This window comes from Mustelus asterias, chromosome 4 (assembly GCF_964213995.1).
Source record: "Mustelus asterias chromosome 4, sMusAst1.hap1.1, whole genome shotgun sequence".
NCBI classification, from domain to species: Eukaryota; Metazoa; Chordata; class Chondrichthyes; order Carcharhiniformes; family Triakidae; genus Mustelus; species Mustelus asterias.
In genome coordinates, this window is record NC_135804.1 from 145,160,842 (window position 1) to 145,232,930 (window position 72,089).

General features: G+C 45.4%; 1 protein-coding gene across 2 annotated transcripts; it reads left to right on the top strand.

Annotated features, from left to right (window-relative positions):
• The first annotated feature begins 4,278 nt into the window (after window positions 1–4,278).
• LOC144493052 (cytokine receptor common subunit gamma-like) lies at window positions 4,279–55,615 on the top strand. Of its 2 annotated transcripts, XM_078211892.1 has the most exons (9): window positions 4,279–4,520; window positions 23,600–23,687; window positions 26,690–26,871; window positions 32,747–32,889; window positions 36,289–36,448; window positions 39,353–39,440; window positions 44,580–44,664; window positions 50,837–51,087; window positions 52,761–55,615. In XM_078211892.1, the coding sequence occupies exons 1-9, from the start codon at window positions 4,379–4,381 to the stop codon at window positions 52,786–52,788; spliced, it is 1,167 nt and encodes a 388-aa protein (XP_078068018.1). In that variant the 5' UTR covers window positions 4,279–4,378; the 3' UTR covers window positions 52,789–55,615. The 2 variants fall into 2 exon arrangements, with proteins under 2 accessions (XP_078068018.1, XP_078068017.1); XM_078211891.1 differs by lacking the exon at window positions 52,761–55,615 and having other exon boundaries at window positions 4,319–4,520; window positions 50,837–52,692.
• Window positions 55,616–72,089: the final 16,474 nt, after the last annotated feature.

The window sequence follows — 72,089 nt, forward strand, 5'->3', positions numbered from 1 at the left end:
CAATGTGGCCTCGCCTCTTGTTGGCCGATCTACATACTGTGTCAGGAAACCCTCCTGCACACATTGGAGAAAAACTGACCCATCTAAAGTACTCGAACTATAGCGTTTCCAGTCAATATTTGTAAAATTAAAGCCCCCCATAACAACTACCCTGTTCCTTTCGCTCCTATCCAGAATCATCTTTGCAATCCTTTCCTCTACATCTCTGGAACTTTTCAGAGGCCTATAGAAAACTCCCAACAGGGTGACCTCTCCTTTCCTGTTTCTAACTTCAGCCCATACTACCTCAGTAGACGAGTTCTCATCAAACGTCCTTTCTGCCACCGTAATACTGTCCTTGATTAACAATGCCACACCTCCCCCTCTTTTACCACCTTCCCTGATCTTACTGAAACATCTAAACCCCGGAACCTGCAACAACCATTCCTGTCCCTGCTCTATCCATGCCTCCGAAATGGCCACGACATCGAAGTCCCGGGTACCAACCCATGCTGCAAGTTCACCCACCTTATTCTGGATGTTCCTGGCGTTGAAGTAGACACACTTCAAACCACCTTCCTGCCTGCCAGTACACTCCTGCGACCTTGAAACCTTATTCATGACCTCACTACTCTCAACCTCCTGTACACTGGAGCTACAATTCAGGTTCCCATCCTCCTGCTGAATTAGTTTAAACCCTCCCGAAGAGCATTAGCAAATTTCCCCCCCCAGGATATTGGTACCCCTCTGGTTCAGGTATAGACCATCCCGTTTGTACCACCTACCCAGAATGAGCCCCAATTATCCAGGTATCTGAATCCCTCCCTCCTGCACCATCCCTGTAGCCACGTGTTCAACTGCTCTCTCTCCCTATTCCTCTCCTCGCTAGCACGTGGCACGGGTAACAAACCAGAGATAACAACTCTGTTTGTTCTAGCTCTAAGCTTCCACCCTAACTCCCTGCATTTCTGCCTTACATCCCCATCTCTTTTCCTACCTATGTCTTGGGTGCCGATGTGAACCATGACTTGGGGCTGGTCCCCCTCCCCCTTAAGGATCCTGAAAACACGATCCGAGACATCATGGACCCCGGCACCTGGGAGGCAACACACCAGCCGCGAGTCTCTCTCGCTCCCACAGAATCTCCTATCTGTCCCCCTAACTGTGGAGTCCCCAATAACTAATGCTCTACTCCTCTCCCCCCTTCCCTTCTCAGCAACAGGGACAGACTCTGTGCCAGAGACCTGTACCCCATGGCTTACCCCTGGTAAGTCCGCCCCCCCTCAACAGTATCCAAAACGGTGTACTTGTTATACAGAGGAACGGCCACAGGGGATCGCTGCTCTGACTGCTTCTTACCCCTTCTAACAGTCACCCAAGTATCTTCATTTCTAGGAGTAACTACCTCCCTGTAGCTTTTATCTATAACTGTCTCTGCCTCCTGAATGATCCTGAGTTCATCCAGTTCCAGCTCCAGATCCCTAACACGGTCTTCAAGGAGCTGGAATTGGGTGCACTTCCTGCAGGTGTCCTCAGCTGGGACACTAATGATGTCCCTCACCTCAAACATCCCACAGGAGGAACATTGCGCTGCCTGCACTGACATCCCTGCTAACTTCCCTTACTAAGAAACAAAAGAGAAAAGAAGAAAAGAAAGAAAAAGAAAATTTTATATATTCATGATTTAGATGAGGGGACTAAATGTAATGTCTCCAAATATGCAGATAACACAAAGCTGGGTGGGAGGGTGAGCTGTGAGCAGGATGCAAACATACTTCAGTGTGATTTGTACAAGGTGAGTGAGTGGGCAAATGCATGGCAAATGCAGTGTAATGTGGATAAATGTGAGCTAATCCACTTGGGTAGCAAAAACAGGAAGGCAGATTTTATTTGATTAGCTACAAAATGAGAGAGGGGACTATGCAAAGAGACCTGGATATCCTCATACACCAGTCACAGAAGGCAAGCATGTCGGTGCAGTAGGCAGCAAAGAAGCCAAATGTATGTTGGCCTTCATAGCGAGAGGGTTTGAGTAGAGGAGCGGGATGACTTGCTGCAATTCTATAGGGCCTTGGTAAGAATCATAGAAACCCTACAGTGCAGAAGGAGGCCATTCGGCCCATCGAGTCTGCACCGACCACAATCCCACCCAGGCCCTACCCCCACATATTTACCCACTAATCCACGCATCTCAGGACTCTAAGGGGCAATTTTTAACCTGGCCAATCAACCTAACCCGCACATCTTTGGACTGTGGGAGGAAACCGGAGCACCCGGAGGAAACCCACGCAGACACGAGGAGAATGTGCAAACTCCACACAGACAGTGACCCGAGGCGGGAATCGAACCCGGGACCCTGGAGCTGTGAAGCAGCAGTGCTAACCACTGTGCTACCGTGCCACCACACCTGGAATACTGTGTGCCGTTTTGGTCTCCTTACCTGAGGAAGAATGTTCTTGCTATAGAAGGAATGCAGTGAAGGTTTACCAGACTGAGTGCTGGAATAGCAGGGCTGATATTTGAGGAAAGATTGAGTCAGATAAGATTATATTCGCTGAATTTCAGAAGAATGCTGGAGGGATATCATAGAAAGCTATAAAATTCTAACAGGACTGGACAGGGTTGATGGAGAACAATACAGCACAGGAACAGGCCCTTCGGCCCTCCAAGCCTGCGCCGCTCATGTGCCCACTAGACCATTCTTTTGTATCCCTCTATTCCCAGTCTGTTTATGTGGCTATCTAGATAAGTCTTAAAGGATCCCAGCGTATCCGCCTCAATCACTTGCTTGGCAGTGCATTCCAGGCCTCCACCACCATCTGTGTAAAATACATCCCCCTGACATCGGTGTTGAACCTTGCCCCCCTCACCTTGAACCCATGACCCCTTGTGTTCGTCACCTCCGACCTGGGAAAAAGCTTCCCACTGTTCACCCTATCTATGCCCTTCATAATTTTATACACCTCTATTAGGTCGCCCCTCATCTTCCGTCTTTCCAGGGAGAACAACCCGAGTTTACCCAATCTCTCCTCATAGCTAAGACTCCCCATACCAGGCAACATCCTGGTAAACCTTCTCTGTACTCTCTCCAAAGCCTCCACATCCTTCTGGTAGTGCGGCGACCAGAACTGGACGCAGTATTCCAAATGTGGCCTAACCATCGTTTTATACAGCTACAACATCATATGCCAACTTTTATATTCTATGCCCCGTCCAATAAAGGCAAGCATGCCATATGCCTTCTTGACCACCCTCTCCACCTGTGCTGCCACCTTTAAGGATCTGTGGACTTGTACACCCAGGTCCCTCTGTGAGTCTATACTCCTGATGGTTCTGCCATTTGTTGTATAGCTCCCCCTTACATTAGATCTACCAAAATGCATCACTTTGCATTTATCTGGATTAAATTCCATCTGCCATTTCTCCGCCCAATGTTCCAGCCTATCTATATCCTACTGTATTCTCTGACAATGTTCATCACTATCCGCAACTCCAGCAATCTTCGTGTCGTCTGCAAACTTACTGATCACACCAGTTACATCTTCCTCCAAATCATTTATATATATCACAAACAGCAGAGGTCCCAGTACAGAGCCCTGCGGAACACCACTAGTCACAGACCTTCAACCGGAAAAAGACCCCTCCCCTGGTTGATGGAGAAAGGATGTTCCCAATAGTGGGGGAGTCCAGGACCAGGGCTCACATTATAAGGATACAAGGTAAACCTTGTAGGATTGAGAACAGGAGAAATTTCTTCACCCAGAGAGTGCCAAGCTTGCAGAATTTTACTACCACAGAAAGCCATTGAGGCCAAAATATTGTGGCTGGAATTTCATCACCCCGCCCGCCATGGGAATCAGAGCGGGTGAGGGGCGAACAATGGAAAGATCCGTTGACCTCAGGCGGGATTTTACAGTTTTGGGACGAGCGAGACCATAAAATCCCGCTCTGTATGTTTTCAAGAAGGAATTAGAGAGAGCTTTTAGGGATCAAAGAATATGTTGGGATTGTGGGAACAGGCTGTTGAGTTGGATGATCAGCCAAGATCATAATGAATAGCGAAGCAGGCTCGAAGAGCCAAATGGCCTCCACCTGCTCCTATTTTGTACCATGGGGAAGAAGAATGGAGAAGGAAGTAATGACTGTGGCTTCGTGTCACATTCATGTTCATCTGTGCAGCATGTGGAAACACCAAATCTCAATGCTACCTGGAAAATATTTGAAAATGGAACAGGCTGCACTCTCATTGCTTACGACAAGACACAGGAAATAGTACATCTAAAGAGAGAAAAAGAGCGAGGGTGGAGGAAATTGATCAACTGCAGAGACGCCTATTATCAGACCACAGCGGGGAACGGTTGCAAACAGGTCTGCTGTGGAATGGAATTGAAAATGCCTCATGTTTAAGAATCATCCAAACTTTCACAGCAATCATAAGATGGCTAGTCAATACTTGTTGAAGAGACAAGTACTGCCAGAATCGATTCACTGGATTTGGCTGATAGGTTTATGCAATGTGGCACTCAGCGCGCAGTCAGATGGTAAGTGTTTTGCTACTTTTCTATTTCTTATTTTAAAAGCTAGCAGGAAGGAAGCATTTCGAAGCACGTACTTACCACTACCCGACTTAAACTTAGCTTTTCTCTTTTTGTTACCTGAAACATGCAGCTGAAAAATATTTCTGGCTTTTTCACAAATGTCTTTAATTCTATTTCTAATTAATTGTGCTAGAAATGAGGTATCTTCATCAACAATATGTTCTGTGTGTGGCAATAATTTAAATTGTTTTTAAATGAATCAGAACTATAGGAAATATATAACTATTCTCTCTCCCTTCTATTTATCATATCGTATCATAGAATCCAACAGTGCAGTAGGAAGCCATTCGGCCCATCAAGTTTGCACCGACCACAATTCCATCCAGGCCCTATCATTATAACCCCATACATTTACCCTAGCTAGTCTCCCTGACATTAAGGGGCAAGTTAGCATGGCTAATCCATCTAACCTGCACATCTTTGCACTGTTGTGTAATATAAAAATGTAACATTTCATAAACTGCAAATGGATAATCTGGGGAAGAAAAGCACATTTTAAAATCCAAATGACGCTCAGCTTCATGTAGTTACAGTTTTATTACAAACACCAAGCAAGGACAAATGATCTTATGCATGGAAACAACAAAATAGCCTGATTTAGCCCCTTATAAGAATACTTGATATGTCTAACGGAACGGGAAAGTCGAACTATGTACTATCGAGTGAATCGTTTGAGCTGGGTATTACTACATTTTATATTGTTTATACTGTTTACTTCATTTACCGCCCAAATTACAGCCTCGTACATGAATCGGCCTTTTTCTTTTATTTGTGCTTAGGTAGCGGACAACACAGGCATGGCAGGGTTTACTGCCCATCTCTCGTTAGCCTGTAAAGTCAACCACTTCAAAGTCACATGTGGGTCAAACTGAGTAGCGGTGGCAGCTTCCCTTCCCATTCGAGAACTAATTGAGCTTTCATGCTTTTAGTTTCTGGCTCGCCCGCAATGTGGAAATCACCAGAAACTTTAATAAGTTCGCTTTCACAATTTGCTATGGTAACAGTTGGATTAATTGGATTACCAGCCCAGTGCCGTTAACACTGGACTGCTGACTTCTACTGCATGAGTTGATCAGAGTTTACACCATGTGTGTGAAGATTTGAAATAGCATTGGGGAAAATGAGAAACTAAGAATCCTATCCATTTCAAAAGAGTAAATCCTGGTTACTGAGTAACGTGCTGAGTGAATTACACAATTGAAAATCGGAGCTGATATTTGATTGTCACCATGTAGTAGCTTTTTGATTTGATTTGATTTATTATTGTCACATGTATTGGTATACAGCGACAAGTCTTGTATCTTGCGCGCTATACAGACAAAACATTCCATTGATAGAGTACATGGGGAGAAGGAAAGGAAATGGTGCAGAATATAGTGTTACAGTCATAGCTAGGGTGTAGAGAAAGATCAGCATAATGCGAGGTAGGTCCATTCAAAAGTCTAATGGCAGCAGGGAAGAAGCTGTTCTTGAGTCAGTTGGCACCTGATCTCAGACTTTTGTATCTTTTTCCGAGGGAAGAAGGTGGAATAGAGAATGTCCAGGGTGCCTGGGGTCCTTAATTATGCTGGCTGCTTTTCTGAGGCAGCGGGAAGTATAGATGGAGTCAGTGGATGGGAGGCTTGTGTGTAATCCGTTAAATAAGAATGCAATAAAGTGTAAATTGTATTAAACTATATGTTACGCACAAAGCTATATTCAGATTAAAGATGCCCAGTGAGAACCACACAAACCTAAAGATTTCTTGTGCTGAGTTTGCTCCCCTTAACTGTGGAGTGAATAGAATGCTACAACTGGCCTAAGCATCCCCCAGGTAAGAAAAATGGTGGGGTAAAACAGCCAGGGAATTCCAGTTCCTGATCACTAACTAGTGACTCCTGCTCTGCTGTGCATTTGGGTTAAAGGCAAAGATTAATTGGAAATGATGTTTGAATCATCTATCAAGAATGATGAGATACTGATTAATTGTAGATGCTTGTGGAGCCATATACTAACTAGAAAAGAGAGGGGAATAAATATTTGAAGAAGGTTTTTTATTTCCAAATGCAAGAACTGGAAAACTTATAAGACAGAAAAGCGAGTTATTGCTGAGGCTGTAACTGTCCCTGATGACACGATCTTGCGGGATTAGATCTATATTCTTAGAATTAATACGTACAAAAGAATTGCACATCTGTAAATTAAAATTGTTTTGATATGTTGTGAAAGTACATTGTACAGAAATGTAACACAGAGCCAATCATGGTGGGACTTAGGAGCCGGTGATAACACACAAAGGAAACATGCTTCAGCTCAAGTGAACTAAGCGAAGACATTCTTTATCCATACAACTGAAAAAGTGGCATCTGACGGGAATATAAAAGTGTTACGGGTAAAAGGTCAGGAGCCAAGAAGTATGTTTCACCTTCTCAATCTGCGGCCAATCTTTCCAAAGATCAGTGATAATATAAAATGGTGACCAAGTCAGAATTTAAAAATAGCAAAATTAAAAATACTACAGCAGAATAGGGCACAGCTTGTTTATCTTCAATGGATCACTGGTGCATGTCTTAAGGGCAGATCAACTGAGTGTACCATTTGACCCAGACAATTTACAAACTGATTTAAAATGAACTGGAAGCACCAGCGGTATTTTAACATGAGTAATGTTCCTTGTGCACCAAATACTCTGGATGCAGTATAATGAGCACATTGAATGCGTGCAATCGCAGAAACTCACGGTGCCACGTGGGAACTACTTGTGATGAGGGGATCTTTGCAAAAGTGTGGAAGATCACAGAAACAGGACTCGACAGTGTTTATGGGCACAACTCACTCATGTTTAAACTTCTGCTACCTTTTTGGCTGTTTCATTTCATTCAATCAGTTTCTGGTATTGAACGTTCAAAGACTATTTCCTCGGGTGGATGGAGCTATTACGAGGGGGCATAACTATAGGGCTCGTGGTGGGAGATACAGGAAGGGTAGCAGAGGTAGGTTCTTTACGCAGAGAGTGGTTGGGGTGTGGAATGGACTGCCTGCAGTGATAGTGGAGTCAGACACTTTAGGAACATTTAAGCGGTTATTGGATAGGCACATGGAGCACACCAGGATGATAGGGAGTGGGATGGCTTGATCTTGGTTTCAGATAAAGCTCGGCACAACATCGTGGGCCGAAGGGCCTGTTCTGTGCTGTACTGTTCTATGTTCTATGGTATTAATTTTATGAATTTCAATAATTTCAATAAAAATTACAAGTACACTTTGCTGTAATTTGAAACTGGGATATGTGGTACTGTCTTGTTATACTAGGCAGTAGAATTTGTAAATGCTAGTACACCAAATACTTAAAAATGTGAGTTCCGGAGGGAGAGAGATCAGCATTGTGCACGTATGCATTTTTCACTCATATCTTTGATGATGAGTGCTGGGAACACACAATAGATCCATCAGAATCAGGGAAGAGAAAAGGACAATTTAACATTTCAGTCAGACCAGAAACTGGAAGATAAGCAAGCTTTTGATAGGATGGGAGAAAAGGAGGGAGAAAGCATAAGGAGGGACTGATACTAATCATGGCTGATGGGTTGAACAGTTTGGGTGACACAGTGGCTTGCAGCAACAGGGACCTAGGTTCAATTCCAGCCTTGGGTGACTGTCTGTGTGGAGTTTGCATGTTTGCCCTGTTTCTGCGTGGGTTTCATCTGAATGCTCTGGTTTCCTCCCACAGCCCAAAGATGTGCAGGTTAGGTGGCTTGGCCATGCTAAATTGCCCCTAGTTGTTCAAAGATGTGCAGGTTAGGTCGATTGGTCATGCTAAATTGCCCCTTAGTGTCCAAATTTGTGTGGGTTAGGTGGATTGACCATGGTAAATGCGCAAGGTTACGGGGATGGGTTGGGAAGGTGGTCCTGGATAAGCTGCTCTTTCTGTCCCGGAGAATTGGGACAGACTTGATGGCCAGATGGCCTCCTTCTACAATGTGAGGATTCTATGGTGCTGTGGAAAATGACTTGATAGAAAAGCTGGAATCTGCTGGTGATATAAAAGATCAACTCAGTGAGACAGTGCAAAGACATTAGAAACACCAGTGTGTTAAATGCTAAATTGGAAAAAGGCATGGGAAAGTCACGAGGTTTGAAATGAAAGCAGGAAATGTTAGAAACATTTAATGGGTCTCCCATTCCTGAAGGAAACACAGGGAAACACCCAGAAAACAGCAGCCCTGGCTGGAGCTGTTCCAGGATAAAAGATATGTATCCAGATTGTCAACTCACCCTGCCTCTTCTTGGGTGCATCACCAACACTACCCGAGGGAGAGAAATGCTTGAATCAATGTACACGAGATAAATGAGCAGCCAAGCAAAATATTGTTCAGAACAAATGTCCTCTTGTTTTCATTTACAACTTCATGCCTGGCCCCAAACTTTTCACCATGTTGGTTACTTAATTATTTTTTTGTAATTCTAATGCCTTTTCATTGCCCCATTGAAATTAACTCTTATATCATGAGGCAGATTCTTGCCTAGCTATCAAGCTGTCTTCAGGTCACTCAGACCAACTGTTTCATAGAATCATAGAATCCTGACTGTGCTGAAGGAGGCCATTCGGCCCATCAAGTCTGCACCGACCACAATCCCACCCAGGCCCTATTCCTGTAATCCCACATATTTACCCTGCTAGACCCCCTGACATTAGGGTCAATTTACCATGGCCAATCAACCTAATCCGCACATCTCTGGACTGTGGGAGGAAAGCGGAGCACCAGAGGGCAACCCACGCAGACACGGGGAGAACGTGCAAACTCCACACAGACAATGATCCAAGGCCGGAATTGGACCAGGGTCCCTGGTGCTGTGAGGAAGCAGTGCTAACCACTGCGCCACCGTGCCACTCCCTGTGATCTAAGTGACCTGTCTTCAGATCACTTAGACCATCTGTTTCTTCCTAGTGATTGGGATACATCTATGGTCTCTTTTCCTCCTTTGTTTTTCTCATCCATCTTTGAAAAGGAATTGTTTATCTTTCAGTTCTCAATTCTCAAGAAGGAGCAAGAGCTTGAATTATTAACCTGTCTTTTCCCTTCATGGGAGCTGTTGGACTTGCTGCATATTTCCATCATTTTGTGAATTTATTTTCAATTCCAATCAGTTGCAGTTTTAAAAAAATCTTTGACCGGATCTAGATTTTATTGCAGTGGGACTGTGTTACCTTCTTAACTGGGGGCCAATTACCCTTTTCTCTGTAATGTAATGATGTTGTTCCCAGCCTGAAAATATCACAAATACCCAAAGATTCATAATAGTCTAGGTTTATTATAAGAAATACTCTGGAATTATAGAGCTGTGTGCTAAAGTTTCAATGTTCTGTATGAAGTGTTGGTTGTGCATTGTATGGTGAGTTTCCTATCTCGGCTGTGATAGGGTTATAGACACGTGGTTGAATGCTGGATAGTTTATGCTCCATCAAATATGAAACTACTTGTTTTAGCTGGGGTATTTAGTTTGCTGTGTTCAGTCCAGATGTGAGACAGAAAAGCAAGGGAAATAAATATTTGAAGAAGGTTTTTTTTAAATTTCCAAATGCAAGAAGTGGAAAACTTGTAAGACTGAAAAGTTAGTTCTCGTTGAGGCTGTAATTTTGTCTCTGATGGAATGGTCTTGCGGGATTGGAGGGTTTTTGTGGAACAACTACTCCCTTACTCTGGATTAATAGTTTCTGAATTTAAAGTAACTGCTCTTTAAAGTGGCCTGATTTCTCTTACAGCAAATAACAGCAAGATAAGGGGGAAAACCCACATTGCTTTTGCCACGTAAACTAAACGATGAGAAGACAAAATTACTCTTAAAGGTCAATTGAAATAACAAGCTCATTTATGACACAGCTCTGGCAAACTCAGATCCGTTAGTTTTCAGTTGATGTTATTGAACAAAGAACAAAGAAAATTACAGCACAGGAACAGGCCCTTCGGCCCTCCAAGCCTGCACCGACCATGCCGCCCCGACTTAACTAAAATCCCCTACCCTTCCGGGGACCATATCCCTTTATTCCCATCTCATTCATGTACTTGTCAAGATGCCCCATAAAAGTCACTACCGTATCCGCTTCCACTGCCTCCCCCGGCAACGAGTTCCAGGCACCCACCACGCTCTGTGTAAAAAATCTGCCTTGTACATCTCTTTTAAAACTTGTCCCTCGCACCTTAAACCTATGCCCCCTAGTAATTGATGCTTCCACCCTGGGAAAAAGCTTCTGACTGTCCACTCTGTCCATGCCTCTCATAATCTTGTAGACTTCTATCAGGTCTCCCCTCAACCTCCGTCGCTCCAGTGAGAACAAGCCAAGTTTCTCCAATTTCTCCTCATAGCTAATGCCCTCCATACCAGGCAACATCCTGGTAAATCTTTTCTGTACCCTCTCCAAAGCCTCCACATCCTTCTGGTAGTGTGGCGACCAGAATTGAACACTATATTCCAAGAGCGGCCTAACTAAGGTTCTATAAAGCTGCAACATGACTTGCCAATTTTTAAACTCAATACCCCGACCAATGAAGGCAAGCATGCCGTATGCCTTCTTGGCTACCTTCTTCACCTGCATTGCCACTTTCAATGACCTGTGTACCTGTACACCCAGATCCCTTTGCCTATCAATACACCTAAGGGTTCTGCCATTTACTGTGTATTTCCTATCTGTATTAGACCTTCCAAAATGCATTACCTCACATTTGTCCGGATTAAACTCCATCTGCCATCTCTCCGCCCAAGTCTCCAACTGATCTATATCCTGCTGTATCCTCTGATGATCCTCATCGCTGTTCACAACCTTTTGATGAACAATTGACATGACACTTTGGTTTTAAAAAGTGTTATCTTCCTGCTTTCATTTATCTATCCATTTATTTATCTACTTGTTTATCCTTCCACCTATCAAGTTTGAAAATTTGTTCCTTTATAAAATATAATGGGCACACTCGCCCCAAAACTGGAAAATTCCACCCGAGGTCAATAGACCTTTGAATGCTCCGTTCCACAACTCCATCACCCTCCCCCCTCCCCCCACCCCCTGCCCACTACGATTCTCATGGTGAGTGGGATGGGAAAATTCCCCCCAGTATTACACAAAAAGAGACTGTTCAGCTCCTATGCTTTATATCTTCCTACTTCACACGAGCCTCCTCCTCCTATCTCATTTCATCACAGAATCTCTACAGTGCACAAGGAGGCCATTGAACCTGCACCAACAACAATCTCACCCAGGCCCCATCCCCATAACCCCAAGTATTTGCCCTGCTAATCCCCCGGACACTAAGGGGCAATTTATCATGGACCTAACCCGCACATCTTTGGAGTGTGGGAGGAATACCGGAGCACTGGGAGGAAACCCACGCAGACACGGGGAGAACGTGCAAACTCCATGCAGACAGTCAGGGGAGGCTGGAATTGAACAGGGTCCCTGCCGCTGTGAGGCAGCAGTGCTAACCACTGTGCCACCGTGCCGCCCAAATGATGGTAGATGGACTAGGAGACTTTGGGTAAGAGATGCAAGGGGAATGCAGGGAAGAATATTTTTTAAGCAGTGAGTGGTCTAACCCTAAATGCAAATTCCTTTGTCCGATTCACCTTGATGTACCTCTCTAACTTGTCCTTAAATGTATCTATGCTATCTGTCTCAGCTACCCCATAAGCAGCAAGTTCCACTCTCTAAGACAGGAGGCTTCTCCTGAATTCTTTGCTGGATTTGTTATGTTCTTTATATTTATATTTCTCTTCCCTCACATCAAATATATTCACCTGCAAAGGAGGCAGACAATCAACCTACTCTCAGGCCTGTCTCCATGGACACTAACCATAAACTTGGTTACTGTGTGATGCAGGAGGTTACACGGTGTCTTTTTCCAATGGAACCATAGTCCAGATCCAGCTCAGATCAAAGAGATCAAAATTTCCACTGTGCGTGAAGAATCTTCTGTGAAACTGCTTTGGGGAAGATACCTACCAGAGGCAGCTGGAGCCCTCATTAATATTTAAAAGCCGGGATCTAATGTCAAATCCAGTCCTTGGGTTACGATTCAGCTCATAGAATCATAGTATTGTTACAGTACAGAAGGAGGCCATTCAGCCCATCATGTCTGCACCAGCCTTCCAAACGAGCATTATGACTTAGTATCATGCCCCTGCCTTTTCTCCATACCCATTGGGGAGGATTTTCTGGCCATGTTCGCCCAAGGCCAGAAATTTCCGTCCAAGGTCAACGGACCATCGCATGGTCCGCCATATTTTCTGTCCCACCCGCTATGATTCCCATGATGGGTGGGACGGGAAAATTCCGCCCATTGTTTCTATTCAAGTAACCATCTAATGTTCTCTTCAATGCCTTGATTGAACCTGTCTCCACCACACTTCCAGACAGTACATTCCAGACTTGAACCACTCATTGTGTGAGAAAGATTTTCTCATACCACATTTGCTTTTTTTGCAAATCATCTTAAACCTATGCCCTCTCGTTCTTGATCCTTTTACAAGGGGGAACAGTTTCTCCCCATCTACTCTGTCCAACATTTCTATCAAATCTCCTCTTAGCCCTCTTCGCTCCAAGGAGAAAATACAAATTTTTGAAGTAGAAAGGGTCGAGAGTTTTTAGGTGTCCAGATCACCAACAACCTGTCCTGGTCCCCCCCATGCCGACACTATAGTTAAGAAAGCCCACTAACGCCTCTACTTTCTCAGAAGACTAAGGAAATTTGGCATGTCAGCTACGACTCTCACCAACTTTTACAGATGCACCATAGAAAGCATTCTTTCTTGTTGTATCACAGCTTGATATGGCTCCTGCTCTGCCCAAGACCGCAAGAAACTACAAAAGGTCGTGAATGTAGCCCAATCCATCACGCAAACCAGCCTCCCATCCATTGACTCTGTCTACACTTCCCGCTGCCTTGGCAAAGCAGCCAACATAATTAAGGATCCCACGCACCCCGGACATTCTCTCTTCCACCATCTTCCTTCGGGAAAAAGGTACAAAAGTCTGAGGTCACGTATCAACCAACTCAAGAACAGTTTCTTCCCTGCTGCTGTCAGACTTTTGAATGGACTTACCTTGCATTAAGTTGATCTTTCTGTACACTCTAGCTATGACTGTAACACTACATTCTGCACTCTCTCGTTTCCTTCTCTATGAACGGTATGTTTTGTCTGTATTGCGAGCAAGAAACAATACTTTACACTGTATGTTAATACATGCGACAATAATAAATCAAATCAAATCAAATCAAATCAAAAGTCCCAACTTCTCTGATCTATCTTCATAACCGAAGTTTCGCATCTCTGAAATGATTCTTGTAAATCTTTTCTGCACTCTCTCCAGTGCGTTCACATCATATATTGTGAAACTCAGAACTGTACAAAATATTCCAGCTGAGGTCTGACTAGTGTATTGAATATGTTCTGCATAACCTCCTTGCTTTTACATAGAAATATACATAGAAAATAGGAATAGGAGTAGGCCATTTGGCCCTTTGAACCAGCTCTGCCATTCATTATGATCATCGCTGATCATCCAACTCAACAGCCTGCTCCTGCCTTCCCTCATATTCTTTGATTCCCCTTCTCTCCAAGTGCTATATGTAACTCCTTATCAAAAACATACAATGTTTTGGCCTCAACTGCTTTCTTTGGTTGTGAATTCCACAGGCTCACCACTCTCTGGGAGAAGAAATTTCTCTTCATCTCAGTCCTAAAATGTTTTTCTCCCGTATCCTGAGACTCTGACCGCTGCTTCTATACACCTCCACCATCAGGAACATCCTTCCTGCATCTACCTTGTCTAGTCTTGTTAGAATTTTATAGGTTTCTATGAGACCCCCTCATTCTTTTGAACTCCAGTGTATATAATCCTAACTGACTCAATCTCGCTTCATATGTCAGCCCTGCCATCCCAGGAACCAGTCTGGTAAACCTTCTCTGCACTCCCTCCATAGCAAGAACGTCCTTCCGCAGATAAGGGGACCCAAAGCTGCACAGAATCATCCAGGTGTGGCCTCACCAAGGCCCTGAATAATTGCGACAACACATCCCTGCTCCTGTGCTTGAAACCTCTCATTATGAAGGCCAACATACCATTTGCCTTCTCCACTGCCTGCTGCACCTGCATGCTTACCTTCAGTGACTGGTGTATGAGGACATTAATATTTTGTTGCACATTCCCTTCTCCTAATTTATAGCCATTCAGATAATAACCTGTCTTCCTGTTTTTGTTGCCTAAGTGGATAACTTCACATTTATCCACATTGTACTGCATCTGCCATGCATCTGTCCACCTAGTCAGCTTGTCCAAATCACAATGAGGCATCTCCACATCCTCCTCACAGCCCACCTCCCACCCTGCTTTGTGTCATCTGCAAACTTGGAGATATTGGGGGTGATTCTCCCAGCCTGCTGTGCTGCTCTAGTAGCGCAACAGGCCGTGAGACATCCGTTGAGGCCGTTTCGTGCCCTCCCCGCTGGGCACCACAGTCTCCGTCCGTCTCCGGGGCCAAGATTCGTAGTGTCATTGGCTCCACACCAGAAAACAGCACGGAGCTGATTTAAATTTTTAAATCGCGATTTGAATGTCATTAGGGGGACTGGGACTGAAATCTCCCGACCCGCTAGCGTCTGCCCCCCTCACCAGGAGTGGTTCACACCAGTAGGGTTCACTACTGCTCCCCACCAATGGGGAAGAGGCGGCCCGATCCCGTTGGAGGGAACAAAGGCCATTGAGGCCCCCCCAGGAGGTTGGGGGTAAGGGGGGTGCACCCTGGCCAGTGCCAAGGGGATTGGGCCTATTGGGGTGGGGCCTATTGGGACGATTGGTGGGGGTGGGGTGTTCCCACTGCCCACTCTGCACAGGGATCATGGGCAGAGTGAGGGAGGTCGGCATTCAGGGCTTGCCATCGGGATGGGGGGGGGGGGGATTAGAGCTGCCGGAGGGGGGGTCGGGACTGCTGGGGGGACGGTGGGGTTTGGGACTGCTAGTGGAGAATCGGGAGATCGGAGCTGGCCAGGAAGGGGGGGTGGGAGGGCGACATCGGGGCTGGCCCGGAGAGGCCCGGAAGGCCAGCGATTGGGGGTTGCAGGGCTGGCCAGCTATCAGGAGGCCAGCAGAGGCGTTGACAGATCGGCATATATGCAGTGGCCTGCTCAGTGCTGTGCTGCCGGCCTCGGGCGGGAATCAGGGGCCTCTCGGTCGGGAATCAGGGGCCTCTCGGGCGGGAATCAGGGGCCTCTCGGGCGGGAATCAGGGGCCTCTCGGGCGGAAATCAGGGGCCTCTCGGGTGGGAATCAGGGGCCTCTCGGGCGGGAATCAGGGGCCTCTCGGGCGGGAATCAGGGGCCTCTCGGGCAGGAATCAGGGGCCTCTCGGGCGGGAATCAGGGGCCTCTCGGGCGGGAATCAGGGGCCTCTCGGGCGGGAATCAGGGGCCTCTCGGGCGGAAATCAGGGGCCTCTCGGGCGGGAATCAGGGGCCTCTCGGGCCCCTGATTTTTGGAGAGAATCCCACTAGGGCACTCAGAGTGTCCAAGATTCATTCTGAAAATCCTGCTAAAAAAATCAGTAGGAATTACTCCAGTTTTCACACAAATTGGGGACTCAGGATATTTTTGGGAGAATCCTGGCCATTACATTTAGCTCTATCATCTAAATCATTCATGTAAACTGTGAACTGCTGTGGTCCTGGCACCGATCCTTGCAGCACCCCACTACTTACTGTCTGCCTTCGGAAAATTACCCCTTTATTCCTACTCTGTTTCCTGTCCACCAATACGTTTATTATCATTTCAATACACCATTCCTTGTACTTTAAATTTACGCTCTAACTTCTTACGTGGGAATTTGTTGAAAACCCACTGAAAGTCCAAGGCCATGATTCTCCCATCCCACTGCGATAATTTTTTAGCTCAACAGGTCAGGAGGTGCCAGCCTGTGCCCCTGGCACTGCCCAAGGGGCAAAGTGTAATGCCCAAGGGGCACTTTAGGCACTGCCTATTGGGCATGGGGCAGTGCCAAGGGGGTGGGGGCTATTGAGGGGGCTAGGGGGCATGGCCTGATGGGGGCAGGGCCTCGGGGGTGATCGGTGCGGGTGGGGGTGTCCCGCTGCCATTCTGCTTAGGGATCGGTCAGGCAAGGAGGGAGGCCAGCGATCAGGGCATACTGGGGAGGGGGGTTCAGCTGGGATGAGGGGGGGGGTCAATCTGCTGGGGAGGGTCGGCACTGCGGAGAGTGGGTTAGGACTGCGGGGGGCATTAACTGTCAGGGAGGGAATCGGGCAGGTGGGCTGGAGAGATCAGGGTGGGCCGGAGGTGGGGGCAGTCAGGGTTGGGTCTGAGAATGGCCGGGGGCGGGGGGGCACCAATCAGGTCGTGGGGGGGGGGGGAAGAGTCAGCATTGCGGGATTGCGGGGCTGGCCAGAGATCGAGCTAGTCAGCAAAGGGAGTATGGGGCCACAGACCATGCACCGATCTCGGCAATCACAGATCAACACATGCGCAGTGGCCCACTCAGCGCACTGATTTCAGTCTCTCCAGCGGGGATAGGCCACACCCCTTGACATTTAATGATATCCACACTGGCAGCCTCTGTAGTGCACAGAGTGGGGGAGATTCTAGTCTGAGCTTCCACTGAAAAAACCAACATGAATTACTCCAGTTTTCACATGAATTTGGGGAGAATTCTGCTCCAAATAAATCACATCCACTGGCTCCTCTAGCCCCTTTAGAATTTTACCCTTATTTTATACTGCCTCTGTTAAAATGGCCAATCACCATTTTATTCATTCATGGCACCCTGCACTGGTGGGCAGGATTAGAAAAGAGCCTTTGATCCCTGAATTGAAAGTGTTCTTCTTCTCAATACTCTGATCCCCTCACACCTCACGGGGAAGAGACTGGATTCCAATTAATGTATCCTCGTCATAGTTCGAGTAATTCCTGTTTTCCTTCAGTGCTGGGAAATATCTGAACAACTTCCTATTGCAGGGTAGAACGTTCAAGAATCACGCTTTCTGTTATCAATAAAGTAAAAGAAATATCATCTTAATAAAGAAAATCCCTATGTTTTATGAAACATTAGAATAAGCAGAAATTAATGGAGTTAAAATAAATAAATGAGCTCCTGCCTTAAAATGGTGAAGAATGACAGACAAACTTGGAACATTTTTCACCATCATTGCAAACACTAATTTACAGGCTATTGTCACAAAAAATGATTTTATTGATTTTATACAATTCCCAATGTTTCATGTGTCTGGTACATTTAATTTTTGTTTGTAACCCATTCCCTTATTTTCATAGAATCATAGAATCCCTACAGTGCAGAAGGAGGCCATTCAGCCCATTGAGTCTGCACTGACTCTCCAACAGAGTATCCTACCCAGGCCCCCTCCCCTGCCCTATCCCCATAACCCCAAGTAATTTACCAATTATTCCAACCTATACATCTCGGGTCCATTTAGCGCGGCCAATCGACCTAACTTGCACACCTCAGCACACTAAGGGGCAATTTAGCATGGCCAATCCACCTAACCTGCGCATCTTTGGATTGTGGGAGCAAACTGGAGCACCTGGAGGAAACCCACGCAGACATGGGGGGAACGTGCAAACTCCACACAGACAGTGACCCAAGGCCAGAATTGAAGCTGGGTCCCTGGCGCTGTGCAAACCAATGTGCCATTGTGCCACCCTCCTCAGTGAGGACTCTCATAGTGTGTTCAATAGTCTCTTTTTGCACCTATTTCAGACATCTATTAATTCCGCTCGTGAGATGTGTAAGAGTGTTTCTCGGATAATTGGTCCTTTTCAGTTTTAATGCCTCTTCCCATCTGTCTGTGAATCGAAAAGGCACGGCTGGCTAATGACAGACATTTATATATTTTCTCTAATGTAGTATAACATTAGATTAAAACATTAGTCCAAAGATATTCAGGTTAGGTGGCTTGGCCATGGTGAAAATAAAATTCCCTTTAATATCCAAAGATGTGTAGGGTTAGATGGGTTAGCCATGATAAATGTGTGGAGTTAGAGGGATAGGGTGGTTGAGTAGGCCTGGGTAAGACATTCTGTAAGAGAGTTGGTGCAGACTCGATGGGCCGAATGGCTTCTTCTGCACTATAGGGATTCTATGTTTCCCTATTAATTCACAGGAGTGTTATCAGACTAAATTTTACATCAAGTCAGATACAAAGATATTATGACAGGTGACCAAAAATCTTGGTTAAAGAGGTAGGTTTTAAGCAGAAGGAGGCAAGACAGGAAGAGCGGTGTGAGAGGCTCAGGGAAGGTTTGCCCAGAGCTTAGAACCTACACAGCTGACGGTGTGCCACCAGCAAATGTTTAGGGGAGGCGATGGCCTAGTGGTATTATCGCTGGACTATTAATCAGAAACTCAGCTCTTGTTCTGAGGACCCAGGTTCAAATCCTGCCACAGCAGATGGTGGAATTTGAATTTGATTTTAAAAATTCTGGAATTAAGAAACTACGGATGACCATGAAACCATTGCCAATCGTCGGAAAAACCCATCTGGTTCACTAATGTCCTTTAATGTCCTGGATGAGTACATGGGACTTAATAGGATGGAGGGTTTATAGGTAGGCCTAGAAGGTAGGGATATGTTCGGCACAACTTGTGGGGCCGAAGGGCCTGTTTTGTGCTGTAGTTTTTCTATGTTTCTATGAAATCTGCTGCCCTTACCCGGTCTGGCCTACATGTGATTCCAGAGCCACAGCAATGTGGTTGACTCTCAGCTGCCCTCCAAGGGCAACTAGGGATGGGCAATAAATGCTGGCCAGCCAGCAATGCCCATGTCCCACAAATGAATAATAAAGGAAATCAGGTATTCACCAGAAATTAGAATTGGGAGAATGTGGAGTTCTCAGACGAGTTTACAAGGCTATCAAAGGGAATCCAATCAATCCACAGTACAGTGTACTTTGGGTCCCTTGTGAAGCATCTTTACATAAACTAATTTCTCATCCATCATTTCATTTGAAATTATCATGAATGACTTGAGCAAACAGATTAACGAAACGATCATCGTTTACGATCCAAGCATGAACTTATATATTTTCCCTTGGCATTATTCATCGGCCCTTTATTCAGCAGAAGATCTGATGTAAGATTGTAATCTTTCAGTAGAACATTGAACGGAAATTTTCATGACACATTTGGTCACAGTTAGGGGGTATTTTTGTTCACCCATCTGCATGAGAGGTTTTTCTAAGCATTTCCCAGTGTGTAGGCTTCAATTTTTATGTGGTTTCATAAACATACGTTTAAAAGAAAATTATCTTTAGAAACATTACCACAAGAAGTCGACACTAAAAAAAATTTCTAAACCTTCACAATAGCACAGAGAAAACCATTTTTGTGTTCACTACAACAACTTTGGGGCGGCACGGTGGAACAGTGGTTAGCGCTGCTGCCTCACAGCGCTCACAGGTTGATTGGCCGTGCCAAATTGACCCTAGTGTCAGGGGGACTAGCAGGGTAAATACGTGGAGTTACCGGACTAGGGTTTGGGTGGGATTGTGGTCAGTGCAGACTCGATGACCGAATGGCCTCCTTCTGCACTGTAGAGATTCTATGATTCTATGAACTTTGTTTAAGTTCAGATTTTGTTCTTTTTTGAAAATGTACAGTTTGAAATTACTATAAAGCAAAATGACCACACATGGGGATAGCGGAGGTTCTGTAGGATCAACACAGATGATGCCTGACTTGTTCCTCCTTAACCCAGGATGAACATAGTAACACTGCAGCAGCAATCTACAGCCAGCTGCTAACTCACAAACTGGGGATCAAAACTGAGGTCCTCATGATTCCAACAAAGGGTGTGCTTTCATGCATTAAAGTAGGAACATTGGAATTAGGAGCGAGAGTAGACAATTCAGCCCTTCGAGCCCACTCCGCTATTCTATATGATCATGGCTGATCTTCATCTCATCCTAACTCCACTTCCCTGCCTTTTGCCCATGCTCTTTTATCCCACTTTTGAACAAATATTTATCTATCTCTTTCTTGAATCCAGTGATAGATTCTGCATCTACTACACTCTGGGACAGTGAGTTCCATAGACTCACAACCCTCTGAAAAGTAGCTTCTCCTTATCTCTGTCTTGAACCTTCCCCCTCTTACTCTACAACTATGACCTCTTGTCCTTGACTGTTCTAGAAGGGGGAACATTTGGTTAACATTTACTTTATCAATCCTGTTGAGTATTTTATATACCTCAGTCAAATCCCCCCTCATTCTTCTGTACTCCAGTGAGTACAAGCCCAAGTTACTCAATTGATCAGCATACGACAGCCCCTTCAAACCTGGAATCAATCCAGTGAACTCTTCTGAACCGCCTCCAGTGACACCACATCCTTCCTCAAAGAAGGTGACCAGAACTGAACACAATACTCCAAGTGTGGAGTAAACCAACCAGGTAGCTCAGACAAAGTATTCTTAAAGGCCACATATAGCATAAATTGCTAACTTTTATTTGTTGAAAAATGCAGAAGAACGATCACCTCCAATGGTTCAAGACTCTACCAAAGTTGAAAAGAGCAGAATGGAAGAGAAATTAAGTTCGGAAATAGTTATAGAAAATGGTAAACTAGGACTTTCAGGAAAGTGGTTGCAAATATTAGAAAGGGAAAGTACATAATGGGAAAAGAGGACCTGGCAAATAGCTCAAGACATTAGAAAGCTTGTTCTGAGACTGGCAACGTCTATTCAAGATGACCATTTTAGGAGATCCGATAAGAGATAGGGGCCAGAATTCTGCAACCCTGCCCGCTGCTGGAATTATCCACTCCCACTGATGCGAATTTGGCTGGGTGCCAAATCTTCCATTCTCGCTGGCAGCGGTGGTGGCATGTCCGAGATTAGAGAATTCTGGCCATGATCTGTGAAATGTTTTGACATTGAATGCATCAGCACAAGTTGCTTCCATATCTCCCGTAGATTGACCATTCACTCATTAAAATATTGACTGGAATTTTATCAGAAGGGAAGTAGTCCCTCGGGCCAAGACAGCATTTGACCCTATGCGGGCAGGCGGCGGTGGATCCTTGAGTGGCATTTTACTGGTGGCAACCAATTAGAAGGCGGCTTCCAGAACCACGGCACCTCCCAGAAGTGCCAGTCTAATCAGGGGGCTGGCAGCTTGGCAGACTTGCAGTACCACGGATAGAGGTGGCAACTGCTGGGGCTGCAGGGTGAAGAAGAGGGACCCTCCATGCTGAACCACTGTCATAATCCTAGGTCGTACCCCAAGTTTTTAGCAATATCCAGTTAGGGACAAACAACATTTTATTTAAAGTAGGCAAAGTTTGAGATTCGAGACACTTGCTAATAAAATGAAGCCATAAGATTTCATGGGCTTTGAACAAGCGACAATAAACTTTACTATACAAGGTCAGAAAGAGAAAACAAATTTATAGTATCTACCTTGCACTTTAACATTCATATGAGGTACATGTGACTTCAACAAGTAAACTACGGTCAAACACATCACACTTCACAATAAACGGCAGATGTGACCAAGACTAGAGTTCACGGATTTCTCAACAACCCATCCACCATCAATAATCACTGAAAGTCAGCCAATCTCATTTAAATTCTACCTCACTCATAAGGGATTCCCATCTTCACCTTCAAAAATCTCGCCTCGGAATTCTCTCAATAGCTGTTCCCACTCAGACGGCCTCACCATTGATCCACCTTGTAGGGTTTCAGTTTCATCTCCTGAGATTCCATTCCCCTGGATTCCTGAATCTGCATTCAAACATTAACTCAAAAGCACAACTTCAACTCTTTGGCCACAATGAGCAAGACACTATTACTCCAAAGGGGTTTCTTTGCTCCAAAGGCCCACAGCATAGAGTCACCAACCTTCTGCTGTCTTCTTGTGAGTCTATCATGAGTCTATCAAATGCAGCCGTTTTGTTGCTTGGAGCCTATTTCTCTGATTCACTCTTTTTAACTGACTTGGATCTCTTCCTGTCCCCTATCTGAACTCTTCTTTGCAACTCACCTGATGAACAAAGAACAAAGAACAGTACAGCACAGGAAACAGGCCCTTCGGCCCTCCAAGCCTGTGCCGCTCCTTGGTCCAACTAGACCAATCGTTTGTATCCCTCCATTCCCAGGCTGCTCATGTGACTATCCAGGTAAGTCTTAAACGATGTCAGCGTGCCTGCCTCCACCACCCTACTTGGCAGCGCATTCCAGGCCCCCACCACCCTCTGTGTAAAAAACGTCCCTCTGATATCTGAGTTATACTTCGCCCTTCTCACCTTGAGCCCGTGACCTCTCGTGATCGTCACCTCCGACCTGGGAAAAAGCTTCCCACTGTTCACCCTATCTATACCCTTCATAATCTTGTACACCTCTATTAGATCTCCCCTCATTCTCCGTCTTTCCAAGGAGAACAACCCCAGTCTACCCAATCTCTCCTCATAGCTAAGACCCTCCATACCAGGCAACATCCTGGTAAACCTTCTCCGCACTCTCTCTAACGCCTCCACGTCCTTCTGGTAGTGCGGCGACCAGAACTGGACGCAGTACTCCAAATGTGGCCTAACCAGCGTTCTATACAGCTGCATCATCAGACTCCAGCTTTTATACTCTATACCCCGTCCTATAAAGGCAAGCATACCATATGCCTTCTTCATGAAGGAGCAGCACTCCAAAAGCTCGTGATACCAAATAAACCTGTTGGACTTTAACCTGGTGTTGTGAGACTTCCTACTCTTCTTTGGGATGTCAGCCAATCGCCTCTCCCTTTGGGACCTCTCCCTGTTCCCTCTCTCTTTGGGACCTCACCTTTTCCGGTGAGAATATGCCAAATTTATATCATCAAGGGCCTGCATACCCTCATGGCTTGTAATGTCAAGCTTAACTGTCGAGTTTTCTTACTTCAATCCAATATAGGATGTGAGGAGATCGCAGAGTCAGTAGACCTGTTTGTAATTCAAATTACATTTAGTTGAGTTTTGTGTCAATGCCTGTCCTGCTTTCCTTCTAGATGTGAATTGCATCATCTACGATGAGGAATTCATGGAGTGTACATGGGATCACACGGAAGGGAAACCAAACTACAAACTGTATCACTGGTGAGTCTTCTGATCAGGTAAAGTGGTATAAAAAGTTTCATTCATCAATACCGCTAGAGCTTGGTTCAGAAGTACACCATGGAATCATAGAATCCCTACAGTGCAGAAGGAGGCCATTCGGCCCATCGTGTATTCACTGAGTCTATGATAGAGCATCCCTCCCTATTCTCTCTAACCCACTAATTTACCCCACTAATTCCCCTAACCTACACATCTTGGGACACTAAGGGGCAATTTAGCATGGCCCATCCACCTAACCTGCACATCTTTGGGCTGTGAGAGGAAGCCAGAGCACCCAGAGGAGCACGCAGACACGGGGAAAATGTACAAACCCCACACAGGCAGTGACCCAAGCCGGGAATCGAACCTGGGTCCCTGGCGCTGTGAGGCAGCAGTGCTGACCACTGTGCCACCGTGCTGTCCTGGCAGCAGCTCCTATGACTATCTGTTTACCTGGTCAACCAGCCCAATAGGAATGTTTCTCTAAGAGCTTGACTGGTAAACACACAGACCACTGGGATACCAAGCTGTGTGGGGCAGGGAATGTCTTTGCCTACAATCTCTGTTCAGTGAATGGGGTGAAAGGTCATCAGGGGTGGGGCAGGAATGTGGGGTTGAGGTTACAGTCAGATCTGCCATGATCTTATTGAACGACAGAGCAGACTCGAGGGGCCGAGTGGCCTACTCCTGCTCCTAATTCATGTGTGGAGTGTTCGGTGAGCTGATCTCAGCTAGGGATAAAGGGACTGGAAGGTGGAGTGAGGTTCTTGGTAATTAATCATCAGGTTACCACTTTTCAAATTTCTCTCATGGGATGTGGGTGTCGCTAGCAAGGCCACATTTTGCTGCCCTTCCCTCATAGTCCATGAGCTGAGTGCCTCACTTGGCCATTTCAGAGGGTAGTTGAGAGTCAGCCACCTGCTGTGCATCTGGAATCACAAGTGAGCCAGACCAAGTAAGGACGGTAGATTTCCTTCCCTCAAAGATATTAGTGAAGTAGATGTATTTTTACAACAATCAATGATGGTTTCACAATCATATTACTGAGACTAATTTTCAATTCCAGATCGATTCATTGAACTTAAATTCCACCAACTGCTGTAGTGGGATTTGAACTCATGTCCCCAAAGCATTAACCTGGGCCTCTGGATTGCTAGTCCAGTGACGTTACCACTACACCACCAACTCTCTATTTTAATAAATAATAACAAACACCAGAATAAGATCATCCAAAAAAACATAACATGTAAGAAAAGGAATAGGCCATTCAACCCCTCAAACTTGTTCTGTCACCCAATATGATCATTGCCTGAATGGTGACATCAATTGCATTTTCCTACCGTGTTCCATATGCCTTATTCCTTGATGCCCTGAGGTCTTTCTATCTCTAGATCGCAGTCTTGAACATGCCCAGCCCTCCTGGATAGAGAATTCCAAAGGCTCTGATTGAAGAATATTCTCCTCTTTTCAATCCTAAATGATCAACATCTTATCCTGAGACCACGTTCTCTAGTTCAGACTCCCCAGTGATGAGGGGGTGGGGAAGTGGGTTGGAAGGGGGCAAATATCTACCAGATTTTCCCAGGAATCCTGCTGGATATTCAGTATCTTCTGCCTGGTGCAAAGGCTTGTCATCTGCCTTGGACTCAGCACGGTCCTGGTCTCTCCTGCCAACGTCCAGGGCACTCTCTGATCCTCATGCAAGTGTGCTGTGCCCACGCCACAGTGCATTACCCATGGAGCTAACAATCGAGTGCCCACCCATGCACTCGTATCTGCACTGATGTCTAGTTCCAACAAAGGGTGCGACATGGGTGCATCTGTCCATGTACAGCTCCCCCTCAGATGTTAAGGGATTCCAGCAACCTTTTGAGGATGGCACATCTGAGGGCGGAAGACAATGGCTGGAATGTTACCACCTTGTCCGCCACAGGAATTGGAGTGGGCGAGGGGTGGACCTTGGGCGGTGTTTTGCGGTTCTGGGACAAGTGAGGCTGTAAAATCCCACCCAATATGTCAGCAGTATCAATCATCACATAGTCAATGTGCATGTTAGGCAGGCTGGTGAGACTATGGACAACTGCATCAAGCTGGCATAATGACTGGAGGATCACAGGGAACTCTAGCTTAGAACTTCTCATTTGAGATGAAACAACTCCACATTGTTTGCAGTCTCTGCCAGTCCATCTTTCCGCTGGAGTCTTACCTTCCTCTGAGACCCCTATCTCTTCACAACCAGAGAGTTCAAGGGGTCCCAGGATGGGGCGGGTATGGAAGAATTAGGGGCAGAGCGAAGGAGTGATCAGGGTCTCAGTGGAGAGACAAGAAGGTGGGTTTTCCCAGAGGCCTCTAGAATTTAAAGAGGGGGAGTGAGGGCGGGGTGCCTGACTTCAGAAGGGGGCTCCTAACCAAAGTGCCTCCCCACCCCCTTCCCACTTGCAGACCAAATCAATCCCTTTTCAGGCTTGCCCTTGGCAGTTCAATCCTCCTGCTAGCCTGGAAATTGACCTACAGGAAAAGGCCCCTGTGGTCAATAATTAGGCCACTTAAGGGCCTTGGTTGGGGCAAGGGCGGGCTACCCATCCGCGGCATTGCCTGCCTCGGTGCAAGATCATGGTGTGGTTAGGGTGGGAGAGAAAGCAGAGGAAATTCCGTCCCTACAATTTCACAATCCCTTCCCCCCACCCCCCGCAAAAACCCACCAGTGGCGGAATGTAAAATTATGGCTGCAATATCGGGTTTGTGAGAGATCGCTGTGCGCAAACTGGCTACCACATTTCCTGCATTGCAGACAGCAACTACACTTCAGAAGTACTTCATTGAGCATGAAGCAATTTCCTGGGGCTATGAAAGGCACTATCTCAATCCAAAAGTATTTTCTCTTTAAATAACCATTCAGCATGCAATGATTTTCAAACATGTTCAGCTTTCCAGCTGATTTTGAATTTCAGCTGACAAAACCGGTACTACGAATGAAACAATAATCATGTCTCATCCCACAGGTATTCCGAAACTCCAGCAAAGGAATGTGGAAATTACATCCAGCAGAACGGCTATAACATTGGTTGCAATTTCTCAAAAAGTGAAATTATCCAATTTCGAGATTTTTTCGTCTACAGAAATGGATCCAGTGCCGCAGGAAATGTGTTACCACTGACTCGAACATTCCAGCTGCAGAACCAAGGTAAAAAAAAGACAAGGGAATCATTCACAAGACACAGCCAGTGATACTAATGTACACTGAAGAATGAATTTTTATTTTGAGCAATTCAGCTTTGGCAGTGATATTAACACGGGGGAGAAGAGGTGGGGAGGAACTAGGGACTGGTGTTTGATGAATATTTTAGTTGATTGAGGTGAGGAGCGCAAGATCTCCTTTTTTGTTATTCATTCGTGGGACATGGGGTGTCGCTGGTTGCATTTATTACCCATCCGTAGTTGCTCTTGAGAAGGTGGTGGTGAGCAATTGATACAACTGAGTGGCTTGCTAGGCCATTTCAGAGAGCATTTGAGATTCAACCACATTACCACGGCTCTGGAGTCACATATAGGCCGGGTAAGGATGGCAGATTTCCTTCCCTAAAGGAACCAGATAGGTTTTTCCGACAATCAACAATGGTTTCATGGTCATCAGTAGACTCTTTATTCCAGATATTCTTTTTTTATTGAATTCAAATTCCACCATCTGTTGTGGTAGGATTCGAGCCCAGATCCCCAGGACATTAGCTGAGTGGATTAATAGTCCAGCGATAATACCACTAGGCCATCATCTCCCCTTTGCTAATGATGATGCCTTTTCAAGAAGGATCCTCAGCATTGTTGACTAGAGCTCTTATCAAAGTTACAACGAGCATCCCATGTTACTGTGGCAAAGGTAATTTCTCTCATCCTTCCTGACCTGTGCAATCTTTGACACACTTGATCACATCATCCTACTCCAAAGCCTCTTACTCAACATCCACTGGATGCAACTGGTTCCATTCTTATCTATCTAGTCATAGCCAGAGAATCATATACTGAGACCCACTCCAGGGTTTGAATACAAAAGATTCAAAGACTGGTATCCTATCACCTTACAGAGGGTGTGCTGCAAGATGTTGGACAGGATTTTCCAGTTGTCTCCACTGGTGGGACCTTCCAGTCCCACCAACACTGACCCCCCCTCCCCCCCCACCCCTCTCTCACCCCCCCCCCCCCCCCACCACCCCCCCACCACTCCCCCCCATCCCCCACCCCCACCCCCACCCCCCCCGGCGGGTTCTCTGTCAGTGGGCGTACAAACAATAGGAAGCTCCATTGACAGCAGTGGGACCGGAAGATCCAGCCACCAGCAAATGGTGGGACACCTCTGCAAAACAAACCGTGGGGCGGGGGGGTGGGGAGGTGGGAGGGGGGGCGGGCAGGGGGGGCAGTCGGTGTGCAGTGCAGAAAATCTCACCCATTTGGATGAGAAGTTAGACTGAAACCCCATCTGCCTGCATGGGTGGATGTAAAAGATCCCACGGCCAAGAAGGCCAGGGGAGCGAGCCATGGTGTCCTGGCCAATAACTACATCTCAATCAACATAATAGAAAAAAGATAATCTGGTCCTTATCACATTACTGTTTGTGGGAGTTTGGTATGTACAAGTTGGCAGCTCTGTTCCCTACAACACTTCTAAAGGTTCACAGTAAAACAATTTGAGACATCGGGTGGTCATGAAGTGTGTTTAAAGTTTATTTATTAATGTCACAAATAGGCTTACATTAACACTGCAATGAAGTTATTGTGAAAATCTCCTAGTCGCCACACTCTGGCGCCTGTTCAGATACACTGAGGGAGAATTTAGCACGGCCAATGCACCTAACCAGCATGTCTTTCAGACTGTGGGAGGAAACCGGAGCACCCGGAGAAAACCCATGCAGACACGGGGATAATGTGCAGACTCCGCACAGACAGTGATCCAAGCTGGGAATTGAACCTGGGTCCTGGCACTGTGAGGCAGCAGTGCTAACCACTGCGCCACTGTGCTGCTCCGTGTTGTATAAATGCAAATCTTTCTTCCTTCTTTCTTTTCCTACTCTCAACCCACCAGAAACCTGAGATCAACCAAAGCCCTGCTGCCCTGAAACTTCCCTAGATACTGGAAAGGTCCCAACAATTTGGAAAAGAGCGACAGTAACCCTCCTATTCAAGAAAGGAGGGAGACAGAAAGCAGGAACCTATAGGCCAGTTAGCCTAAAGTCTAACATAGGGAAAATGCTGGAATCTATTTTTAGGTTTTAGCAGGGCACTTAGAAATTCTCAAAGTAATCAGGCAGAGCTAACATGGTCTTGTGAAAGGGAAAATATGTTTGATTAATTTATTACAGTTTTTTGAGAAAGTGACAGGGATAAAGGGGAATCTGTAGATGCGATGGACTTGAATTTCTAAAACGCATTCGACAAAATGCCACATCAATGATTACCACACAAAAATAAAATCTCATGGAATTGAGTGTCACTGACTTGGTTGAAGGGATCAAATGCATTGTTGCTAAATTTGCTGATAACACAAAGATAGATAGGAAAATAAGTTGTGGAGAGAAGTCTGAAATATTCTTGTATTCAAGAATATTCAAAGTATTCACGAGATGCTAGATATAACACTTGAAGCAAACGGGGTCACAGGTTATGGGGAAAAGCAGGATTAGGCTATTGAGTTGGATGATCAGCCATGATCGTGATGAATGGCGGAGCAGGTTCGAAGGGCCAAATGGTCTCCTCCTGCTTCTATCTTCTACGTTTCTATGTTTCTACGAAAGGGGATATTGATAGGTTATGTGAGTGGCAAAAATATGGCCGATGGAGCATAATGTGAGAAAATGTGAACTTGCTCACTTTCATAGGATCATACAGTGCAGAAGAGGCCTTTCGGCCCATCAAGTCTGCATCGACACATTAGAAACACCTAAACTCCCACCTAATCCCATCTGCCAGCACTTTGCCCCTAGCCCTGCATGATATGGTGTGCCAAGTGCTCATCCACCTACTTTTTAAACGATGTGAGCAACCCACCTCCACCATCGTCCTGGGCAGTGCAGTCTAGACCGTCACCACCTTGGGTCGAAAAGTTTTTCCTCACATCCCCTCTGAACCTCCTGCCCAAACTTTGGCAGAAAGAGTTTTTAAAAAGCATATTATTTAAATAGCAAGAATGCAGAGGGATCCGGAAGTCCTGGTACATGAATCACAAAAGGTTAGCGTGCAGGAGAAGCACGTGATTCGGAAGTCACATGAAATCTTGTCATTTATTGTAAGGGGAATGGAATATAAAAGTAGGGAATTTTTGTTACATTTGTACAGGACATTGATGAGACCACATCCAGAATACTGTGTGTAAATTTGCTCTCCCTATTTAAGAAAGGGAATATTTGCATTGAAATAGTTCAGAGAAGGTTCACTTGACTGGTTGTTGATGCATGTATTCATTGTGGAGCTAATTCAGTTTAGTCCTAATTCTTTCAGGTGCTCCAGTAGATCCCGGGTGTAGATAGGGACATTTCTTCTAAATCTAAGCAAGACATACAAACATTTTTAAAAATTTATAATTCTTTCTGGAAGCAGTCTTTAACTCAGTATCCTTGCTTCCTCCATGGAGCTTTGTCCTCCAATCCATTCAACGATTCGGTAAATGGTTAATGGTTTTGTGTTTTAAAATGTATTCATTCTTGGGCTGTGTGGCATTGCAGGTATCACCAGCATTGATTGCCCATTCCCTAACTGCATGGGAGAAGGTGGTGGCGGCTGCCTTCTGCAATCCCTGGGTGGTGAAGGTACTGCCATTGTGCTGTTAGGTCATGAGTTCCAGCATTTTGTGCCAGTGTTGAGAAAGGAACAGCAAAATATGTCCAAATCAGGATGGTTCATGACACGGATGGGAAACTGTGGGCAAAGATATTCCCATTCACCTGCTTCCCTTGTTTTTCTCGGTGGTAGAGGCTGTGGGTTCAGAAGGTGCTGTTGAAAAAGCCTTGGCACAATGTCTTCTGGATGGTACACACGCAGGCCAGGATTTTCCAGCCCCGCCACAACAGGTTCCCCTGCAGCAGATGCAGCGAGTCATTCAAATGGTCACTGACTTCAGCAGGAATGGGAAATTCTGCTCCAGGAGGAGGAGCTGGAAAGGTTTGGCCATTGTGTCAGTGTTGGAGGCAGTGTATGTTTAGGTGGAGCATGGGATGCCAATCAAATATGTTGCTTTGCCCTGAATGGAGTTGAGTATCTCGGAATACTGTTGGAGCCACCCTTATCCAGTTCAATGGAGAGTATTCCATCATACTCCTGACCTGTGCCTTGGTTACAGGTGGTGAGGTTTTGTGGAGGATTAACTGGCTGCCGACTTCCCAGCCTTTCAATTATTATTGGAGCCACTGCACGCATGTGGCTGGTCCAGTAAAGTCCAAAGATGTGTGGGGTCAGGTTGATTGGCCATGCTAATTTGCCACTTAGTGTCAGGGGGACTAGCTAGGGTAAATACATTGGGTTACGGGGATAGGGTTGGGAGGGATTGTGGTCGGTGCGTACATGATGGGCCAAATGGCCTCTTTCAGCACTGTAGGGATTCTATGATTCTAAGTTTCGGGTCAGTAACTACCCCGCCCCTCTTCACATCCCCCCAGAATGTTGAGAGGGGTTCAGTGATTGCAATGTCATTGAATATCAAAGAGGAAGTGGTTAGACTTTCTCATGTTGGAGTTGATCATTGCCTGACACTTGTGACAGAAATGTAACTTGCTACTTGTTAGCCCAGGCCGGAATGTTGTCCAGGTCTTGCTGCATGCCTGCATGCAGGCACACACTGCTTTATTATCTGAGGAGTTGTGAATGAAACTCAACACTGCGTAATCATCAATAAGTATCCCAACTTCTGACCTTATGATGGATAGATGGCCATTAATGAAGCAACTGAATATGCTTGAGTCGAGGATTGTTGTACCTGAGGAACTCCTTCAGTGATATCTTGGGGATGAGATAATTGGACTCCAACCACAACCATCTTCCTTTGTGCTGGGGCTGACTTCAGCTAATGGAGAGTTTTCCACCTTATTCCCAATGACTTCAATTTTACTAATGGTCCTCATACAACCCCCACTCACTGGCTCTTTAAATAGCACTGGTGGAGTCCTTGGTGAACCTGAACGCATGTCAGGGATGAATGGTTAGCAGAGGGCATTCGCAGTGAGCAGTCCAAGATCACAGAATGTGCTCCCTATTGGCCTGAGAGGCTGTTTGACATCAGTTTAAAGTTTATTTATTAATGTCACAAGTAGGCTTACATTAACATTGCAATGAAGTTGCTGTGAAAATCCACTAGTCGCCACACTTTGGCGCCTGTTCGGATTACGTGGAGGGCGAACTTAGCATGGCCAATGCACCTAACCAGCACGTCTTTTGGACTGTGGGAGGAAACCGGAGCACCCGGAGGAAACCCACGCAGACACGTGGAGAATGTGCAAACTCCACACAGACAGTGACCCAAGCTGGAAATCCAACCCCAATCCCTGGCACTGTGAGGCAGCAGTGCTAACCACTGTGGCACCATGCTGCCTGTTCAAGTTCTGTCCATTGCAAATTATGAAGCATGCATGGCCAATCTGTGCTTATGCCCTTCCAACATGGGGCTCCTTGCTGGAGCCAGAAATGGACACAAACACTGACGCCGCCATTCCGAGGACACTGGCGTCAATGGCATTATATAACGCCAAACTCTATGCCTGGAACACTGACACGTGGAATAGTTTTCTTGACAGTTTCAGTGGGTATTGCATTTTTAAAGGAGATTGGATAAATTTGTCATTCAGCAGAGTTGTGAAGGAATTGACTGTGAGATGGGTGTAAGGGATATTACAATATCACACTTTTGCATTGAACTTGCACCATAATTTTTTCCAGAAATTATGGTCACTCTTGAATCTCGGGCAGTTCACTTACTCCAATTCCATGGCGCTTCAGTTTGTTTTCTGAAACTATCACTCGCTGACGTGCTTGAAATGATCCATTTATAGTAACCACACAAAAACTCAATTTATACCTTTCAGTGAAACTCAATCCTCCTGAAGACCTGTCACTGAATATGACGACGAAGAATGAGCTCATTTTGAGCTGGGACGTACCAAAGAACTTACTGAAATGTCGAATATATGAAGTCAGGCACCGGAGTAATAAGGATAAGGATTGGCAGGTACAGTGTGACAATGAAAACAAGGCTGACAAGTTTTTTTTAACCTTATAAACAGAGAATAGGGACTAAGATTTAGAAACTGAGTGGTGTAGCACATTATCACATTGTCACTGAGAACTAGGATGGAGATCTATCCTTTGCTATCTGGCTTGGATCAAGCTGCTCTTTTTAGGCCTTTTCACCAGATTGAGGCAAATGTTTATGTGTTGATGATATAACTCTAAGGTTTATAATGGAAATGGCTTGGGGATGTTACCTGGAGGAAGGTAGGGTACATGTTGATAAATCTCGGGTTTGATACCTATCATAATTGGCTTGCGGAAAATCAACTGCTAAGCTTCATATACCCAATCATAAGGGCGGCACATTGGCACAGTGGTTAGCACTGCTGCCTCACAGCACCAGGGACCCAGGTTCAATTCCAGCCTTGGATCACTGTCTGTGTGCAGTTTGCAAGTTCTCCCCGTGTCTGTGTGGGTTTCCTCCAGGTTCTCCGGTTTCCTCCCACACTCCAAAGATGTACTGGTTAGGTGCATTGGCCATGCTAAATTGCCCCTCAGTGTCCCAAGATGTGTAGGTTGGGAGATTAGCAGGGTAAATGTGTGGGGCTTCGGGGATGTGGTCTGGGTGGGATGTGCTGTTAGAAAGTTGGTGCAGACTCGATGGGCAGAATGGTCTCCTTCTGCACTGTAGGCATAATATGCCTTATCCTGTCAGTTTGGATCTTGTTTGATCAAGCCTAAGATGGGAAGCAATATCTTGTCTTGTCTTGCCGGTTTGTCCCTAATGTGGGGACCATGATTGGACTTGAATTTGAATTGACTTTTTTGATTAGTAGTACTGAAAGGTACCAAAAAAAAACCGGATCAGTACCAGGCACACCTGAGGTGTCTACCTGGCGAAGCTACAACACCAGACTACTTGCACGCCAAACAGCAGAAGCAGCATGAGATAGGCAGAACAAAGCGATTCTACGATCAATGGATCGGATCAAAGCTCTACAGCTCTGCCACATCCAGTCATGAATGGTTGTGGACAATTAAAACCTAAGTGGAGGAAGAGGCTCCGTAGATATTCCCATCCTTAATGATGGGGAGCCAGAATATCAGTGCAAAAGATAAGGCTGAAGCATTCGCAACCATCTTCGGCCAGAAGTGCCAAGTGGATGATCCATCTCGGACTCCTCCGGAGGTCTGCAGCATCATAAATGCCAGCCTTCAGCCAATTCAATTCATTCCACATGATATCAACTAACAGCTGTAGGCACTGGATACTTCAAAAGCTACAGGCCCTGACAATATTCCAGCAATAATGCTGAAGATTTGTGCCCCAGAACTTTCCGCATCACAAACCAAGCTATAGCTACAACACTGGCATCTACCTAGCAATGTAAAAAATTGACCAGGTATTGTCCTGTTCACAAAAAGCAGGCCAAATCCATTCTGGCTAATTACCACCCAATCAGCCTCATCTCAATCATCAGTAAGTATTCAGCAACAACCTGCTCAGTGATGCTCAGCTTGGGTTCCGCTGGAGTGACATTCTCTTGACCTCATTACAGCCTTGGTCCAAACATGGACAAAATGACCGAATTCCAGAGGTTCAGTGAGAATGACTGCCCTAGATGTTACGGCAGGATTTGACCAAATTTGGCATCAAGAAGCCCTGTGGGAGGAAACCGGAGCACCTGGAGGAAACCCATGCAGACACGGGGAGAATGTGCAAACTCCACACAGTGACCCAAGGCTGGAATTGAACCTGGGCCCCTGGCACTATGAGGCAGCAGTGCTAACCATTGTGCCACCATGTTGCACGTGGAATATGTGGGATTATGGGGATAGGACCTGGTGGGATTGTGGTTGGTGCAGACTCGATGGGCCGAATGGCCTCCTTCTGCACTGTAGAGATTCTATGATTCTATGAATCTATGAAAAGCTTAGACAAGATAAAAGAGGAAAGAGAGTGGTGAGAGGAATTAAAGGTTTAGGAAGAGAATTCATCAACACTAAAATTAAAATATAAACTAAGACAGACTTTAGCCTATTCAATAGTTCATTAATAATTGCAGATGTTTCCATTTTTGGCCTCAGTACTTATCACTTTGGAGGTAGAAATAATCTGATGGAAATTGCCGATTCCTTCCAGCTCAGAGGAATTGAATTTTCTCTCCCTTCCACTACAAACAATAGCTTACTAAGGATGTCAGAAAATGTTGATCTGAAATATGTTCCTTATCAATCACTATAATCAACCAAAGCTGGAAGTCACTTTGGGCTGGATTTTACACCCTGTGCTGGAGTGATTTTTAAGGGGCTCGTAAAATGTAGCATGTGGCCTGCCTCAGGCCTACTCACCGACCCGGTTCTTCCATTGTAACGGGTTGGTGTAGGGGTTGGGCATTCACCCATTCTTGGGCCCAATTAACCTCTCATCTCACCTCTTTCATTGTTTCACTTGTGGCAGAGGGAGGCCCACGCCAGGTGGATACCCACATGCTGTTATGGCATAAGCTGGTATCGGGCAACAACTGGCTTTCTCTAGAGGTTCCCTGTGCCCATCCGCAGCACCCCTCTGCGTCATACCCCCTCTCCTTTACCCTCCCCTCAGCCCCCTACCCCATCACCGTTTCTCACTGAGGCCTGCCAATCAGACTGCGATGAACCCCTGGACTGACCTTCAATCAGATACCTTCAATGGGGCGGCACGGTAGCACAGTGGTTAGCACTGCTGCTTCCAGCTCCAGGGACCTGGGTTCGATTCCCGGCTTGGGTCACTGTCTGTGTGAAGTTTGCACATTCTCCTCGTGTCTGCGTGGGTTTCCTCCGGGTGCTCCGGTTTCCTCCCACAGTCCAAAGATGTGTGAGTTAGGTTGATTGGCCATGCTAAAATTGCCTCTTAGATGCGTAGATTAGAGAGATTAGCGGGTAAAATATGTAGGGATATGGGGGTAGGGCCCGGGTGGGATTGTGGTCGGTGCAGACTCGATGGGCCAAATGGCCTCTTTCTGCACTGTAGGGTTTCTATGATTCTATGAATCCGGCCTTCATTATAGCTCCTCTTCTTTGGGAACTTCCTGTGGTCTCAGCAGTGGCCACCGTTCCAACTTGGCACTGCTGGGCCTACAGAGTTGCTGGCCAATCAGATTGTATGACGGCTCTCTAAGGCAGGACTTCCTCCTGAGCTTGGGGCAGAAGCCTTGCCCTAAGTCAATGAATACCCTTCTGAGAATTAGGTAGCTGTGTGACAATGAGCTTTGTGATGATGGGTTCCCGACTGACATTTTTATCACTGGGAGAACATGGCGTCATGCAAAATCTAGTCTAATGTTTACCTCAGTAATGAGATTATAATATTATCATATACTATTACCTGCCACTTCTTCCTGCTTTGCTCATATAGGTATTTTCAATCAATGCCCAAGCAAGGTATACTTTGTCAAGTATAGATCCAGAGAAGAACTATACATTTCAAGTGCGAAGTAAGATTAACCAGTATTGTGGCACAACTGAGCTGTGGAGTGAATGGAGCTCACTTGTCCAGTGGGGAAGAAATGGCACAGGTAAATAAAATGTTTTTGTTACACTGCTTCCGCACAGCCGAGACGTTAGACGCCAGCTTATTGACAAGCTTCACGTGGGTCAAGCCTGCCAGGGCATAATCATGATGTGGAGATGCCGGCGTTGGACTGGGGTAAACACAGTAAGAAGTTTAACAACACCAGGTTAAAGTCCAACAGGTTTATTTGGTAGCAAAAGCCACACAAGCTTTCGGAGCTCTTAGCCCCTTCTTCAGGTGAGTGGAAGAAGGGGCTAAGAGCTCCGAAAGCTTGTGTGGCTTTTGCTACCAAATAAACGTGTTGGACTTTAACCTGGTGTTGTTAAACTTCTTACTGGGCATAATCATGGCAGAGAATGTGTCCAACATTATCCCATCTCTGTTTTGGTTCTCAGGTTAGGCAGTTAAGGAGCCCTCACAATGCATCCTGAGAGCAGGCGTGTGATGCTGGTTACCTAAGGCAACATGAGTTATTTCCCAGTTACAATTAGTAAGAATTTTGCTTAATTCAGGGGTGACCTGATAGAAGGTCAATTTTTGCCTAATTCAGGGGAGACTTGACAGGAGTCCTGCCACCGAGAAACACACCACTGGGCAGATGTAAAAACCCAGCTTGGGTCCTGCAGCACTGAAGAATCAGATGAAATGTATCTATTCGAGAACACATCTGGGGTGCCACTTGAAGTGGATTGTAACTCCAGTCTAACCGAGACTGGGAGCACTCCCTCAACAATCACCCTCACCTGAATTTCATGCAGTCATTTCACACAGAGTTTTACTCTGAATCTGAGAAATTAAACCACGTCTCCCCAAGGAAAGCAACTACTAAGGGATATTACCTTTTCCCAGATAGCTTGTTAAATAAGTTGTTGGCCAAATTGTATCTACTTTATTTTATTTATTTGTCACAAGGAGGCTTACATTAACACTGCAATGAAATTACTGTGAAAATCCCCTGGGCGCCACACTCTGGCGCCTGTTCGGGTACACTGAGGGAGAATTTAGCATGGGCTTTGCACCTAACCAGAATGTATTATGGACTGTGGGAGGAAACCGGAGCACCCGTAGGAAACCCACGCAGACACGGGGAGAACATGCAGACTCTGCACAGACAGTGACTCAAGCCGGGAATCGAACCCGGGTTCCTGACACTGTGAGGCAGCAGTGCTAACCACTGTGCCACTGTGCCTCCCTATTGCCACCATGTCACCCTATATAAGGGTCTGGAGGTCTCTCTTCAAAAATTGTATTTTCCTACTTTCGGAAAATATAAGAGAGATGGGTTTATATACTTTACCAAATTATTTACAAGTTTATTACAGAACTATTTAACATGCAATACATTTTAAGTTGGATAAGGTCATTGTAATTTAATGACTATAAAAGATAAAACTTAGTTCTAATATAGAATCCAATAAAACTTTCAAATTACAATGCTGCACCTAACATCAATTTAAGAATACCCATCAATATTCAAAGTGACACTTCATAGAATCATAGAATGCCAACAGTACAGAATGAGGCCATTTGGCCCATCAAGTCTGTACCGACCACAATCCCACCCAGGCCCTTTTCCTGTAACCCCACACATTTACCCTGCTACTCCCCCTGACACTAGGGTCAATTTAGCATGGCCAATCAACCTAACCCACACATCTTCACCTAAATTCACCTAAATTCCCAAGTGAATCAGTTGTTGGGGCAGTTGGATACAAAAGCTGTCTGCTTTACGATCCAACTTGTCGACAACTGAAGAGCCATTGAGGGGTTCTCCCAATACCCTTCTACAATATTTCTGATGTTCTGAAAGAAACCTGAAGCAGTTACCCCTTTCTAAACCCGATTAAATCACTCTTTAGCAGCAATGTGGGTGTTTCCTCTTTGATTAACTCTTCCACTTAGATGTGTCTTAGTATTCTCTATTATTTAATTGTTAAAATGATTTTATTATTCACACTGTGAGGCAGATATATGGTCATAATTTTCTAAAATATGCCCTGAATGTCTTTCCTGTTTACCCCCAACTGTTTCTATTTCTATAGAAGTGATTTTAGACTTTATGTAGAAGAATTGATATTTATACTAGAATTTTCCTGTTCTGGCCACCCATAGCGGGCAGAGGGGCGGGTGGAGCATGCAAAGGTCCATTGACCTCAGGTGGGATTTTTTGATTTTGTGGGGGAGCACGGCCTGAAAATCCCGCCCTTACAGTCTGTTTTTCTAATTTGCTCAGGTAAGACCCTCAAAATGTCTTTTAAATAGAGGAGAGACAATACCATCATAAAAGATTTTAAAGTTCCTTTGAAAATGACTTTAAAGCTTTATCTTATCTTTGCCAAGGGTGAGGAGAACTTGCAAGGCTCTTTATATGTGGCACAGCCAAGGTATGTTTAACATATGCTGAAACCAAAGTTGTCAGCAAGCGCTGCCCATGTATATGCTTTAAAGCTACTGGGTAAAAATGGCTACTTGAATATGTGTCCACTTTCTCAATTCTAAAGTACAATATCCTAAATCAATATGAATTCTACCTATTTATTCCTATATTTCCTTCACAGACAATGACAATTCAATGCTCAAATCAGTACTACCCACTGTCTGAAGCTGCCACATTTGATTGGGACATTTTGGAAGATGCCTAGATGTTTCTTCAATGAAATACTACATGACAGAAGTGACTTAGCAATGTCAGAGAACAAGACAGAAGCAGGGGGAGGGAAAAGAAAATCTTCAAAACTATATTGGTTCTGCAGGCTGCACCTCTCAATCAGTGTGCATTATTAAGTGATCAACAAAGCAGGAGAAATTGGGTAGTTAGGGATGGGGTCAGTGGGAAAAGTATTGATAATTAAAAAAGACATTTTAAAAATTTCAAAAATTGAGCCAAATTTATTATTTTGTTTTACAGAGAATTCAATAGGAATCCGTACTATAATCTCTGGACTTTCACTATTGGGATTAATTTTACTTGTATTTGCTCTCATAAAAAATGAACGGTGAGTTACGAATAGCCCAATCCACAATGTTATCATTTATAAACCACCTTTTTCATTCATCTGCTCCCGGAGAATGCCAGGGTGTGCTACATCCCAACTCTTACATCCACAACGTGCCATGGACTGTACACAATAGTATTCACAAACTTGAGGCTACAGCTGCATTGAGGAACACTTTCACAAATGCACACACAGGATGCTAAACCCAGGTCTGGCGTTGTGATTCTCTACATTGGTTTATTTATTAGTGTCACAAGTAGGCTTACATTAACACTGCAATGAAATTACTGTGAAAATCACCTAGTCGCCACACTCCGGCGCCTGTTCGGGTGCACTGAGGGAGAATTTAGCACAGCCAATGCACCTGACCAGCACGTCTTTCGGACTATGGGAGGAAACTGGAGCACCCGGAGGGAGAATGTGCAGACTCCGCACAGACCCAAGCTGGGAATTGAACCCAGGTCCCTGCTGTAAGGCAGCAGTGCTCACCACTGTGCCGTCGTGCCACTCCACTATAGCACCATTTGTGGTTGGACAACTGGTACATGGTGGTGGGGGCAGGGGTGGTATTCTCCAGAACACCAGGTAATGATGGATAGAACTGGGGCCAATCTTTGCACACTTTTAGAAGCATTTATTTATAGAATGTACACGACAAACAGGAACCTCCTCACCCAACAACCACAATTCCAATCTCTTCCTTTTCATAAGAAAACAAGTGAATTCCCAGTTCATGCCCAGTTCGTGCAATTAATATATAATTAACTGATTTCCTTCCCTAGCTTTAAATAAAAATTATAGTTTATGAACAACCAAAATATCAAAACAAATCAAATCAAGGACTACCACATTCTGCACAGAGCATTACATTGTGAGATACCCCATCTTCCACGACCCCTAACAGTTGAAAAGTTACATCCATCCATTTAATTTTAAAGATTCCCTTTCTCTTTATCATTTGTTTCAAGCCAAGAGGCCCAATCTGTAACCCTTTCTCACACTTTTCATTGCATGTACATTAATTCACAAGGAACAACATTTTACAACAATCTTCTACACGATATCCAATGGGATCAGAGGGTGCTGTTGAAAAAGCCTTGCCGCATTGTCTTCTGGATGGGCCTTGATTTTCCAACCCCGCCACAACAGGTTCTCCTGCAGCAGATGCAGTGTGCCATTTAAATGGCCATTGACTTCAACAGGAACGGAAAATCCTGCCACTGCAGGAGCTGGAAAAGTTTAGCCATTGAGTCAGTGTTGGAGGCAGTGTATGTTTAGGTGGAGCATGGGGTGCCAATCAAATATGTTGCTTTGCCCTGAATGGTGTTGGATTTCTTGGAATACTGTTGGAGCTGCCCTCGTCCAGTTTAATGGAGAGTATTCCTTCATACTTCTGACCTGTGCCTTGATTGTAGATGGTAGTGAAGCTTTGTGGAGGATTAACTGGCTGCAGACTTCCCAGCCTCTTTCAATTGCTATTGGAGCCACTGTACATATGTGGCTGATTCAGTTAAATTCCTGGTCAGTAACTACCCCGCCCTCCCTTCCCATCCCCAGGCCGTTGAGGGGAGGGTTCAGTGATTGCAATGTCATTGAATATCAAAGGGGAGGTGGTTAGACTCTCTCATGTAGGAGTTGATCATTGCCTGTAACTTGCTACTTGTTAGCCCAGGCCGGAATGTTGTCCAGGTCTTGCTGCATGCCTGCATGCAGGCACACACTGCTTTATTATCTGAGGAGTTGTGAATGAAAGTCAACACTGTGTAATCATCAGTAAGTATCCCAACTTCTGACCTTATGATGGATAGATGGCCATTAATGAAGCAACTGAACATGTTTGAGTCACGGATTGTTGTATCTGAAGAACTCCTTCAGCGATATCTTGGGGATGAGATGATTGGACTCCAACCACAATCATCTTCTTTTGTGCTGGGGCTGACTTCAGCTAGTGGAGAGTTCTCCACCTTATTCACAATGACTTCAATTTTACTAATGGTCCTCATGCAACCCTCACTCGCTGGCTCTTTAAATAGCACTGGTGGAGTCCTTGGTGCACCTGAATGCATGTTAGGGATAAATGGTTAGCACAGGGCATTCGCAGTGTGCAGTCCAAGTTTGCAGAATGTGCTCCTCATTAAGCCGAGAGACTATTTGACATCAAGTTTCGCCCCCTGCAAAGTCATTAATTCTGATTAATCATAATGAATGAACCTTAACAGCTTGGTTTTTGTTTCAGTATAGCATTTCCATTCCACAATCTGTTAAAGTCTATGATATACTCTTGCATGGTGTGAACATCTATTTTCCAAAGTCTATCAAAGCCTGATCTTGCCTCATAAGCATTTAACAGATAGGGTAGGATTTTCCGGCTGCGCTCACCGCAAGACCGGAAAATCCTGCCCGAGGTCAACGGACCTTAGCATGGTCTGCCCCCCACCCACAATGATTCCTGTGGTGGGTGGGACGGGGAAATTCCACCCCATAATCTTTCTTGTAGATTTTAATTGAAGATGGTACAAGTCTTCCCACAAAATACTTTGCCTCTGATTTTCCTTCTTGTAGGAAGCAACAAGGCCAACACCATGTCCCGTTTTCTCTTTGATGAGGGTGTAATCCATGTCAGTTCAACTTCAAATGTCATTTGGTGAAGGTGGAGACCATAAGTCAATTTTTGCTCAGTTTAGATTTATTCACAAAGTGAAACTTTACAAGTCCTAATCGCCCTTCCCACACCAGTGCCATTAACTTTCTCTTTATATATTCTCTTTATATTTACAAATAATGAATACCCTTCAACTATTTATCCTTATCCTTAATTTATACAATTGGCAATGTCCAATTCATTCTTCCACTGGTCTGTGGTTCAGACTCCAAGAACATTGGAGGGTTATTGTAACAATTCACACTTGTTTTCTGCTATTTTTCACAATGGCTACCAGGATTGCAGCTTTCTCTCTGATTCTTTTCCTGTTAGGTTTCAACCTCCGTCTCTATAAGCATTCTCTGCTACCATATTCTATTCCAGAAAACTAATTGTGAAGGATAGAACTGGAGCCAATATTTACACACTATTATTTTCATTTACAGAGTTACACTTTACGAGACTACATTTCATCCCCCAACAATCACAGTTTTATTCTGCGCCTATTTATAAAGGGTTTAAAAGAATGCCTAGTTAATGACCACAATCTGCATGCAATTCAACACGATTAATATATAATTAGTAGCCTATTTTGCATAATCAGGATTGAATTGCACCTTTGCTGATTTGCAAAAGGAAATAAAGATGAACAGTAGCAATTTCAAAATATTGGCATCTATTAATAGAACATAGAACATTACAGCGCAGTACAGGCCCTTCAGCCCTCGATGTTACGCCGACCAGTGAAACCAATCTAAAGCCCCTCTAATCTACACTATTCCAATATCATCCATATGTTTATCCAATAACCATTTGAATGCTCTTAATGTTGACGAGTCCACTACTGCTGCAGGCAGGGCATTCCACACCCTTACTACTCTCTGAGTAAAGAACCTACCTCTGACATCTGTCCTATATCTATCACCCCTCAATTTAAAGCTATGTCCCCTCGTGTTAGCCATCACCATCTGAGGAAAAAGGCTTTCAGTATCCACCCTATCTAATCCTCTGATCATCTTGTATGCCTCTATTAAGTCACCTCTTAACCTTCTTCTCTCCAATGAAAACAACCTCAAGTCCCTCAGCCTTTCCTCATACGATCTTCCCACCATACCAGGCAACATCCTGGTAAATCTCCTCTGCACCCTTTCCAACGCTTCCACATCCTACCTATAATGCGGCGACCAGAACTGTACGCAATACTCCAAGTGCGGCCGCACCAGAGTTTTGTACAGTTGCAGCATGACCTCATGGCTCCGAAACTCAATCCCTCTTCCAATAAAAGCTAACACATCGTACGCCTTCTTAACAACCCTATCAACCTGGGTGCCAACTTTCAGGGATCTATGCACATGGACACCCAGATCCCTCTGTTCATCCACACTACCAAGTATCTTACCATTAGCCCAGTACTCTGTATTCCTGTTACAGAATACAGAATACAGAGTACAGAGTACAGAGTAGGAATGTCATAAACATTCTACAAACTTGAACATAAATAAACTGGAGGAGAAGACTGTCTGCAGACACAAGACAGAGGGTTGTGTACAGCACACCCACAGGTTCTCCATTTATATGATTGATGAATTCCCATTCAGTGGCAAATCGAACGTCTTGAACAGCCGTTCCTGTGGAAAGCTTTTAGATATTTCACTGATTGCAGCAACACCAGGATGACTACTTTTAGTCCTTCCACCAAAGGCTTGGAGCAAGTCTGCAACTGGCACCAAAGCCACTTTATCAACTACTCCAAGGTATGCCTTTCAGCACATGAAACGATGCACCTTGGCAGTCATTTTACCTCCCACCCTCCCTCAGTAAGATAAAATATTCCATCTGGTGATATCGTTCGCACAATCCAGTTCAAGGCGGCACAGTGGCACAGTGGTTAGTACTGTGGCCTCACAGCACCAGGGACCTGGATTCAATTCCAGCCTTGGGTCACCGTCTGTGCGGAGTGTGCACGTTTTCCCCATGTCTGCGTGGGTTTCTTCCAGGTGCTCTGGTTTCCTCCCACACTCCAAAGGTGTGCGGGTTAGGTGGATTGGCCATGCTAAATTGCTCCTTAGTGTCAGGGGGATTAGCAGGATAAATGTGTGGGGGTGGGGCCTGGGTGGGATTGTTGTCGGTGCAGGCTTGATGGGCCAAAGGGCCTCCTTCTGCACTGTAGGGATTCTATGATTCTATGAATTTAAAGAAGATGAGGGGTGGCATTTTACAGCCTCGTCGAGCGAGACCGGAAATTCCCACCTGAGGCCAACGGACAGTTCCGTTGTTCGCCTCTCGCCCGCTCCAATTCCGTGGCAGGCAAGGCGGTTGAATTCCGGTTTGACCTTGATTGGGGAACACTGTATGTTGGCATTGTAATTACCACTGTTGAATCTCTGTCCTTGTTGACAAATTGCTTCATTCATAGGATGCAGAACATACAATTCATCAAGTCCTGCCCTGTTTTATAGTTTAAGTCAAGGTTTAACCTGCTGATTTTTTTTTGCCAGGTTGAAGGTGATAATTATCCCAAAGATTCCAAATCCAGGCAGAAGTTTTGATCCTTTGTTCAACAATCACAATGGCAACTTTCAGGTAAAGAAATGGAAGAGAAATAGCCTCTGTTGCAATAGGCTTTTTTCAATCAAGCTGACTTTAGGGGAGTATCAAATAGAGGGGTGGAAGGCATTGACAGAGAACTGTGGGTACATGTTAATCATACTTTTAACTGGGGAATGGTAAATGGATTATATCCTATGGGGAGAGCGGAGGGGATGGTGGGCACGGTTGTGGTCAGAGGAATGGAAGCTGCAGAAACAGGGTATAGCTGGTGGGAAGATTCGAAAGAAAGAAGGAGTTGTATTTCTATCAAACCTTTCAGATCACTCAAAGTACTTTATGGCCAATGAAATCCTTTTTGAAGTGTAGTCACTGTTGCAATGTCGTAAACACAGAAGCTAATAGGCATATAGAGAACTCCCACAAAGCCCGATGCAACAATGACCAGATAGAGCTTTGCTTTTATGTTTTATCTGAAAGGTATCATCTCCAATAGTGCAGCGTTCCCTCTGCACTACACAGAACTCCTAGTCTGAGATCAGGGATCAAGAAGTTTAATAGCTCAAATGGCCATTTAAATAAAAATAGTCAACAACTCAATGGGGCAATCTTGAGCCCGCGCTCGCTGTCTGTGGGAATGGCGACTGGGGCTCGGGATTTGACAAGTCCCCTAAAATCACAGATCTCACCGGTGAGGTCGCGACCTCTGCTTTACGCTGCCCCACGCTGGTGACAGAATCAGGTTCACACTATAATGGGCTTGAACCCGATTTACATTAATTTTAATATATTTACATATTATTAAACACCCCCCCCCCCCCCCCGCAGATATTGACCCCCTGGCGTATATTCAAACTGTGCCGTTGTGACGACATGTCAACGCAGTTCAACGTGTCGTGAGAGTCTTCCCGGGGTCATAAAGGTGAGTTTGGCCCCCGGGGGAGAGGGACATGGCCAGGCAGTGTCCTGGTAATGCCCCCTGGCACTTCCCCCTGGTACAAGCTGGCACTGTCAGTTTGGCACCAATGCAAACTGGCAGTGCCAACCTGGCCGTGCCAACCTGTGCGAGGGGGCAGTGTCAGGAGTGGACCCCAGTGGGAACCTCATCATGGGAGGGGGTCCATTTATTTGTGGAGGTGGGATGGGGAGCAGATGTCGGAGCGGGGAATGCTGACGATGGGGGAGGGATGCCGGCATTGAAAGTGCGGCTGAGGGGTTGGGGGGAAGGAGTCCAATGTTTGGGTTGTAGGAGAGGGTGCTGGCTCTGACCAGTGATGAGTGATGTTGGCTTCGATCAGTGGCGGGGGGGTCTCAGTGCAGCCGGGCTCTGCCACAGCATTGAGTCGTTCCCCCCCACCCCCTGCGCCCCCCCCTCCCCACCCCGCCACCCCCCACCGCCCCGCACTTGTTGGCGTGAAACATGGGCAGCTTTATTTTTGACAGAGTGTGTTAAGATCTGGAGAGAAAAACATGCCATTTTCAGGCCAGAACCATCACATCTTTTGGTAAGATGTCACTGAATGTTTTAAGAGCAGAACTGCTGTTAAACAAATGTCAATACTTGTGAAAAATAATAGAGGCACATTTGAACAGCATTCCTTTTTACATAAATAGTTCTATGTGAATGAAACTTTCTTACAAGTACAAGTGAATTAAAGTGACACTACATGATCAATGATTATCGGCTATGCAGCTGCCCACAATGAACCAGAAGATGTTTGATTTTAGGAATATTATACCTCCACTATTCTGCTTCTAAAGTTGCATTGTGCAATTTGCTGCAGGAGACTTCAAGGAAAAATATCTGAACCTGCTTCAATTCTTCAAGATACAATATCTGAACTCGCCTCAAGTCAATTGAAGTCTGAATATTCTTAGCAGGTGCACAGATCAGTTAGTGGTCAAATTGGCTTTTTAAAAAAAATTTCATGCAGCACTTTTTTGCCAGAAATGAACTGGTTGTACCTTTAAGTAACTCGATGTTTCTCTGTTTTAAATTTTTTCTGAAATAAAATAAACTTTTGTTCTGAAGGTGTTGATTTGTCCTGGGGGATAGTTACACAGAGAGAGAGTCCCTTCCATTGCCTCAACAAAATTGCCGCACCCTCGAGCATGAGACAGTTTGCATTCAGGGGCAAATATCAAGCCAGTGTCAGCCGACACCTTCCAGCATTGGGCACCATTTGGTGATCAGGGGCAGGAATATTTGGCTGATGTCCCCCAGTCCTTCACAAGGACAGAAGGAATAGAAGCAGGACTTGGCCACCAGACCCTTCAAGTCTGCCCTGCCATTCAATACAATCATGGTTGATCTATGCCGGCCTCAACTCCTTTTCTGTACCATTTCTCCATAGCCCTCTATTCCTCGGTCTATCAAATATTTATCCACTTTAGAAACTCAAATGATCCAGCCTCCACTATCCTTTGGGGCAGGTTAGGGATACAGAGGCCTACTGCACTAAACTACAGCCACACAGCCTGTGATCATGTTTTTATTCATTCGTGGGACATGGGCGTCGCTGGCTGGGCCAGCATTTATTGCCCATCCCTAGTTGCCCAAGGGCAGTTGAGAGTCAACCACATTGCTGTGGTTCTGGAGTCACACGCAGGCCAGACCGGGAAAGGATGGCAGATTTCCTTCCCTAAAGGACATTAGTGAACCAGATAGGTTTTTACAACAATCGACAATGGTTTCATGGTCACCAGGAGATACCTAATTCCAGATACTTTTTATTGAATTCAAATTCCACCATCTGCCATGGCGTGATTCAAACCCGGGTCCCCAGAACATTAGCTGAGTTTCTGGATTAATAGTCTAGCGATAATACCACTAGGCCATCGCCTGCCCTTATTGCATTCAGAAAATATCAGGAATCAAACCTCTCTGTTTGACTTTGACTTTCCATATACCAGTTCCAAACCTGGTAGTGCACTGATTAACCGAACTACCAATAAGCTTGTTACTTATGATTTCCAACTGGCAGAAGTGCTATTACAGGAGAGAATAGGACGTATGATGAGGGAAAGAAATAAGAAGCATATATGAGATACGATGAACATACAGCTCAAAGTAATGTAGATAGAAAGATAAGTGTAAAAAAACTTGCAAAGCAAAGCAAGCTTTAGTAGCCCAGACACTTGATAGAAGATATAAAATGGGTTCACACAGAGGAGCAGCACAAAGGACATTCCCAAACATTAATTCTGCCCTTACCTCCAATTCCAGAAACACTGGTGCACCCATTCCAAATTGCCAATGTTGCCCGCCAGAAAAGTGAGAAGTCTGGAGTTATTAATATTAATACGAAAGAACACCACACGAGCTTAATTAGAACAGTGTAGAACCCAAAAGCCGGAGAAGTGTATGGGAGGGGTAATTGAAATGGAAAGCAACGGGGAAGCAGTGTCACACCTGAGCGGGGCAGAGGGGCGGCATGGCTGGCAGAGTGGTTAGCACTGCTGCCTCACAGCGCCAGGGACCCGGGTTCGATTCCCAGCTTGGGTCACTGTCTGTGCGGAGTCTGCACGTCCTCCCCGTGTCTGCATGGGTTTCCTCCGGGTGCTCCGGTTTCCACCCACAGTCCGAAAGACGTGCTGGTTAGGTGCATTGGCCATGCTAAATTCTCCCTCAGTGTACCCGAACAGGCGCCGGAGTGTGGCAAATAGGGGATTTTCTCAGTAACTTCATTGCAGTATTAATGTAAGACTGCTTGTGACACTAATAAATAAGCTTTAAAAAGGTTATTGGCCAAACAGTCACCTAATCTGCATTTGGTCTCCCTAAGACCACACTGTGTTCAGTTAAAAAAAAATTATTGTTCTTGCTGGATCGAGATTCTGTCAGGAATTTTTGCTTCATCTTGTGCAGTTTACCGAGCATTTTGCCACAGCCTCAGTAAGTTGCATCAGGTTTGTGTGGTGTTCTGAGCTGCATTGATGTGAATATATGTTGCCTCACAGCAACAGAAACAACACAGCTCTACAAAGGGATGCACAATTCTTTTCCCTTCCTTGCCCAGCCACTATCTTAACATGTCCAAATTTAACTTGCTGTGACAGCTTGAGGAAAAATCTCCGCTGTGCAGCTGGTGTGTAGGATTTTGATGCACAGTCTGAGAGTGTGCTGTGTGCAGACTTAACTGAAGCCTCCAAAGGCAAATTGGATATTAACCTGAGGAGAAAAAGATTTTCAGGGCTATGGGAAAAAGGAGGTGGAGTGGGACTAGGCCGGAGGCTCTTGCAGTAAGTCGGCATGGACACAATGGGTCAAATGGCCTCCTTCTGTGCTTTAAGTATTCTATGATTCCAGCAGAAAAGTGTTATACGAATCCCTGAACATCACTCTTCTTTGGTTTTATTTCTAATGAGGTGCTGATTGGGAAGAGAGAGTCTCTTTGCAAATGTGGGCAGAGTGATGACTTCATGATGGGCCTCCATTTCAATTGGGCAGCTTTGAGATTGTGCACATCTGTACTGTTGCTGGGGTAGATAGTAAATGTTATCGGTGTACACCCGCCCGTGGTTGACAATCTCACCAACATTATGGTGTAAATCTTACCGAAAAATGGCGGTGTTGTTCCTGGCGAGAAACATGACACTCCGCCACGAAAAATAGGTAAGCGTGTTTCACGCTGTCAAGTTGGGGGTGGCTCAACACACCAGCAAAGCCCGACTGCAGCGAGATCGGGGTGCCGTGTTTAAAGGACTCAGAACAAACAATGACCTCCCCCCAAACCACCACATGGACTCATGGATTTCCCCCTCACCCCTCCTTCCCCCCCCACCCCGGTGATCAGAGCCAGCGTTCATACCCCATCCTATGGTCAGAGCCGGCATTTCCCCCAGGCCTTCGATTGGAGCCAGCGCCCCCCCCCCCCCCCCCCGCCACCCCCTGTCCCCACCTCCTGTTCTCCCCCCCTCCCCCAACCCCGCACGGTGGTTAGCACTGCTGCCTCACAGCGCCAGGGACCCAGGTTCAATTCTGGCTTAGGTCACTGTCTAGTGCAGAGTGGGAATGTTCTCCCATGTCTGCGTGGGTTTCCTCCGGGTGCTCCGGTTTGCTCCCACTGTCTGAAAGACGTGCTGGTTAGGGTGCATTGGCCATGCTAAATTCTTCCTCAGTGTACCCGAACAGGCACTGGACTATAGCGACTCGGGGATTTTCACAGTAACTCCATTGCAGTGTTAATGTAAGCCTACTTGTGACACTAATAAATAAATAAACTTTTAATCATCTTTACGCCCCCACAACAGGTTCACGTCTGGGTGAACCTGTTGTAAACTGTGCCAACATGACGTTATGTTAGCAAGGTTTGAATAGATGACAGAGGGTCAATATCTGGTGGAGAGGAGTCTTTAATAATAATAAATATATTAAAATGAATGTAGATCAGGTTCGTGCCCGTTCCTGGTGTAAACCTGATTACATTACTGACGACGAGTGACGAGAATCAGAAGTCACAATCTCGTCGGCAAGGTCGCGACTTCCGGGGTTTTGCCGAATCTTAAGTCTCTGCCGCCCTTCCTGCGGCAAGTGAGCAGAGGCTCAAGATCGCTCCCTATTTGTGAGGAGTGTGAGCACTTAAAGTTTATTTATTTGTCGCAAGTAGGCTTACATTAACACTGTAATGAAGTTACTGTGAAAATCCCCTGGTCGCCACACTCCGGCGTCTGTTCGGGTACACTGAGGGAGAATTTAGCATTGCCAATTCACCTAACCAGCACGTCTTTCGGACTGTGGGAGGAAACCGGGCTACCCGGAGGAAACCCACGCAGACACAGGGAGAACGCACAGACTCCGCACAGACAGTGACCCAAGTTGGGAATCGAACCCGGGTCCCTGGCACTGTGAGGCAGCAGTGCTAATCAATGTGCCACCGTGCCACCCGAAGGAAAAATTAATGGGAAAATCATACACATTCTAACAGCTGTTTTGAGAACAACAAAACAGAAGCCTAGGGAATGGGTTTGCAAGGATGCCTTCCAGGATGCAGGACCAGAGAAGAAAAGGGAAAACACCTTACAATAAAAGTAAAACAAAGCAATTGGATCAGATAAGCACCAACTGCAGGAACCATCGTGAAAACAGGTGGAGCTTCAATATTCTGAATGAGTGTAAGAGGGATGTTAGAATGCCATGTTAATTAAGTTATTGTAGCAAACTAGAATGATGTAGACAAATATTTTACTGCTGTCTTACTCATTTCAGGATTGGCTTGGTGTCCCAAAGGATGCACTGGAAGGTTTCAAATCAAACTACCATGAGAACGTGTGTATCGTGAGTGAGTCACCAGCCAACTCCACCCAGAGCAGTGTCCATGGAGGGTCCTATGAGCAGCACGGAAGTACACAGATCCCAGGGAAGGTGTCCATTCCTGGTAACAAGGGAGGGATCCAGCCAAAAAACACCTCTCCTGCAACACTGTTTTCTGACATTGCGGTTTTTGTAGAGAGCAATAGGTATGCCATTAATGAAAACATCTACGTCAGAGTCTAGCCTTTGCCATATGACTAGCCTTTATGGGAGAAATCCCAGTCATGGGGGTTTAAAAAAGATTTCACAAATCCACTGGGAATAAAATCCCCAAAATTGTACATCTTACAGCAACTTCCATGTAGAAATATAACAGGAAATGTTGGGAATGCACAACAGTTCAGTCAGGATAAGAAAGAGAAACAAACCCCCTTTCTCTCTCGGAAGTTAATCAACCTCTTGTGCTTTCCTGATATTATCTATTTATGTTTCAGCTTTGTAGCAAATGGTGGCAGCTTTCTTTAAACCTCTCAAGCATAAATGATGCAGGGAAATCTGGGCGAGATAAACAGAGTTAACATGTCCAGAGTTATGACCTTTCATCAACCGAAAGGCACTAGCTTTATTTATATTTCCACAGACGTTGCCTGACCTGCTCAGTATATCCAGCAATTTCAGTTTATTTTCCCAGATTTCAAACCCCTGAAGTATTTTTTGCTTTTGAACATTGCTTTACATACAATCCCACATTTGAGGGCCAATTTCCCAGTCGATTACTGCTGCAGAAGCGTAGGAGTCTTTTGATTTGAATTGATTGAATTGATTTATTATTGTCACATGCTTTGGGATGCAGTGAAAAGTATTGTTTCTTGCACGCTATACAGACAAAACATACCACTCGTAGAGTAGATAGGGGGAGAAGGAAAGGAGAGGGTGCAGGGTGTTGCAGTTACCGATAGAGCGTCTGGGGGTAGGTGAGTTGGGAACCGGAGCCCTGAAACCTCAGAAGCTTCCCCCACTAAGTGATGTGGAGTTGACGGCGTTGGACTGGGGTGGGCACAGTAAGAAGTTTCACAACACCAGGTTAAAGTCCAACAGGTATATTTGGTAGCACGATCTTTCGGAGCACTGCTCCTTCATCAGGTGAGTGCCTGATCATCACCTGATGAAGGAGCAGCGCTCCGAAAGCTCATGCTATCAAATAAACCTGGTCTTGTGAGACTTCTTACTGTGCCCAATAAATGAATGGAGAATCAAACTTGCCAGTCAGTGTTCCCTGTAGCTGTCACTCTGCAGTGATGATGTGGAGATGCCGGCGTTGGACTGGGGTGGGCACAGTAAGAAGTCTCACAACGCCAGGTTAAAGTCCAACAGGTTTATTTGGAATCATGAGCTTTCGGAGCACTGCTCCTTCATCAGGTGAGTGAGACTCACCCGATGAAGGAGCAGCACTCTGAAAGCTCGTGATTAAAAAAAAACTTTTGAACTTTAACCTGGTGTTGTGAGACTTCTTACTCTGCTGTGTGAGTTCCCAACTGGTAAATCAGCTGTTTGGCTTCAAAACATCAATTTGCTGTTTTGTGTTGCTAAGAGTCGGCATCTTTTTTCAATAAGGACATCAGTTGTCTTCTTAAGGATGAGAACGAGGTGCAGGCTGCATCATATCTCAGAATCTGAGCAACCTCATAAGCTGGAGAAATTACACAAGGGCTACGTGCAAGCATTCTGTATGACCATGAGATGTGTAACAATTTTGAACCACCCTGCTACGTATTTTCTTGCTATTCTGATGTAATACATATATGAGACTCATCTGAGAGTGTTTCTGTTTTGTTTTTTTTTGCTTTTTATTTTATTTCATATTTTATTGAGGCTATAGCAGCACCAGGTCTGGCCGAAGAGCGTAAAAGTGAACAAGGACTGACCAGAGGCAGAGTGAGAAACGGCAGCAGCCTGAACATTATAGCGTTGGAGCATTTGGTTGTTACTCTATTTTGCGCTATCGCAAGTAACCCTATACCAGGCTGTTGCAGAATATCCAGTTTGATGATAAATTAACAAATGTTTTACGTAGATTATGAGCCTGTCATTCTCTCTCCATTGTACTTTAAAATTTGATGCATGCATTTGATGTTAACTTAATTTCTATATGGTCAGTTGCTGTAACATGAAGTTTTGTTTGATGGGTAATCCATTATTTGAGTGTTTCACTTGCCCAATGTCCAAGTTTCATTGTGGTAGGTCTTTGTGTAATAGCGTAAAACAGGAGAAAGCGGGCGGGGTTTTAGAGTCTTGCTCATCCCGAACCCATAAAATCCCGCCCGAAGTCAACGAACCTTCCCATGGTCCGCCCCTCACTCACTCCGATTCCCCTGGTGGGCGGGGCAGTAAAATTCCGACCAGCAAGTTAATTAGCCCATTTGACATCTCTCCCAGTTTTTATTTCCGTTGACTTCGAGGGTAACTCACCATGAGTCCTGATGCCAAAATAGCAGTCCTGGCCAACAGAGAGAATTCAAATCAATCATATCAAATTTGTAAGAAGAACTACGACAAAATAAAGTACTTCAACAGGCTGTTCAAGCCGGACATAATGATAAATCACTGAAGGCTTAATTATACACACACAGACACACAAGTATTCTAAAGAGAAAGTAACTAAGTAAAGATTAAAAGAGTCACATAGTTTGGACAACTATTTTATGTTCCAGTTTTATGTTATTTTATGTTTTAAGGGATCGATTGACAGTGCACACTGTCCAGACAGACAGATTTAAAGGCTGCAGGGAGCTGCCCTATATAGAATCCTACAGTGCAGAAGGAAGCCATTCGGCCCATCGAGTCTGCACCGACCACAACCCCACCCAGGCCCCATCCCCGTAACCCCACATATTTACCCTAGCTGGTCCTCCTGATACCAAGGGACAATTTAGCATGGCCAATCCACCTAACCCGCACATCTATGTGAAATCTCTCTTTAATTACCATCATTCACCTTCCATTGTCTTGGGCTTTAGTGCCCAGATAGAAAATCTAAAATGAAATTAAGGTGCATTAGAATAAAATATGACCAACAAGCCTAAACTGGAAATGTAATGGAAAAAACTGACATTTCTGAACCTACAAATAACTTCAATCACAAATAAGATTAGATCTATCTAATTGTGACATTGAGGAAATGCTGCCATAAATCTCGTCAAATGTTGCGGATGCTGAGGTCGGGAACAAAAACAGAAAATGCTGGAAAATCTCAGCAGGTCTGACAGCATCTGTGGAGAGAGAACAGAGCCAATGTTTCGAGTCTGGAAAACCCTTTGTCTCATCCAGACTTGAAGCATTGGCGCTATTCTCTCTCCACAGACTCAGGAGAGAAGTCCTACTTCCCCAAGCTCACTGTTTTTTCAATGGTTAGAGGATTCGAAGTGTAACAATGGTCCGATGAAAGGCACTTTTGGTTTTGTGACAATTGATGAATGCATATTTAGTCTCCTCTGTTGAGTCTCCCGACTTTTCTTGGTCAAGATGGCTGCCAGCATTAGAAAGACTTGCATTTAATGCAGTGCCCTTTGTTGTCCCAGGAAGTCCTAAGGCACTTTATAGCCAATTCAGTAATAATAATGTTAGTCTATTGGCATGACAGCTGCTGAGAGCAACACACAGTCTCTCTCCCTCTCACTTCTTCACTGTAACAGGGACAGCTGCTGTCTCTCTCTGCAAATAAGTGATGGGAATCAAGATCCCACTACATCTGGAATAGTGAGTAAGAAATATTTCATAGAATCCTACAATGCAGAAGGAGGCCATTTGGCCCATCGGGTTTGCACCAACCACAATCCCACCCAGACCCTATCCCCATGACCCTCTGCTTTTACCCAAGCTAGTTCCCCTGACACTAAGGGGCAATTTAGCATGGCCAATCCACCTAACCCGCACACCTTTGGACTGTGGGAGGAAACTGGAGCACCCAGAGGAAACCCATACAGACACGAGGAGAACGTACCAACTCCACAAAGACAGTGACCCAAGGGAATCACACCTGGTCGCTGGCGTTGTGTGGCAGTAGTGCTGATCATTGTGCCACCGTGCCTGCTATTTGTAGCATAATGAATTAAAGCTTAAAGCCTTGGTAGAATTTAGTTGCTAGCTCAAATTAGCGATATTTTGTTATCAGTGCTAAGTATCCAATTCAACTTTTGAACTCTGCCAAATCCACTACATGGTTATCGGCTTTTTAACAAGGTACTCACGCATTTTAATTTACTTTTTTTGTTACGTTTATGTAAAATAAACTTTAGTGCAGAAGTATTACAGCAGTTTGCGAGCTCTTTAATCGACCTTTTGTTGGGAGTTCCCAACATATACAACAAACCTCTGACACAATAGCTGATCATTCCTTAACCTCCAGAGAAACACAGACACAGATCGTTGATAAGCGTCAATTATTTCAGATGAGGCTGCGGGGGTCGGACTGAACTCAGGAGAGTCACCTTGACCTGCCTTCTTCTTCTCTTAGACTGAAAAAAATAATAATTTTTGGCTCAGGTTAATTGTTTTAAAGTTCTACATAAACATTAATTCTTGCATCCAGGAAGGTAACTTCACAGACCCCTGGTTAAGCTGATACCATGAGGACTGTGCAGTCCGTCCATTAACTCAAGAGTTATGCCAATTTGCTGCTCTGCATGTACCTGAATGATTTCCTATAATTAATAAATAAAAACATACTAAATAGTCAACCTCTCTGTCTGCTTGCTCTCTTGACATTTTTTTTATTGACTTTGAACGGTCAAAACTCAGTGGGATAGCACTCTTTTTTTAAAAATTAATTGGTGGGACATGGGTGCCACTGGCTGCCAGCATTTAGTAAGTGAGTCAACCACATTGCTGTGGGTCTGGAGTCGCATGTAGGCCAGATCGGGTAAGGATGGCAGATTTCCTTCCCTGAAGGACATTAGTGAACCAGATGGGTTTTTCCTGACAATCGACCATGGTTTCACAGCCATCAGTAGTCTTTTAATTCCAGATTTTTAAAAAAATTGACTTCAAATTCCACCACCTGCTGTGGTGGGATTCAAACCCGGGTTCCTAGATCATTAGCTGAGTTTCTGGATTCATAGTCTAGTATTAATACCACCAGGCCATTGACTGCCCCATGAGGCTTTGCAAAGCCAAAGTTCATCAGTTCTTCAGGTAGAACATTATTAAAAGCTGACCAATGGTTTCCACAAACTTGGTGCGGTCCCCAACAGACTGAAGCTCAAGATTATCCCCGATGACAGCTGATGATACACACCACAAAATAGGTTTGGAGGGGGTGAAAGACAGGTTCACCAGAATGATTCCTTATGAGGGCAGGTTGCACAGTCTCAGCTCATATTCCCTTGTGCTCAGAAGAAAAAGGGACGACCAGGCTAAGGTGTTGAAGTTAATTAAAGGATTTGATTGAGTCGATAGAGGGAAATTCTGATGGAAGAGCTCTGAACCAGCGGGCACGAGCCTAACATTACCCCTGGACCATTGAGAAGTGCTGTCAGAAAATACCACACAGGCTCGAGTAGAAATCTGGAACTTTTACTCCCAAACTTTGTTGAGCCTGGGTCAATTGATTTTTTTTTTGCGAGGCAATACTACTAAGGGCTGTAAAATCAAGGTAGGTCGATGAAATTATAATACAGATCAACCATGATCTAACTGCATGGTGCAGCAGCCTCAAGGAGGATGAATGGCCCGCACCTGTTTATGTTCTGTAGCCTGATGGGTATCTGTGAAGGCATCAGCAAAGCCTGATGGTTAAAAAAGCTAACTCTGCATCACCAAAGGAATTGTGGGAGCAGCATAAACGGTTGTGGTCTGCAACAAAGAACAGGTTGTTCAGCCATGGAGTGCGCACACGTCATGCACAGTGGGCGGCACGGTGGCACAGTGGTTAGCACTGCTGCCTCACAGTGCCAGGGACCCGGGTTCGATTCCCAGCTCGGGTCACTGTCTGTGTGGAGTTTGCATGTTCTCCCCGTGTCTGCGTGGGTTTCCTCCAGGTGCTACGGTTTCCTCCCACAGTCCGAAAGACGTGCTGGTTAGGTGCATTGGCCATGCTAAATTCTCCCTCAGTGTACCCGAACAGGCGCCGGAGTGTGGCGACTAGGGAATTTTCACAGTAACTTCATTGCAGTGTCAATGTAAACCTATTTGTGACACTAATAAATAAATGCTGTGGGGAAATTTGAAGGTGGCCAATTGTGTCTTTACTTATACAATTCAAAACTCGCAAGGCAAATATCTCTGAGCAAAGATGTAACAAATTTATTTTACATAGAACAAACACACAGCCGACTGGAGACTTCCAAAGTGTTAAGTAGCTCTGGGAATAGAGCGATAGGACCACTCTGAAAGATCTGACGTACATAGTCAAATACAGATCAATTATAGTTTTTCCTAACCAATAATTCCACCTTTCATTAGCTTAAAATCAATTCATTTAGTAGTCATGCATCAACACAAATCTCTGTCAATTACCTCAGGCATCCATATGATACCTAATAACGTGGTGATATTTTATTCGTCCATCAAGTCTGGAAATTGCCTCTCTTCTTGGTTCTAACTATCCTCCTGTTGCCTGGTAGCAGCAGACGCTACCATAAGGTCAAAATGAACGTTCCCACCGGCTCACTGCCAAGTGTTCCTGTGTCCAGGGGCATATCTATCCTTATGTCTGGGCAGTGAATGTACCTATTCATTAATGCTACAAAGAACGTTCCCTCATAGGAATAGAATCATGGAATCCCTACAGCACAGAAAGAGGCCATTCGGCCCATCGAGTCTGCACCAACCACAATCCCACCCAGGCCCTACCCCCATACCCCTACATATTTTACCACTAACCCCTCTAACCTACGCATCTCAGGACACTAAGGGCAACTTTAGCATGGCCAATCAATCTAACCCGCACGTCTTTGGACTGTGGGAGGAAACCAGAGCACCCGGAGGAAACCCACGCAGACACGAGGAGAATGTGCAAACTCCACACGGACAGTGACCCAAACCGGGAATTGAACCCAGGTCCCTGGAGCTGTGAAGCAGCAGTGCTAACCACTGTGCTACCGTGCCGCATCTTCCTGATATGTCTACTGCTGACTAGCCAGTTCCCAGGCTTCTTGGTTTAAACGATTGACATTTACGATCATCCCTTTTGGTAACTTTGCTTTGCTGAAATAAACAATACATTTAAAATACATTTAAAATATCAGCATGTATGTTTTAAAATCATAACCACTTGTTTTGATCCACTTGCTTCATTCACACATATGTAAACTGTTTGTGTTACCTTGCCTAATAATCATTTAACTCTTTACTGATCCCCTGTTCTGTGAAAGACTACATTCTGCCTATGAATCTTATTGGCTGGTTAGGAATCCCCTTCTTCAATAAACTTTAAACTTAAAAAAAAAACACAGAGGAACTGGTCGGACAGTCACCTCTTGTGGGACGTGGCTGTGGCTCTGCCTCAGTTGGACAGTGTTTGAACACAGATGTCTGTGTGTGGACGTGCTCAGAAACACGATCTCCTGAGATAAACACGACTTCCTGAGCAGTCGTGACTTAAAGATTGATTAGTGCCTGTCCTGTGAGTTTGTGACTGTGAGTCATGATCAGTGCCAGCTGAATCTGGATAAAAAGGGGAGACAGAGGAACATTGGGAGCGACAACCTGCAGGAACATTGGGAGCGACAACCTGCAGGAACATTGGGAGTTTTGATACTTTGGGTTATAGAGCTTTTGATACCCTTTATAGTGGAATTTTGATGCTTTCGTAAGGTAAGGTATAGTGGTAAACAGATATGGTGCAATAAAGGAAGTTGTTTTATGATGTATGAGAGTTTGAGTGCTTTTTGTCCAGTACACCAGTTGACCACATATCCAAGGTACAACAGTTCCTATGCATTTACCAGGCTTGAGGTATACTAATCATCTTTCAATTGTACTGGAGGAAAGATTTGCAGCACGGACTCTCCTAACAAATGGGTGGTTAACAGTGAGGTTGAGTGTCTTGGGCTACAAAGAAGATATAGACGGGATGGTCAAATGGGCAGATAAGTGGCAGATGGAATTAACCCTGAAGAATGTGAGGTGATACACTTTGGAAGGAGTAATTTGATAAGGAAGTATTCAATGAACGGCATGACACGAGGAAGTTCTGTGGAACAGAGGGACCTTGGCCTATATGTCCATAGATCTCTGAAGGTGGAGGGGCGTGTTGGTAGGGTGGTGAAAAAGGCATATGGGACACTTGCCTTTATCAATTGAGGCATAGATTACAAAAGCAGGGAAGTCATGTTGGAGTTGTGTAGAACTTTGGTGAGGCCACAGCTGGAGCACTGTGTGCCATTCTGGTCACCACATTATCGGAAGGATGTGATTGCACTGGAGGGGGTGCAGAGGAGATTCACCAGGGTGCTGCCTGGGATGGAGCATTTAAGTTGTGAAGAGAGGTTCGATAGGCTTGGGTTGTTTTCGCTGGAGCAGAGTAGACTGAGGGGGCAACCTGATCGAGGTGTACAAGATTATGAGGGGCATGGATAGAATGGATAAGGAGCAGCTGCTCCACTTAGTTGAAGGGCCAGTCACAAGGGGACCTAGGTTCAAGGTGAGGGCAGGAGGTTTGGGGGGGATGTGAGGAAAAACGTTTTTACCCAGAGGGTGGTGACGGTCTGGAATGCGCTGCCTGGGAGAGTGGTAGAAGCAGGTTGCCTCACATCCTTTAAAAAGTACCTGGATGATCACTTGGCACGACAGTGGCACAGTGGTTAGCACTGCTGCCTCACAGCTCCAGGGACCTGGGTTTAATTCCCGACTTGGATCACTGTCTGTGTGGAGTCTGCACATTCTCTCTGTGTCTGCGTGAGTTCCCTTCGGGTGCTCCAGTTTCCTCCCACAATCCAAAGATTTGTGGGTTAGGTTGATTGGCCATGCTAAATTGCCCCCTAGTGTCCTGGGATGCGTAGGTTGGAGGGATTAGTGGGGTAAATATGTGGGGTTACAGGGATAGGGCCCGGGTGGGATTGTTGTCAGTGCAGACCTGATGGGCTGAATGGCCTCCTTCGGCACTGTAGGGATTCTATGATTGCATGATAACAGTCAAGGCTATGAGCCAGGTGCTGGTAAATGGAATTAGGTGGGAAGTGAGGTGTTCTTCAAGTGTCGCTGCAGGTTCGATGGGCTGAGGGGTCTCTTCTGCACTGTATGATTCGATGATTCGATGACTCTATGAACACTTTGTTCCCAGAAACAAAGGAGAGGAAATAGGAGCATAAATACATGACATGAGAAGTTAAAGTTTTCGACTCATTGCGTGGGCCCTTGCTATGGACACCTCCAAAGTTTAATTTCCATTCACATCAATGGAAAGAAAAAAACCCAAGAGAGCAATTTCCTTTTTGGAACTCTCAGGATTATGTGACAATTTAGAAAGTAGCAGCACCTGTGTTAAAAAACGTTCTGACAAATTAGTATAGAAGCTAAGAGCAAAAAAGATCACTGATACCAACTCCTACACAAAATAACTCGCTGATAAGAGGTGGGTGCACAGTTTTGCCATTGCACTACTGAATCCACTACATATTTTTTTCTAAGATAAGGTTTATCAGACAAGGATAACTGCTGATTTTACTCAAAGCCACAGGAAGCTTGAGGTAGTTCAGTTCTTGTTCATAGTTGTTGAATCAACAAGAGATTTCGCAACCCCACCATATTGGTAAATAAACCTGCAACTTCCTCTTCTTTTTTAAGATGGTCTTTTTCCTCTCATTGTTCTCTTTCCAGCTGTAGGTACTAACCTTCACTGGAATACAGTGTGGCTGAATGGGCGCCCACATCCTTTGGTAGGTCACCTATGTGAGTAAATTGGGCGGAGAATGTCATTGGATAATGCAGCTATGCAGCCATTACCACTGGCCCGCAAACTCAGTTTCCAAGTGCTCACTTTCCAATAAGCGAGAATCCTGGCTGCTTTTTCCCTGCTCTCGGCTGGATTTAATACTGCCCCGCTGGCATAGTCACGTCAAATCCACCGGTTGGCCTGCCTGCCACTTGCCCCTGCCCCCATTGCAATTTCACCAGTGGCATAGGGTGGCCCATCCACCAGTGGGCCAATTGAGCCCCTTAAAGTAGGCATTAGTTGCCCACTTTAAGGGCCTCATCCCACTGCTGTTGGGATTAAGCCGCTGGCGGGGTAGACTCATGCCAATCAACCAACCCGGCAGTTGGCTGCTTGATGGTAGGCAGAGTATTTCCTCCTTAACCACCTCCTCAGCCCATCAGAAGGCCCCCACAAGTCGTTGCACCCCATGTTCCCCTCTCCACAAAGCCTTTCAAGGGTCAGCCCCCAGCTCGCTTACTGCCCCCTCTCACCGACCCCCAAAACTCTGCCATATCACCTCCTCAAGCCCCTAGTGCAGAACCGACAATCACCATAGTGGCACTGCCAAGACTTGAGAGTTGCTGGTGATTTATTCTGAGGTGAGGCACCTTGTCTATAGCAGCCAGAAATCCCACTCCCACCATTTTAGAAACCAGTTGACTATTAAATGGCTGCGAGGCAGCTGTTCATCTCCTGGAAGGGCTCCACCCTCAATCAACTCTTTATCCCTGGGGTGGGATAAAGGTGGATTGGGGGGGAGGGTGGAGTGGGGGGGCGGGGGGGGGGGGGTCCTTGTGCCTCATATAATTCAGTCCTCTATTGGTAAAGATAACAGTAGCATGGTTTCCTTCACTCTGGGTGAGATCAGATAACTCTGCACGATCCAATGTTTCAATCTGGGGCTATCCTGGTTTGTTTGGCTCGACTCAACACTACACGGTGTCGCCACTAACTGAACCATCAGGACAGAAGTTCGTTTTTCTAGCTCTGAGGGTGCAATGACCTCCCACAAATGGTCTAAGTCACTGAACGCATCTCCAAGTGTCACATTCCCACCAGATGGCTTACACTCAGTTCAATGCACTGCATTCCATCCCTCACCTTTTAATAATGCTTAATGGTAATTCACGTAACATTCACAGTTTCAACTCTCCCTCACAATTAGCACTGCTTCAGACCCTCATTTCATGGCTAACCCACACAGTCAGCTATTTAACCAAAACAGCCACATCACCAGAACATTTTGCACCATACTCAATGGAACACTTCCTTCCCTCTGGCAAGACAAGTTGGCACGCACCAGAGACAGCAGGAGTTGTCTGGCAGGAGACAAACACAACTGCATGCCCTTACTTAGAGGAAATATCGTTCGAGTATCCATCGCTGAGGCTGTTGCCAGTTGTGGGACTGAGATCATTGAAGATGGCCCTATCCTTATACCTACTCCTTCTCACATCCCACTTCCCCATCATTCCGCAATCTCTCCTGATTTACAAGCTGCAAAGCATTCCTTACTTTCAACCCCACCCCTCACAACAATGCTACCCTTGTCTCTTTCTCTTTTCAGGTATCCAAGATCATAAGAAATAGGAGCAGGGATAGGCCATCGAGCCTGATCTGCCAATCAATAGGATCATGGCTGATTGAATTAACTCTACTTACCCGTCTCCCCCAGTAATCTTGACTGCCTAGTCGATCAAAAATCTGCCTAATTTAGCCTTCAGAGAATTCCAAAGACTGATGATCCTCTGAGAGAGAAAAACCCTCCTTATCTCCATCTCTTGTTTAGAAACTGTGTCCCCTCATTCCAAATTCCCCCATGAGGTGAAACACCCTCTCAGCAACTACCCTGTCAAATACCCTCAGAGTCTTAGATCCCAAAAAGATCACCGATCATCCGTTGAATATAGGCCCAATCTGCTCAATGCTTCCCAATAAGACAACCCCTTCATCCCAGGAATAAGCCTAGTGAACCTTCTTTGAACTGCTTCCAATGCAAATATATCCCTCCTTAAGAAAGCCAGACAGGGGCTATGTTGGTTACCTCCTCCCTTTCTCATCCTTCTCCTCCTCCTACTGGTGCTCCTTAAGTGGTTGCCTTATTGTTGGTGACAAGGGCTCTGCCCATATGATGGAAAAGTTGTGCAACATATAGGAGATGACCATGAATCTTGCCAAACATGTTAAGTGCTGTAGAGCTCCTCCAGGATGGCCCAGGCAGTAGTGGTGGCTCACCATAATCATGCCAAGGCAATTAGGAAGGGGCAATAAATACTGGCCTTGTCAATGACACATCTCACAGAGGATTCCCCCCTCCCCTCACCCCCATACCCATCTCCTGGGTCCACACTCCTGGCCTGGTGCAACACTGCCTCTCCCCATCCCCACCCCAACCCCCAAGTCCGAAGCTAGTGCTGTTAAACAGAGGGAATGTCCTACTCCACTGTGCTCCATTTAGACCTCTGTGCTGGAGCTCCAGAGCTATTTCCCTGTTCCTGTTCCACCTGGCCTAAGTTAGGAACATCAGGCAAGATAGGGACTTTGGAATTCCAGCGAAGGCAAGTCACTACGGAGGGGCAGTCCGCCAGTGATTACCACTCCGAGGAAATTGTGCGCCGTCGTTTATCCCCTTCCAAGCTTCCCCTCGGACATCTACTGCATTGAGCTGCAATCCCAGCCACTGTCTTGATCTTGGGCTAGGAGGAGTAACAGTGGGAAACATATTTTTTATTAACAGAGGGACTAATCAACAGCTGAGATAAGTTGGTGACGAAATAGAAATCTAAGTGCTGTAAAGGTGCACTTTTCTGAGATTGGCAAAAAGAATAATTTGGCCTCGAAATTGGTTGGAGCCGTGCCCATTTTTCAAATGCAAAATAGGTGGCTAAGCATCCAATATGGCGGACAGTTCCATATTGGATCCAACTGCTTTGTATTAAAATATGACGGCAAAACCTGCTGTAGAAATGACCTTTCTTCAGGCAGTAGAAATGTTATGCAATACAGGGACTTGCTTTCAAGCAGAGCTGTCCATGCAACATATTTATCATGGACTTGAGTTTATAACAAAATTGTCATAAAGTGAATACAGACTGTTATTCCAACCCTTCTACACCAGCCACAAAGCTACTGACAGCTTTTCCCGTGCAACTCACCACAAAGTCCATATCCTGTCACACAGGAACACAATTAGCTGCAGCTCTGAGTTGATAACAATCTCCTACCTTGTTCAAAGCCATCGCATGCCACTGCCTCACAAAACAGCGTCAAACTCTAACAGAGGAGTTCTCCATTTACTGCCGTCTACCTCCACACCTCTGTTGTTCGTTTGTGTTAAATGGCTTCACCTGGCCATTTTAGGCAATTGCAAAGTCCTCACCGATACCCTCTATTCACAACCTACACTGTCTCCTATTTCTCCTGATCATCACTGAAAAATGGGGAAAAGTAAACATGATAACTCTTGAATTATAGAATCCCTACAGTGCAGAAGAGGCCATTCAGCCCTTTGAGTCTGCCCTGACTCTCTGACAGGTATCTTACCCAGGCCCTCTGCCCCGCTCTTTCCCCGAACATTTTCCATGGCTAATCCATCTAACCTACACATCTTTTGGATTGTGGGAGGAAACCGGAGGACCCGGAAGAAACCCACGCAGACACGGGGAGGAGGTGCGAACTCCACACAGACAGTCATCCAAGGCTGGAATTGAAGTCGGGTCCCTGGCGCTGTGAGAAGGTAGTGCTAACCACTGTGCCACCCTGCTGCTCCACCAACCTCAACCAGTTGCCCAATTCCACCCTAAACAGCAGTGACCCAGTCACACAAATGTGTGCACCATTGAGAAAAAGGCTTCATTCAACTGATCCTATCATGATGACAGCTGGTTGAATGTGTGGACGTCAGTACTAGATCCCATACGGTACTTAGATAAGGTACTCTAAGACACACTCGGTACTGATTTTAGGGGTCACCTGACCTGGTGATTGAAGGCCAGATTGCACATGTTAGGGGTTAATCAGCATAGCAGATTAAATGTGATTGCTCTTGCAGTTAAATCTGTGACTTTTGAATGGTACTTTTTCAGCCTGAGATGTGCCACTGGCCACAAGGATAAAAGCGGAGATATTTAGGATTGAATCATGGCATTGTCTGGAGCTGAGATGTCCGCAATCTGGAGAATTAAGCCAATTGATCCGATGGGTGACGCCAGTGCGGTCAGTATGAAATGGAAAGCGTGGTTGGAGAGGTCAAATGGTATGTTGACAGCCAGTGATTGTTGGTGGTGTTGAAGTGAGCACTGGGAAGTCATAGAACTGCCAAGTGAGACTAATCGTTGGCAGGAACATGAAGCCAGTGGCTCAGCCTATGTGCAGAACACCTTTTGGCCTGAGAGAGAAATTTGAGGCAAAGATCAAGGAACTAATTGACCAAGTCATAATGGAGCCAGTTGAAGGATCAACACCATGGGTCAACACTGTTGTGGTCATGCCGAAACCAAATGGTAACATCACACTCTGTGTTGATATGCAACAGGTGAATGAAGCGGTAAAGAGTGATCATCACCCAGATCCCACCGGGGAGTTGTCAACAAGTAAATTATTTTCCAAGTTAGACTTAAAGTATTGAAACTTGGAAACACCTGGAACTTCATCGAGATTCAAGGAAGGTGCCAACTTTTGTCATTCATTGTGGACTTTACCAATACTGTTTGGCATCAAAGTGGCACCAGAGAGTTTCCAACAGGAAATCCGTAAGATGATAGAAGGGAATCCCAGGAACAACCATTATCTCAGATGACATTTTTATTCATTCATGGGGCATGGGCATCGCTGGCTGGCCAGCATTTATTGCCCATCCCTTGTAAGAAGGACAGCTGAGAGTCAACCACATTGCTGCGGATCTGGAGTCACATGTAGGCCAGACAAAGATGGCAGATTTCCTTCCCAAAAGGGCATTAGGGAATCAGATGGGTTTTTCCGACAATTGTTTCATGGTCATTATTAGACTTCTAATTCCAAATTTTTATTGAATTCAAATTTCACCATCTGCCGTATGGTATTCGATCGCAGGTCCCAGAACATTAGCTGAGTTTCTGGATTAATAGTCCAGCGATAATACCCACTAGGCCATCGCCTCGCCCTGTTCATTGTCATTACTCATGGAGCCAATAGAGAGGAACATGACGAGAGGCTGGGATTAGTATTGGCTGATTGCAGTTGATCGGATTTATGATAAAAGTGTTTGCCGGGTGTGACAGAGCTAAATGTCATGAGGCATTAAGGTGGATTGGCCATGCTAAATTGCCCCTTTGGGCCCGATTTTACCAAAGATTCGTGCCCGAAAACGGGCGCAAAATTGCGGTAAATTCGGGCGTCGGGCCTTTAACGCGATCTGCACCAGAATTCGAGCAGATCGCGGCTTTACCGACACCCGATTCGGGCGCGGATCCGGTCCGTGCCCGAATCGGCCAGCCCGACGATTTAAATGTATTTGCATGCATTTAAATCGATTTAATGAACTGCCCGCCCAACTCTACCACCAAATCCCACTTTACCACCGTGCGGCCCAATCCGGATCCGCGCTTTTAGCGACCTGCTAAATAAAAGTCGGAAGCTGGCGCTTCCTCAGTGAGGGTTGGCGAGGAGGTAGGTGCATGGCGTCCGAAAGCTCTCCGGTACTTACGGGTGTCTTGTAGCGCAGCCATTCCGCTGTCCCGGGTCGGTGGCGGCTCTGCAAGTGTGTGGCGGGGGCGGGGGGAGGATGGATCTCTGGTGGGGGGGGGGGGAGGAGGGGGAGGATGGATCTCTGATTGGGGGGGAGGAGGGGGGGAGGATGGATCTCTGGTTGGGGGGGGGAGGGGGGAGGATGGATCTCTGGTTGGGGGGGAGGAGGGGGGAGGATGGATCTCTGGTTGGGGGGGGAGGGGGGGAGGATGGATCTCTGGTTGGGGGGGAGGGGGGAGGATGGATCTCTGGTTGGCGGGGGGGGGGGAGGATGGATCTCTGGTTGGGGGGGGAGAAGGGGGGGAGGATGGATCTCTGGTTGGTGGGGGGGAGAAGGGGGGGAGGATGAATCTCTGGTTGCGGGGGGGGGGGAGGACGTAAACCATTCCTGGCACGTAAACCATTCATTATCTTTACTGTTAAAGGATAGGAATTGAAATATTTGAATGTTTTAATTCTTATCCTTTAACAGTAAAAAGCATCTCTTTTCAAAATATTGTTGCATTTTCGAAAGTTAATAATCTAATTTTTCTGCATAAACTACCATTACATTAATTTGATCTAAAATATTAAACTTCTGTCACTGTTGAAGTATATCCTAGATGTTCCTGGGACTAGAAATTTCTTCTAAAGAACTGTTGCTTCAGGATATCTGCTACAAGTACTGGGATTGTTATATATTTATTTTACAATATGTTGATGGGGAGACGTCTCTGTGACAACAGGAATGAACAGACACTCACAATGATATGGATGCACTTTGTTCTGTGTGGTCGAAGATTCTCAGAAATGCACATTTTATTTTTCACTTGAGACCTGCAAGTGGACACAATCAGCCCAAAATAACCCAAGCAGCTCACATTCATTACTGAGACAAAAGTAGACAGTTGAAATAAATGCAAGTGTAATCTTTCGACAAAAGCTTTGAGTTTAATAGCGTTATCAGATTGTTAGAACAATATTTTCTCTAACAAGAGCAGGTATAATTATTGCCAACTCTTCCATGTGTCAGAGAGCCGCTCTCTCTGCTTTTTTTTCTCCCCGCCCGGGCACGCTGCTTCAGATTTTTTTTCGAACTGCGCATGCGCAGTTCAGAGCTCCGATCGTTCCGGCAGCGCTAAGCCCCGCCCACTGCACGATCGGACCGGAGCCGGCAAAAAGTGTATGGGCGCACTGGAAAGAGGATTCCGGGCTCGGATCTGCATTACGCCCGGATCTAGCCCTTAGACTCCAAATTGTAAAATCGGGCCCTTAGTGTCAGGGGGACTAGCTAGGGTAAATGCATGGGGTTATGGGGATAGGGCCTGGGTGGGATTGTGGTCGGTGCAGAATCAATGGGCTGAATGGCCTACTTCTGCACTGTAGGATTCTATGATTCGATGAACTCATGAGCACCCAAATCAGTTCAGTGAAAGCAATAGAAGAAGCACGTATATCACAAGATACCAGCGAAATGAAAAGTTTACCAGACTTATGAACTACAATGCAAGGTATATCCCAAGTTTTGCTATCCTGTCTAATCCATTGAGGAAGTTGATCAGAAAGAATGAATGAATTATAACCACAGCAGATGTAACTGCTGAGCAAGCCAGATCCCAGAGTGAAGGATATCTCACTGATCATAAACCTTTTTTTTAAATTGTGAAAATAATCAGGAACAGTTACTGACCCCAAAAGCATAGAACTCCAGTAACAGCTTTATAATTTCAAAAGTTAAAAGATTTATTAAAAATAAAAAAAATAAGCACATAAGATTAAAGTTACATAGTTAAGACAGTCGTATGGAACAACTCCCAAAAAAATCTGCTTGTTCAAAAGTACACAAGTAAACTACCTTCTTGGCAACAGCCCCCTTATCATTTTTAACCATGAAACTCCAGTGATATTATTCAAGTCAAGGAATTGTTGTAACTTGATTAAAGCTATACTGCACGACTTCTCAAGCACTGTCAAGGGCCACTTCCTCATCTCCATTGGCTCCATGAATAATGATAATGAGCATGGTCTAGTGGTACTATTGCTAAACTATTAATCCTGAAACTCAGCTAATGTTCTGGAGACCTGGCTTCAAATCCTGCTGTCGCAGCTGGCCCTTGATGTGGAATTCCCATCAGGAGGTTCAGCACAAATTATTTTTTGAAAACAAAGACGCTTCTAGCTTAACACTGGGTGCCTTCTTTCAATTGAAAACTTTCATTGCTTCTCATCACAAAAGAGATGGTTATCAGGGCTTTCCCCCACAACCACCACAACTCAGTTTAACATCTTTCCTTAAATATCTTTTCCCCCTTTCACCTCAAGTTCCATTTTCCTCAAACACCTCTTTGAACTCAACTTTTCCAGATATAATATTTTTCTATTTTGCCACCACCTTTGTTCAATAAAATTTGATAAACTTTCCCCTGTTTACCCATGAAACCTTTGTAAGATGTAAAAGTTCCTTATCAACTCTGAACTCCCTTTTGAAATCCAACAACTGAAAAATCAAGTTTCCCATTTATCTCACAATGCAAATTTTAGATGCAACCTATTTACTTGTCATTCAAACTCACCATTACCTCTCATTACAAATGCATCAACTTAACACCTTCAACCTTTTATCTCTTAGCCCTCACAAGCGGTAGCACAGTGGTTAGCACTGCTGCTTCACAGCTCCAGGGTCCCGGGTTCGATTCCCGGCTCAGGTCACTGTCTGTGTGGAGTTTGCACATTCTCCTCGTGTCTGCGTGGGTTTCCTCCGGGTGCTCCGGTTTCCTCCCACATCCAAAGATGTGCAGGTTAGGTTGATTGGCCAGGTTAAAAATTGCCCCTTAGAATTCTGGGATGCGTAGATTAGTGGGTAAATATGTGGGGGTAGGGCCTGGGTGGGATTGTGGTCGGTGCAGACTCGATGGGCCGAATGGCCTCCTTCTGCACTGTAGGGTTTCTATGATTCTATTTCTATGATTCTAAGCAACCTGTCTCTAGTAACCTTCCCCCTGTTTAATTAACCCTAGCAACATACACACATACAGATTTCTTTACCCATGCAGAATATCAACATAATCCCCCAAATGGAATTTGATGAAGAACAGAAGTTGCCTTAAAAGCTTTGAAAGACAGCTTGGCTAGTGCTAGAACCCTGCTATACATTGATCCAAATGCACCAACATAGGTCATAGAAAATGTTAGTCCAGGATGATTATATAGAAGTGTTGGTGCAAATGCGTGCTGAAGGTTTGAACATCGTTGCCTATGTGAGCAGATTTTTGACAGATGTGAAGAGGAGATATTCTCAGATGGAGAAAGAGGCCTGAGGATTGGTGTGGACATGTGAACGATTTCATGCATGCTCATTCAGCATTGTGTTTGAATTAGTGACGGATCACAAGCCATTAGAGATGACTTATTCTCCCAGATCCGAACCATATACATTACAGTTAGAATCAAGTAAATTCATAACGGGCAACAAAGAGATGTCAGCCAGCTGAACAAATACTTTGGATCTGTCTGCACTAAGGAGGATGCAAATAACCTTCCAGAAATATTAGGGAACAGAGGGTTTAGAATGAAGGAGCAATTGAAGGAAGTCAGGAAATTGTATTGGGGAAACTGCTGGGATTAAAACCCGACAAGTCCCCGGGCCTGATGCTCTGCATCTCAGGATACTCAAGGAAGTGGCCCCAGAAATAGTGGATGCATTGGTGATCATTGTCCAGCATTCTATAGACTTTGGAAGAGTTCCAGTGGATTGGAGGGTAGCTAATGTAACTCCACTTTTTAAAAAAGGAGAGAGAGAGAAAATGGGGAATTATGGACATCAGTGGTGGGGAAAATGCTGGAGTCAATTGCTAAGGATATAATAACTGAGCATTTGGAAAGCAGTGACAGGGTCGGTCTAAGTCAGCATGGATTCACTAAAGGGAAATTGTGCTTGACAAATCTTCTGGAATTTTTTGAGGATGTGACCAGTAGAATGGACAAGGGTGAACCAGTGGATGTTGTGTATCTGGCCTTCCGAAAGGCTTTTGACAAGGTCCCACACAAGAGATTAATGAGCAAAATTAAAGCTCATGGTATTGGGGGCAATGTGTTGATGTGGATAGAGAACTGGCTGGCAGACAGGAAGCAGAGAGTGGGAATAAAAGGGTCCTTTTCAGAGTGGCAGGCAGTGACTAGTGGGGTACCACAGGGTTCAGTGCTGGGACCCCAGCTATTCACAGTATACATTAATGATTTGGACGCAGGAATTGAATGCAGTATCTCCAAATTTGCAGACAACACTAAGCTGGGTGGCAGTGTGTGCAGTGAGGAGGATGCTCAGAGGCTGCAGGGTGACGTGAACAGGCTGGCTGGGTGGGCAATTACTAGGAAAAATGCAATGTAACATGGATAAATGTGAGGTTATCCACTTTGGTGGCAAAAACAGGAAGGAAGATTATTATCAGAATTGTGGCAGTTTAGGAAAAGGGGAAGTGCAACATGACCTGGGTGTCATGGTGGAAGAGTCACTGAAGGTTCGCGTGCAGGTACAGCAGGCGGTGAGGAAAGCTAATGGCATGCTGGCCTTCATAGCAAGAGGATTTGAGTATAGGAGTAGGGATGTCTCGCTGCAGTTATACAGGGCCTTGGTGAGGCCACACCTTGAGTATTGTGTGCAGTTTTGATCTCCTAGCCTGAGGAAGGACATTCTTGCTATTGAGGGAGTCCAGCGAAAGTTCACCAGACTGATTCCTGGAATGGCAGGACTGACATATGAAGAGAGACTGGATCAACTGGGCTTGTACTCACTGGAATTTAGAAGAATGAGGGGATCTCATAGAAACATAAAATCCTGATGGGACTGGACAGGCTGGATGCGGGAAGAATGTTCCCAATGTTGGGGAAGTGCAGAACTAGAGGTCACAGTCTAAGAATAAGGGGTAAGCCATCCAGGACTGAGATGAGGAAGAACTTCTTCACTCAGAGAGTTGTGAACCTCTGGAATTCTCTCCCACAGAAAGCTGTTGGGGTCAATTTGTTAGATATGTTCAAGAGGGAGCTGGACGTGGCCCTTGTGGCTAAAGGGATCAAGGGGTGTGGAGAGAAAGCAGGAGTGTGATACTGAAAGCGCATGATCAGCCATGATCATATTGAATGGGGGTGCAGGCTCGAGGGGCCGAATGGCCTCCTCCTGCACCTATTTTCTATGTTTCGATAATCAAAAGATGGGTTTTGAAACTCCAGCAGTACACTTGCAAGGTGACTCACATTCCAGGAAAGATGAACATCGCTGATTCACTATTGCAACAACTGAGGGAGAATCGAAACAGATAGATCCTTATTAGAGAAGGAAGCTGAATAAGTTATGCGGTTAGTGGCAGTTCATGCTACGCCCAGAGCAATGACAACTAGAGAGATTGAAAGAGAGTCAGAGAATGATCCAGAACTGGATAACATCCGACAAAAAATCCAAGCTGGAAACTGAGAGAATTGCCTATTCGAGGTGCACATCACCAGGTGAGATGAACTGTGCACAATTGGGAAGTGTGCTCTCAGAGGCAGCAGACTTGTACTGCCACAAAAACGTAAGCCTAGACTGGCGATACCAGG

What these genes read in the sequence shown, in the direction of transcription:
- LOC144493052 (XM_078211891.1), top strand. Translation starts at nt 4,379, where the DNA reads ATGTTTAAGAATCATCCAAACTTTCACAGCAATCATAAGATGGCTAGT. An exon ending in ATAAGGATAAGGATTGGCAG is followed by an intron (nt 32,890 to 36,288) that starts GTACAGTGTGAC and finishes TTGCTCATATAG; the next exon opens with GTATTTTCAATCAATGCCCA. An exon ending in GTGGGGAAGAAATGGCACAG is followed by an intron (nt 36,449 to 39,352) that starts GTAAATAAAATG and finishes TTTGTTTTACAG; the next exon opens with AGAATTCAATAGGAATCCGT.